This window comes from Hibiscus syriacus, unplaced genomic scaffold (assembly GCF_006381635.1).
Source record: "Hibiscus syriacus cultivar Baekdansim isolate YM2019G1 unplaced genomic scaffold, ASM638163v2 tig00111644_pilon, whole genome shotgun sequence".
NCBI classification, from domain to species: Eukaryota; Viridiplantae; Streptophyta; class Magnoliopsida; order Malvales; family Malvaceae; genus Hibiscus; species Hibiscus syriacus.
The window spans coordinates 928,933-1,000,151 of record NW_024063144.1 but is presented as its reverse complement, the minus strand read 5'-3'; the positions used below and the strand labels follow the sequence as shown (position 1 = coordinate 1,000,151).

At 33.7% G+C, this 71,219-nt stretch overlaps 8 protein-coding genes across 8 annotated transcripts; 2 read left to right on the top strand and 6 right to left on the bottom strand.

The window, feature by feature from the left end:
* Positions 1-761: 761 nt before the first annotated feature.
* Positions 762-3,965, bottom strand: LOC120166706 (DNA repair RAD52-like protein 2, chloroplastic). Its single transcript, XM_039175936.1, has 5 exons — positions 3,840-3,965; positions 3,225-3,502; positions 3,091-3,128; positions 2,918-3,009; positions 762-1,042 (listed from the first exon to the last, which is right to left on the bottom strand). Exons 1-5 carry the CDS (start codon positions 3,963-3,965, stop codon positions 899-901), a joined length of 678 nt encoding a protein of 225 aa, XP_039031867.1. The 3' UTR covers positions 762-898.
* A 15,105-nt stretch (positions 3,966-19,070) lies between these two features.
* Positions 19,071-22,335, bottom strand: LOC120166705. Its single transcript, XM_039175935.1, has 4 exons — positions 20,594-22,335; positions 20,105-20,195; positions 19,699-19,715; positions 19,071-19,356 (listed from the first exon to the last, which is right to left on the bottom strand). The coding sequence occupies exons 1-4, from the start codon at positions 22,333-22,335 to the stop codon at positions 19,071-19,073; spliced, it is 2,136 nt and encodes a 711-aa protein (XP_039031866.1).
* Positions 22,336-33,122: 10,787 nt separating this feature from the next.
* Positions 33,123-34,462, top strand: LOC120166751 (HVA22-like protein f). Its single transcript, XM_039175962.1, has 5 exons — positions 33,123-33,200; positions 33,282-33,308; positions 33,839-33,961; positions 34,030-34,276; positions 34,361-34,462. Exons 1-5 carry the CDS (start codon positions 33,154-33,156, stop codon positions 34,385-34,387), a joined length of 471 nt encoding a protein of 156 aa, XP_039031893.1. The 5' UTR covers positions 33,123-33,153; the 3' UTR covers positions 34,388-34,462.
* Positions 34,463-35,427: 965 nt separating this feature from the next.
* Positions 35,428-36,005, bottom strand: LOC120166744. The gene is made up of 2 exons (XM_039175957.1): positions 35,579-36,005; positions 35,428-35,490 (listed from the first exon to the last, which is right to left on the bottom strand). Exons 1-2 carry the CDS (start codon positions 35,977-35,979, stop codon positions 35,478-35,480), a joined length of 414 nt encoding a protein of 137 aa, XP_039031888.1. The 5' UTR covers positions 35,980-36,005; the 3' UTR covers positions 35,428-35,477.
* Positions 36,006-36,490: 485 nt separating this feature from the next.
* LOC120166743 lies at positions 36,491-49,498 on the bottom strand. The gene is made up of 4 exons (XM_039175956.1): positions 49,495-49,498; positions 47,864-47,873; positions 40,532-40,897; positions 36,491-38,584 (listed from the first exon to the last, which is right to left on the bottom strand). The coding sequence occupies exons 3-4, from the start codon at positions 40,850-40,852 to the stop codon at positions 37,922-37,924; spliced, it is 984 nt and encodes a 327-aa protein (XP_039031887.1). The 5' UTR covers positions 40,853-40,897; positions 47,864-47,873; positions 49,495-49,498; the 3' UTR covers positions 36,491-37,921.
* On the bottom strand, positions 49,329-53,361 carry LOC120166704 (protein CHROMATIN REMODELING 24-like). Its single transcript, XM_039175934.1, has 12 exons — positions 53,224-53,361; positions 52,851-52,958; positions 52,670-52,725; positions 52,510-52,600; positions 51,644-51,778; positions 51,464-51,541; positions 50,562-50,762; positions 50,411-50,477; positions 50,303-50,325; positions 49,677-49,757; positions 49,495-49,613; positions 49,329-49,374 (listed from the first exon to the last, which is right to left on the bottom strand). The coding sequence occupies exons 1-12, from the start codon at positions 53,359-53,361 to the stop codon at positions 49,329-49,331; spliced, it is 1,143 nt and encodes a 380-aa protein (XP_039031865.1).
* Positions 53,362-54,163: 802 nt separating this feature from the next.
* On the bottom strand, positions 54,164-56,918 carry LOC120166728. Its single transcript, XM_039175948.1, has 6 exons — positions 56,724-56,918; positions 56,083-56,196; positions 55,076-55,334; positions 54,813-54,927; positions 54,544-54,711; positions 54,164-54,430 (listed from the first exon to the last, which is right to left on the bottom strand). Exons 1-6 carry the CDS (start codon positions 56,901-56,903, stop codon positions 54,394-54,396), a joined length of 873 nt encoding a protein of 290 aa, XP_039031879.1. The 5' UTR covers positions 56,904-56,918; the 3' UTR covers positions 54,164-54,393.
* Positions 56,919-65,873: 8,955 nt separating this feature from the next.
* Positions 65,874-69,591, top strand: LOC120166767 (SAL1 phosphatase-like). The gene is made up of 8 exons (XM_039175977.1): positions 65,874-66,094; positions 66,449-66,524; positions 67,228-67,298; positions 67,418-67,620; positions 68,541-68,751; positions 68,828-68,926; positions 69,004-69,157; positions 69,265-69,591. Exons 1-8 carry the CDS (start codon positions 65,918-65,920, stop codon positions 69,426-69,428), a joined length of 1,155 nt encoding a protein of 384 aa, XP_039031908.1. The 5' UTR covers positions 65,874-65,917; the 3' UTR covers positions 69,429-69,591.
* Positions 69,592-71,219: the final 1,628 nt, after the last annotated feature.

Sequence of the window (71,219 nt, the reverse complement as noted above, 5' to 3'; positions counted from 1 at the left end):
TGGTCTATAATAGTAAACTGGGACCATTTTATTTTGACTAGACTAGCTATATCTGTATTTATAAATGAATAACTTATTTATGTTATTATATTTTAAATGATTTTAAAATTAAGTAGTGTTTAGGTAGTACTACATAGTTTATGAAACATCACAGTTTATTAAATATCACTAAATAGCCTAATCGCTACCTGAAAATGGATTTGTTTTCAATATTTAAATATTAATTTATGACTTTATGGATTTAGAAAATAGTTGAAAAGTTGAAAATGAACGTTTTTGAAATGAAACAAAATTTTAAGCATTTATGTTTAGTGAATGTAAGGTTGAAGTGACATTTTTAGCTCGTGTTTTGAGACTTATACGAGCTATGGGTGTTACACTAAATGCTACTAACTAGGATATGGTAAAATCTGATCCTAGAATCTCAAACGACTATCATATCCATCCAGCATGTTAACATCCAATTCAAACTGCAATCAATAATTTAACAAAAAAAAAGACGAGTTTAGAACATATGAATAGTCTAATGACTATTTATAACTTTAAATAGTCAAGGGACTCAACAAAATAACACCCTATAGTCGAAGGGTCATTTTGTAACTTTTAATAGTCAGGGGCTCAATTAAGCAACATCCTATAATCATGAACCATTTGTTTATTTTACCCTAAATTTTTATATAGATTTATACTAGTAACACATCCAAGTGACACTAGTTCATATAATGCACGCATGCAAATACCTTTCTACAATAAATTATACAAATAATAATTTCAAAGTAAGCTAATTTTAAAACCTTCATTTAATTAATAGTCACGCAGTCTAGTAATGAAAATGTACTTCAACAGTACGAGTAAGAGCATATTGCCTCTACACTCTACAGCATGTCTGTGCATGTGTCTATTGTTGTTCATGGTAAAGATACAGGCCAAGACCAAATCTAGCACAGGCCCTGCAGAATGCTATTTCTTCTGCTGCACTCACTGGATCCTCTCCTATGCCGATGTCACTGCTTGACACCGTGCCTGTCGACTCTCGATGTGCCTTCATAACAACAACAATAAATACCATCACACAAGCATCAAGTCAAATGACTATAACAAAATCTGAAATCTAATCAGACTAGTTTTGAATGGAAGTTCAGAAGTATCCGATATTGGTACACTCATTTTTTTTCCTATATGTCCCGAATATTGGAGGACGAATATTGGAGGATCAAACCTCAATATCCATGTCTGTTGGCCACACATAATTTAAGGGAAATGAAGTGTCAGAACAACACAGTTGACTATAATAAAATCCTTAAAGATAAATGACGTTATTGTTTAAGTAGTTTTATCTTTCGACCGGGAATAATATGGTATTGTGAGTCTATATTGTGATTTTGTAGATTATGGAACTAAATATTTGAGGGAAGTTATTCAATGATGATTTTAAAGTATTGAATTTGAGGCCTACCAAATTGACCAGTGATGGTGGATTTCTCTTTTGATTCTACAGATATGGTACTTTGGTTTCTTTTACTTGTTGGCAGATCTTATAATGAAATTGCTTTGTATAATCATCTATTATAATTCCAGCTTCTTGGTCTAATCTGATTCAAGCTCAGACAAAAACTAAAGCTTAAGAAGCTTGTTGTGTCCAATGTGACAACAAAGACATTATCATAACCGATTCAAGCAAAGCAAAGCTAGCTTTTATTGAAGTTTAAGCAAAGATACATCACCAAATTTTTGGCCCATGTTGCAACCCAACTAAAACCAGCAATTAGTTTCGTATGAAGGCACTATCATTTGCTCCCTGAAAAGGGAAGTAGCACTAGTAGTGTGATATGCTATAAATTATTTTTTCCCTCATCAATGACAATAGGTTTGAGCTCTTATATGAATATTGTGTTAAAAAAGTTTATGAGCATCTTTCCAAGAAGATAAGTTCAATATAAACTATAGAGAAGATAAAATAATAAAAAGAGGAACATCAAAGAACCAAAGAGACGAAAAAAACTAAAATAGTACTTTCTCAAATGTCCTAATTCAGATGGTGTGATGCAATTACAGAATTTGATGTATGATGGCTATGGTTTTTTCTTTTCTTGGTTGTGTAATGCAATCAAGAAACCCAAGGTATGAATCTTAGGGATCATTTGTATTTTTATTTCCCTTTCACTTCATTTCCCACAATCTGCCATGGATCAGTCTTGATGTGCTCCAATATACAATCTATGAGAGTCCCTTCAGGAACCCGAGTCTTTAGCTGGCTTTCATCTGACCACTAGTTTAGTACAAAATATCCCTAGTTCCAACTTCCAAAGTGCAGGCCATGAAAGCAATCAACATCATCTAACGCTAAATCAGAAAACATGGAACTAGATTGAATAGAAAACCTTAATAACGATTGTAAGCAACTCAGTCAAGATAGCTCCTTCCTAAGAAAGGTATTCTTTTTTGCTTATATTTCTCAATTAACTTAAAGCTCAATGCTCCATTTGGGAACTCAAATTTGAGAATTTGGATTTCATTTGCCATGTAAATTATAAGAATGGAATACATACATCAAGGATAAATAGTTAACATTCAATATATGTAGATGAAATGTTTAAAACCATGGATTTATCAAGTACAAGAAATATACTAAGAATTTCAAATTCACTACTGAATACGTAACTAACAAATTTCAGAAATAATCATAAATGTTATTCTCTAGTACGCATTGTTAATAGGTTAAGAAAGTTACAAACAAATACTACTTTATAATCACGCAGACTATTAAAAAAAATCAATTTATACTATAATTGAAATCCAAATCCAAATCCTAAACTCTAAATTCCCAAATGCCAGGAGGCCAAAATGTAAAAATGTTAGGTGTTCATAGAGAGGATGATGTTTTTAACACAATTATTGAATACAGAAGGAAGCATACCTCTCCATCAGATCCTCGAATGGTGAGTCGATATACAACAGTGATAGTTCCATTCTCAGCAAAAATAACATCACGCACTTCTCCACACCATCCTGTGAGAAAGATTGAACCAATAATTGTTAATGATTTGCAATTCAAAGAGAAAATCCAAGGGAGAAGGGAAAAGGGAAAACCAGGGGCGTAGAAGCTCAACATTCGATTGGCATGGTACCTGCGGCGATCAAAGCAGATCGAGTCAGATCAGATCAATTCGATCATCAATAAGAAGATTCCGAAATTCAAAAACACAAGTTAGCGGCGATAGTACCAGGGGATGAAGGTGTAAGAGGAAGAGTTAGAAGGGGGCTTGACGACGTTATCAGGGATACGCTTGTTGAGGTCGCGAAGGATTTCGACGAGTGGACGAGTGATGTAGGAAGAGTTGGAAGGGGAAAATGACTTGTTAAGAGGCACAACGTAGTACGAATTTGGGACTCCCTTTTTAGCATCGCTGCTTCCATTATTGCTGCTACTGCTGCTGCAATGGACAAGGCCGACGAATCGCGATCTCCGCCGGGTCTCAGCCGCAATTAGCAACCGGAAATCCTATTGCTACGGTGATTGTTGGAATCGGACACTGGCTGCGATGACCATTGCGAGATGAAGCCGCCGCCGCCGATTCGCAATTGCATCGCCATTTTACAATTGTAAAGCTTGTTTGGCCAAACGCTTACAGCCCTTTTTATTATTTATTCTCTTGGCTTGGTGTGCTCTTGTATTCCATTAGAATGAATATAACAACCAAAAATTTGAAAATAATATTTAATTGAAATTTGATTTTTTAATTATGAAAATTGATAAATTTTGGTATTAAATTAAAAGATTTTAAAATTTATAATTTGTTTTAGATTTAAAAAAATTCAGAGACAAGCTCCGAATTTACCCAAGAAGTGTCTAAAAACCATGTTATATACGTGATTTTCTGTTTCAAACGCCCATCTTCCAACCACAATCCCAAAATTCCCTCCCAACGCCCATCTTCAACCACAATCCCGACACCGTCCGACATCTGATCGTTGATTTGAAAACACCACCGTGTTCATCATCGAGCGAGGAACAAATCCCTTAAATTAATTGAAGTGAAACGCTGCCAAACGTCGTGAAATTCAAGTCAAAGTCTCGACGTTTTTTTAGCTCCATCGCCGAGGAAATCTTAAATTCATCGCCGATCGTTGCTCCGTTTACGACACCTCCTACACCATCGTGTTCCTTGTGCCGTTCCGAGTCCACCGGTGTCATCCTTTTCTCCGGCGGCGACGACGCATGTGGTGGCGAAGCGGTCAAAGTTTCTAATTTAATGAAATCAAGCTCTCCGCCGTTCAAAAATTTGAACGGCGGTGTAAATATCTCGAAATCGCTCAAAATAATTTTTAGAAATTTTTCGTGAATTTTACGCTGCCGTAAGACGTCCCACGCGCCCCCACTACGCGTGGGGAAGGTCAAAATGACCGGTTTGACCGATTACAACCCGACCCGTTGACCGTTAACCGGGTGATATTTTAGTAATTATTTTGAAACTGGTGACATATTGGGAATTAATTCGAAAATGGTGCTATTTTTGTAATTATTTTTAAAAAATGTTATTTACGTAATTTTAAAAATGACATTTTAGTAAATATTTTGAAAATAGTGCTATATTGGTAATTAATTTTAAAATGGTGTTATTTTTGTAATTTTGTAAATAAATAATAATTTCGTAAAATGGTTTACCACTTTTGACTTTAACTTTGATCGGCTTTGACCAGATATTAAACAGCCGTTAATCTTTTCCGAGAATACTTATCCTAACATTTTTCGACGTCCCGAATCCGTTTTTGGGATCCGTTTCACAAAATTCAAACCCGAAAGTCTCCAAATCGTCAGTCAAACCCGTTGACTTTGATTTTGACCAAGAATTCAGAATTTCGAGAGGTCATACTTTATGTTTTTCGACGTCCTGAATCTGATTCCGAAGTCCGTTTTGTAAAATTCTGACCCGAAATTCCCGAATCGAACTTGTGAACCCAAATAGGCTTAGTATTTTAGTATTTTGATTATTTATTTGAGATATGATTAAGGAATTGTTTAAGTAAGATATTTTTATTAAGGTACTCGTGTTTCACCTAAGCAAGGATCAGTCAGGTCCGGTGTTGTCCGTTCATCAGATCAGTCTGAATCGCGTAATACAAGAATTACTCGTAGGTTTCCGTATATGATTTAAATAAAGATTAAGATTTTTTATATATATTAGGATTCCAATAGGGATTTTTCCAATTCGTAGGATCTAGCGCTGCAGCAGAGCGTGATCGACAAACCCAATAGTAGGCTTCCCTATCTGATTCCCAGACTGTTACAGGTGTGCTTCCTGACAGTGTTATCTTACTGGTTTAAACTATCATATGAATAGTTATCTGATCTGACATTTGACTTGAATTTTTATATGATACTTGACATGGATTCTGATCTGTTACTTGACCTGATTTATGTTTTAATTTTTTTAATATATATATCTGTTATGAGCGGAACATGATTTATTTGGGGGTAATGATGGATGAAGTATACCTGGAGGCTCCTTTGCTGTGTGCTCAGGGCCTTACTTACCGGCTCCTCTACTGAGTGCTCAGGGCCTTACTGGACTTGTTGGTGGGTGTATGGTTTTGGGGAACCTACACATTTTGGACTTGACGGATGGGGGTAGTGTTCATATTTTAAAACATGTTTGATAATCGATTTTACTGAAATATTTTATTCGTATGTTTTTAATACACTGTTTGGAGCACACTGGGCTTTTTAGCTCATTCTGTAGTTTTTACCTTTTTCAGATAACAGTCGACCGTAAGCTAGCAGATTTAGCATCAGGAGAGATCAACTACTTATTTTGTACGAACATATATCTCTATATGTTTTTTTCGGTTATATTTGGTGACATGCATTTGCTATCATTTTGGATATATCTGTATTATTAATATTTTGTTCTATATTATATTTAAAGTTCTATAAGTTGTTAAGAAAAAAAACATCTGAATGAGATATGTGACCACTTAGGTTTGGGTCTAACTTACAGAACTTACAGACCGAGTCTCGATGGTTACATTCGGTGGTATGAGAGCTTTTGATTTTAAACACTCGGACTGTATATGGGTCCTAAACTTTGGATTTTTAAGAAATTTTGAAGAAAAAAAATGTGTCACCTTATTTTATGATTTAAAATTTTCTCGAGATCTCTGATGCTAATCTGACATATGTTTCAAACTCTTTCTGTAGAGCCTTATAGATCCAACAATGAGTGCTGCTAGAGGTCGTATGACAGGACGTAGCCGGGGTCGAGGGCGAGTCCTCGACCTTCTGTTACGATCGATAATCCGATGTCTCCACGTGATCCTCCTGTTCCGCAAGTAGATCTGACCCTTTCTCATGATGACCAGTTTACTCCTGTGAGAGATCCTCCCGTCACTGGAGATGAGGATACTGACATGAACGAAGATGCCATTAATAGAGCTATATTCTGCATGTTTCAGAGAGCTGTCAGAGCCCCTAATAATATGACTGCGGTTGAGATTTCAAATTTTCTTGTTGCTGCTGGTGTAGTTCCATTCGAGGGTATTACTGGTGGACCTCCGACAGATGCTGAGTATTGGTTGGAGGACACAGAGAGGATTATGGATGAGATGGACCTCAGACTTGAACAGAAGTTGAAGGGGGCCCTAATTATGTTGAAGAAAGAGCTTCAGATGGTGGCAATCAATTTCTGGTAGTATTCCGAGAAACCAGTTAACATGGGATCTTTTCAAGACGCGCTTCCGGAGTCGCTACATCGGAGAGAGATACTTGTAGGAGCGTAGTCAGGAGTTTCAGAATCTGGAGCAGGGTAGCATGTCTGTTATGGACTACGAGGTTGATTTCATCCGATTGAGTCGTTATGCTCCTAGACTTGTTGACACGGAGATAGATCGATGCTTGAGGTTCGAGAATGGACTCAGGTATGAGATCAGGAGTCGAGTCGCTACCCACCGAGAGAGGAATTTTGATGCTTTGGTTGAGATAGCCAAGACTGCTAAGGAAATAGAGAGACTGTGTATGGAGCACAAGAGAGATAGTGATCGAGCTCAAACCCGATTCAGGAGGCCTTCTAGTTTTGTTGATTCTTCTACACACCCTAGCAAGAGAGGCAGGGGTGAGTCATTTCAGAGAGGCGGTACGAGTGTCAGACCTGTTACATCCGGTTCTTCAGTTGTACATTCTTCTAGACATGGTGGATCATCTGGGTTACAACCTTTGAAGACATGTGATTACTGTGGAAAACAACATCTTGGAGAATGCAGGATGAAATTGGGCACATGTTATAAATATGGTTCTGGTGACCAATTTTTTAAAAACTGTCCAAAGCGAAATCGTTCATTTCAGACACCAGCTTGTACTCCCGCTAGTTCTCATAGTACAGTCCAGACTCCAGCACAAGGTCGTACTCAGGAGAGAGCACCTAGATCGGCTAGCAGAGGCCGAGCATCTCAGAGTAGGGGTCCAGTCAGATCTGAGGCCAGACAGCCTGTATTGGTTTACACTGCCAGACTTCGACAAGATCGTGATGGGCCTAATGTGACTGCATGTACTGTTACTATTCATTCAGTTCCATACTTTGCATTGTTTGATAGTGGCTCTACCAATTCCTATGTATCGCATTCCGTTTATGAGGGTTTAAATATTCCTGTTGAGAATACTGAGCATTTGGTGATAGTTCAAAGTCCCTTAGGCAAGTCCATTATATTGGATCGTATTTTTAGAGAGTTCCCTATAGAGATCAATGGGGAGATTTTTCTGGCTAGCCTGATGGAGTTACCTTTAGAAGAGTTTGATTTAATTCTCGGTGTAGATTGGTTGGACAAACATCGAGTAAATATTGATTTTGAGACTAAGAGATATGTTCTGAAGACCCTGGATAATCGAAAGATTTTAATGATCGGGGAACGCCGTGGATTTCTGACGAATGTTGTATCTGCTTTGGTAGTTGAGAAGATGATGAGGAAAGGTTCCGAGGCGTTTCTTGCTTATATATTGGATACTAGGAGTTCTAAGCCTGATATTGAAGGTATCCGGATTATCAAGGAATTTCCTGATGTTTTTCCCGAGGAGTTGCCTAGATTACCTCCTGATAGAGAAGTCGAGTTTGAGATTGAAGTCTATTCTGATTCTACTCCGGTTTCAATGGCTCCTTATCGTATGGCCTCAAAGGAGCTTAAGGAACTGAAAGTTCAACTCCAGGAGTTGTTGGACAGGGGATTTATCCAACCCAATGTATCACCGTGGGGAGCCCCAATTCTCTTTGTCAAGAAAAAAGATGGGACATTGAGACTCTGTATTGATTATAGGAAACTGAACAAGCTCACGGTTAAAAATAAATATCCTCTGCCCAGGATCGATGATCTATTTGACCAATTTCGAGGAGCTTCTATCTTTTCAAAAATAGACTTGAGGTCTGGTTATTATCAACTCAAAGTGAAAGACTCGGATATTCTGAAGACTGATTTCCGTACTCGGTATGGGCATTATGAGTTTTTAGTGATGTCTTTCGGGTTAACAAATGCCCCTGTTTCTTTTATGGATCTGATGCATAGGGTGTTTCGACCTTATTTGGACCAGTTTGTAGTTGTATTCATTGATGACATGCTGGTGTATTCTAGAAGTGAGGCAGAATATGAGGAGCATCTAAAGATTGTTCTACATACTCTAAGAGAGAATAAGCTATATGCTAAGTTGAGCAAGTGTGAATTCTGGCTCAGTGAAGTGACGTTTCTTGGACATATCGTTTCTGCTTATGGTATTCGGGTGGATCCAAGCAAAGTGGAGGCTATTTTGAACTGGAAGCAACCCAGGAACATTTCTGAGATCCGTAGTTTCTTGGGCTTAGTTGGTTACTACCGTCGTTTCGTAGAGGGGTTCTCCCTTATTGCAGCTCCTCTGACGAAACTATTGAGGAAAGATGTTCCATTTGTCTAGTCTGAGAACCAACAAGCTAGCTTTGAGAAATTGAAGACTGTTCTAACCCAAGCCCCAGTACTTATTCAGCCTGAATATGGGAAAGATTTTTATGTCTACAGTGATGCTTCTCACTCCGGATTAGGATGTGTTTTAATGCAAGATGGGAAGGTTGTCGCTTATGCTTCGCGTCAGTTAAAGCCGCATGAACGTAATTATCCTATTCACGATCTGGAGTTAGCTGCCGTGGTTTTTGCTTTAAAGATCTGGAGACACTACCTATACGAAGAAAAATATTATATTTATACTGATCATAAGAGTCTGAAGTATCTCAGAAAGAATTGAATTTGAGACAGCGTCGCTGGTTGGAGCTTCTAAAGGACTATGATATAGAGATAAAATATCATCCAGGGAAGGCTAATGTGGTGGCAGACGCCTTAAGCCGTAAGGCGATATCAGATTTCAGAGCTTTATTCACCAATTTGAGTTTATTTAATGATAACAGTCTGTTAGCAGAGTTGCAGGTTAAACCCACTTTGGCCGAGGAAATTAAGGCCAAACAACTTCTGGACAGCTCATTGCTCCCCATTATTGAACAAGTTAAACATGGATTGAGTTCAGAGTATACTGTGGATCAGGATGGTATTTTGTGTTTTCACGATCGTTACTATGTCCCTAAAGATGATGAGTTGAGACGGGTTATTCTTCAGGAGGCTCATAGTAGTCCTTATGCTATGCATCCTGGCAGGGACAAAATGTACAATAATCTCAAAGAGCGCTACTTCTGGACTAGTATGAAAAAGAATATTTCAGATTTTATGGCGAGGTGTTTGACTTGTCAGCAGGTTAAAGCAGAACACCAGCATCCATCTGGATTGTTACAGTCAATTATGATTCCTGAGTGGAAATGGGAGCGCATTACGATGGACTTCGTTACTAGTCTTCCTATGACTCCTTCCAAAAAGGATTCTATCTGGGTGATTGTTGATCGACTCACCAAGTCAGAGCACTTTATCCCTATTCGAATTAATTATTCTCTGGATAAACTGGCTAAGTTGTACATTTCTGAGATCGTTAGACTTCATGGTGTTCCGTTGTCTATCATATCTGATCGAGATCCGAGATTCACTTCCAGGTTCTGGAAAGCTTTGCACGAGGCTCTGGGTACTCGTTTGAATTTCAGTACAGCTTTTCATCCTCAAACTGATGGACAGTCTGAGCGAGTTATTCAGGTGTTAGAGGATATGTTACGGGGTTGTATGATTGATTTTCATGGTAGTTGGGAAGATTTCTTGCCATTAGCTGAGTTTTCTTACAATAATAGTTACCAGGCAAGTATTCGCATGGCACCGTACGAGGCTCTGTATGGACGTAGATGTCGTACTCCTATATGTTGGACAGAGTTGCATGATAGAAAAACTTTGGGTCCAGACTTGGTTCGAGAGACTGAAGATACTGTCAGATTGATTCGCGATCGCTTAAAAGAGGCATTCGATAGGCAGAAATCATACGTAGATAAGCGACATAAGGATATCGAGTTTGAGGTTAGAGATCAGGTTTTTCTCAAGGTATCTCCATGGAAGAAGGTATTGAGATTTGGACGTAAGGGTAAACTGAGTCCGCAATTTATTGGGTCGTATCGTATTTTGAAGAAAGTTGGACCTGTTGCTTATCAGCTCGAGTTACCTCCCCAGCTCAGTCGTATTCATAATGTTTTTCATGTGTCTATATTAAGGCGATATCGTCCAGATCCAGATCACATCATTCAAGTTGATGAGGTAGAGCTGAGACCTGATTTGACATATGAGGAGGAGGTTGTTCAGGTTTTAGAGAGGGATGAGCGAGTTCTTCGGAATAGGCGTATTCCAATTGTCAAAGTTCAGTGGAGTAATCGTAGCCCCTCAGAAGCTACTTGGGAAACATTGGAGATAATGGAGGTTCAATTTCCACATCTATTTTCATAAGGTAAATTTCGAGGACGAAATTTCTTGTAGAGGGGGAGAATTGTAACAACCCATAAATTTGAAAATAATATTTAATTGAAATTTGAGTTTTTAATTGTGAAAATTGATAAATTTTGGGGACTAAATTGAAAGATTTTAAAACTTGTAGCTTATTTTAGAGTTAAAGAAAATTCAGGGACCAAGCCCCGAATTTACCCAAGAAGTGTCTGAAAACCATGTTATATACTTGGTTTTCTGTTTCAAAAATAGAAAACCATCCCCAAAATTCCCTTCCTAACGCCCATCTTCCAACCACGATCCTGACGCCGTCCGACCTCTGATCGTTGATTTGAAAACACCACCGTGTTCATCATCGAGCGAGGAATAAATCCCTTAAATTAATTGAAGTGAAACGCTGCCAAACGTCGTGAAATTCAAGTCAAAGTCTCGACGTTTTTTTAGCTCCATCGCCGAGGAAATTTTAAATTCATCATCGATCGTTGCTCTGTTTACGACACCTCCTACACCATCGTGTTCCTTGTGCCGTTTCGAGTCCACCAGTGTCCTTCTTTTCTCCGGCGGCGACGACGCTTATGGTGGTGAAGCGGTCAAAGTTTCCGATTTAATGAAATCGAGCTCTCTGCTATTCAAAAATTTGAACGGCTTTGTAAGTATCTCGAAATTGCTCAAAATAATTTTTAGAAATTTTTCCGTGAATTTTACGCTATCGTAAGACATCCCACACGCCCCCACTGCGCGTGGTGAATGTCAAACTGACCGGTTTGACCGGTTACAACCCGACCCGTTGACCGTTAACCAGGTGACATTTTAATAATTATTTTGAAATTGGTGACATATTGGGAATTAATTCGAAAATGGTGTTATTTTGTAATTTTTTTTAAAAAAATATTATTTTCGTAATTTTTAAAAAAAATGACATCTTAGTAAATATTTTAAAAATAGTGCTATATTGGTAATTAATTTTAAAATGGTTCTATTTTTGTAATTTTGTAAATAAATAATAATTTCGTAAAATGGTTGACCACTTTTGACTATAACTTTGATCGGCTTTGAACAGATATTAAACAGCCGTTAATCTTTTCCGAGAATACCTATTTTGACATTTTTCGACGTCCTGAATCTGTTTTTGGGGTCTGTTTCACAAAATTCAAACCGAAAGTCTCCAAATCGTCAGTCAACCCCATTGACTTTGATTTTGACCAAGAATTCATAATTTCGGGAGGTCATACTTTATGTTTTTCGACGTCCTGAATCTGATTCCGAAGTCCGTTTTGTAAAATTCTGACCCAAAATTCCTGAATCGAGCTTGTGAACTCAAATAGGCTTAGTATTTTGATTATTTATTTGAGATGTGATTAAGGAATTGATTAAGTAAGATATTTTATTAAGGTACTCGTGTTTCACCTGAGCGAGGATCAGTCAGGTCCGGTGTTGTCCGTTCATCAGATCAGTCCGAACCGCGTAATACAAGAATTACTCGTAGGTTTCCGTATATGATTTAAATAAAGATTAAGATTTTTTTATATATTAGGATTCCAATAGGGATTTTTCCAATTCGTATGATCTAGCGCTGCAGCAGAGCGTGATCGACAAACCCAGTAGTAGGCTTCCCTATCTGATTCCCAGACTGTTACATGTGTGCTTCCTGACAGTGTTATCTTACTGGTTTAAACTATCATATGAATAGTTATCTGATATGATATTTGACCTTAATTTTTATATGATACTTGACATGGATTCTGATATGTTACCTGACCTGAATTTTTATATGATACTTGACATATATTCTGATATGTTACCTGACCTGATTTATGTTTTAATTTTTTTTAATATATATATCCGTTATGAGCGGAACATGATTTATTTAGGGGTAATGATGGAAGAAGTATACCTAGAGGCTCCTCTGTTGTGTGCTCATGGCCTTACTTACCGGCTCCTCTGCTGTTTGCTCAGGGCCTTACTGGACTTGTTGGTGGGTGTATGGTTATGGGGAACCTACACATTTTGGACTTGATGGATGGGGGTAATGTTCATATTTTAAAACATGTTTGATAATCGGTTTTACTGGAATATTTTATTCGTATGTTTTTAATACACTGTTTGGAGCACACTGGGCTTTTTAGCTCATTCTGTAGTTTTTACCTTTTCCATATAACAGCAGACCATAAGCTAGCAGATTTGGCATCAGGAGAGATCAACTACTTATTTTGTACGAACATATATCTCTATATGTTTTTTTCGGTTATATTTGGTGACATGTATTTGCTATCGTTTTGGATATATCTGTATTATTAATATTTTGTTCTATATTATATTTAATGTTCTATAAGTTGTTAAGAAAAAAAAACCTCTAAATGGGACATGTGACCACTTAGGTTTGGATCTAACTTACAGACCGGGTCTGGAGGGTTACAATGAAAATATTATAACCATCTAATGACGAAAATGTTTCTGATTGGGGTTGTTAAAGTATTTTTATTAAACACAATGAAATAAACGAGGAAATGAAATGTAATTCAACTTGTTTTTTTTTTTTTTTTGGGTAAAGTGCACAAATGATACTCTCACTATACTGTATGTTTATTGAATCTTCTGACTATTAAAAAATAAAATATGATCCTCTAGCTATAGGAGAGTGCTTTGTTGAGTCCCTCGACAATTAAAATTTACAAAAAATCATCTGATTATTCATATGTTTCAAACTCGTCGTTTTTTTGTTAAAAGTTTATAATAGTCTGATTTGAAAATTAATTTGTTGACTGGGATATAATAGTCATTTAATATTTTAAGATCATATTTTATTATATCACAACTAGCAAATTAACGACCAATTCAAATTGTTGTTAAATTTTTAACAGAAAAATGACAAGTTTATAATATATGAATAGTTAAGTGATCATTTTATAATTTTTTATAGTTGGGAAACTCAACAAAATAATATTATATAATCAAAATATCATTTATAACTTTTAATAATTGAATGACTCAATAAAACAACATCAAGAGAATTTTATATACATTTTAAGAAATTATATGCTCATTGATTGACGAATGTTTAAAATATAATAAATTGTATTTTAAGATTGTTTGTAATGTACAAGATAGTATTTTGGGTGAACAATATTAATGATCACTTTAAACATCTATTTTTTTTTAATTTTGTAATAAAAACATCTAATTGTATTCAATCAAGTCACGTCCCGTTAACATTTAAAAGAAATATTAATGTGGTAGTTAATAAAACTAAAATAATTATGTATTTAGTCTTCAATACTTATATATTTGATCAATTTGTTCTTAATTTAAATTTAGTTTTATAAATTAATCTTTCTATCATAATGTAACACGTTAACATTTGATCATGGCATGTTTTCAGTGACACATGTCACCGCAACAATGCCTTAACCACTAAATCAAATGCTTCATTTAGTTAATTCTTTTTACCAACATCAATCTACTTTTAACATGATTAATGATAGAAAAATAAAAATAAATAAAAATATTCAAATGATATTTAATTTAATTTTTTTATAATTTTAAATTAAATTTAGTATTTTTTTATTTATAAACAAAATTCTAAAAGAAGTCAAGTAATATAAAATTAAAAAAATATTTTTAAAAATATAATTTAATTATTTTACCAATTGTTTTAGTTATCTTATGATTTCTATTAGAATTTTTTTATGTTTATTTTTTAATTATTTTAATGCTCGTATTAAAATAATAAACTTATTTCGTTAAAAATTATTGAATTTAGTTTAAAAATATTGAATTTATTGTTTTTGTTTTTAAAATACAAAAAATATTTAAAATAAAATATCATTTGAATATTTTTATTTTTTATTATTAATAATATTATAAAATAAATAAATTTTGGTGCCTATCTAACCAAATGAGAAATTGTTTCGGTAGTTAGGGCATTGATTATAATCCATTTAAGCCTACGTTTAAAACTCCTCAAATGCATTTCATCCTTTATGTATTTTCTATCCAATTCCAATCAAAGGGAATATGTGCTAAAATTTGATTAGATATAAAATTTATGGGTAAACCATAGGAGTAGTCACTTACCATTCATACTTGTACAATTTTTCTCATCAAATTCAAAAAAGTTAAGTTTTGGTCACTTACATTATCATTTCATTAAATTTTGGTGACTCAGGCATTAAATATCGTTAGTTTGATGACGTGGTACGTTAGTAAAAGGGTTTAGTTTTCATTTTAACTCCTAAATTTTAGATAAAATATTAATGAATCTTTTTATAAACTCAAAATAGTTTATGAAATAATTATCAATTTACCCATTACTCTTGATCTTCTTCTTCTCCAACAAGTATATATTAAAACTAAGGGTGTTTAATGAATTGAGCAACTCGTGAACAGCTCGAATTTGACTCGATAAAAGTTTGACTCGAGTTGACTCAACTCGAGCTCAACTCAAGACCTTAACGGATTGAGTCGAGTAATGTCCAACTCGACTTGATAAGTTCGTGAGCAACTCGTTAATTTTTTATAATTTTTTACTAGTTATCTTTAAAAATATATTTCATTAAAAACTTACTAATTTACTAATAGATGATAAATGACTTATATATTAATTTTCTAATAAAAAACATTAAATTATTAATTATTAATTATTATTTTACTACACCCAAAAATTAAACCCTAATTATTATTTTAATGTATAAGCCGATTTTTTTTGAAGTTTAGGTTTTGAATTTGTTTCATACATTCTTTTGATAATTTTTTGGTTAAATTTATCAATTTACGTTTATATTAAGTTTTATATAGTATTATTAGATTTTACCTATAGTTTAAAAATATAAGATAAAAATTTTGGTGAGCTTAACGAGTAACAAGACAAGCAAAGAGGCGAGTAAAGAGCTTACGAGTAACGAGCTTAACAAGCACGAGTCGAGCAACAAGTTTTTTTAACGAGCATGAGTCGAGCAAAATTTTAACGAGTTTAACGAGCAACGAGTCGAGTCGAGCAATAAAATTTTTTAACGAGCACTATCTAACTTGCGATCGACTTGCTCGATAAGCACCGTTGATTAAAACAACCTTAATGTTCTGGTTTGCTCCCTCAACTTTGCAACTGCTCACGATTTCTTCCAAACTGTGTTGTTGGTGGTCAGTGTTGAAAAGGACAAACTGATCTTCATCGTCAACCATTGATGGATAGTCGTCATGAGCAGCCGGAAAAATGGAGGTCGAAAAGTTCATCTCTAGCATTGTGAATCTACAATTGAATTGTCCTGAAAAGTTTAATCTACAATTAAGTAATGTAGTTATATTGATTTGAAAATGAATAATACGTTATAAAGTGAGTGATAGTTTCTTCGTTGAAAAGTAAGCATCCTGAAAAGCTAATGAATATATTTTATAAAAGAATGCCAGATACATAGATTCCTTGTCTATAAGGATTAATCTTGTGAGTATAATGTCAAAATTAGCTTTAATATTTACTGAATGATTATTTTAGTATATATATATATATTTAAAAAGTATTTTGATTTAGGGTAAAAAGACTCTTAACGATTTATTAAATAATCATTTTGACCTTATTCTTTTTTCTAAAATATTTGGGTCTCAGCCAAGGGTGTGGTTGTGTATGGCCCCCAATTAAAAATAGATAAACTACATGGTTAGTACCTCAAGTATAACCTTTGTTTTGTTTTGGTCACCCAACAATTTTTTAAATTATACATAATGTTTAGTTTTTGTTTTATTTTGGTCACTCTAGTTAAAAAATTAGCGATGATAATGAGGTGTTACCATAAGATAATACCATGCCATTATTGAAAAATTGTTAAAATGTCAGATAAACAAATTTGTTAATTATTTAACAATGTGTGGCCAAAATAAAATCAAAATGTAACGTTAGATATGATTTAAAAAAAATAATAGGATTGCCAAAATGAAATAAAGGTCCAACCTTTTACTTTGCCTTAGGGCCACATAAATCTTAGAAACGGGTTGATCTCAACATTTCATTTTTAGGGTAAAAAGACTCATATTTTAGAGTGTCAATCGTTTGTTAACTAATACTTTCTATTAAAGGAGGGGCTTTTTGTCCAAAATAAAACACTGAGGACTAAAATGTTCCATAAGATATTATTGGGATTAAAGATATTTTGGAGTTATATGAATTTTGGGTATTTTCTAAAAAAATAAATTTTTAAAAGATTTGTGAATTTTATTACAAAATAAAGAAAATAAAAAATTAGGTGAATGACGAAAACAGAACTAAAATAATAATCTGATGACTAAAATAATGTATCACAAATCTTAACATCTTAAGCATGAGCATGAGGATTTACAAATATGATACCAAATAAAAGACTATATGACCAAGTGGAAGTTAGAAAGAGTTATCAACAATCGATTGAGGCACTAAATTTTTTAAGCAATGTCTAACAGTTGAATTTTGATATTATGTATAAAATAAGTTAGATCGAGAGATCATTCATAACAAATCTATATAATAATACTCGGTTCAATTTAATCGATAGATCAAAAATCAATAGTCATAAAAAATATTGTAAAATAGGGAAAGATAAAACCACAAAATTAATCGGGCTATGTCTGGCGATACTGCTACGAACTGGCGTGAGCTTTTTGCGGCGGGAATCGATCAGGAATTAGAATTTTTTCCACCAGCGGTGATTGAGGGCGCTTGTGTGGTCAAGCCGCCGAAAGATGTGTTTGAGGAGGGAATTTCGGAGTGGAAATTTACTCTTGTTGGGCAGTTTATTGGTTCAGCTCCAGCCTTTGGTTCCATTCAGAGAGTTGTCTCGATGCTATGGGGGAAGGCTTCTCCGATTAAGGTGAGTCTTGCTGGGCAAAACCTATATGTTTTTTCATTTAATAGTATTTGCATGGTTGTTTCGGAGTCTGAGATCAAAGAGACCTTATGGGGACAAGGGAATAACAAGTCACCTGGCCCAGATGAATATAATGCCTTCTTTTACAAAAATACTTGGTCTATTGTTGGCGAGGATTTCTTGGCAGCATTTAGGTACTGCTTCGATCACTCTTTTATGCTTCCTTCATTTAACACTACTGTTGTGGTACTTATCCCTAAGATTCCTAATCCTAGCTTAGTGAATGACTTCAGGCCCATATCTTGTTGTACGGTTGTTTATAAAACTGTTACAAAAATCCTAGTAAACCGTCTCTCATCTGTTTTCCCTGATATGATCGCTTTGAACCAAACTGCATTTGTAAAGGGTAGAAGCATAGTTGACAACCCCCTACTTGCTCAAGAAATTGTTAGGGGTTACTCTAGAAGTAAGATATCCCCTAGATGTGCTCTTAAGATAGACCTCCAAAAGGCTTTTGATTCCTTAAGCTGGGAGTTCATTGATGTGATCCTGCATGCCATAGGGCTACCTGAGAAGTTCATAGGTTGGGCATGGGCCTGTTTTGCATATCCTAGATACTCCATTGTTTTCAATGGTAGTCTTGTAGGATCTTTTAAAGGAGCAAGAGGAGTGTGGCAGGGTGACCCCCTATCACCCTACATTTTTGTCCTAGCAATGAATGTCTTGTCTAATCTCCTTAATATGGCTGCTACGAAGGGTATTTTTAGCTTTCATCCTAAGTGCAAGAGGATTGGGCTCACTCATCTCTATTTTGCAGATGATCTCCTCAATTTTTGCAAGGGTACAATTGGCTCTGTCATGGGAGTGCAAGATGTGTTGGACCATTTCTATTCCATGTTAGGGCTGAAGTTGAATGCTAGTAAGTGTGAGATATTCATTGCTGGTATCCCTGTTGAGCATATCAGTATCATCAAAGAGAGTACGGGTTTCAAATTGGGTAGTCTCCCAGTGAGATACCTGGGTGTCCCATTAGTAACCAGGAAATTGGCTGTGAAAGATTGCCAAAGCCTCATCGATAAAATTAGAGCAAAGCTTAGCTCGTGGGCCAGCAAGCAACTCAGCTTCGCTGGTAGGTTACAGCTTGTTCGTTCTGTTCTGCTCAGTATCTCAAGCTACTAGAGCAGGCACCTTATTCTTCCTCAAGCAATTATTAGGAAGGTTGAGCAGTTGTGCTCTCGGTTTTTTTGGAAATGGTTTGATGTTCCTTCCAAAGGTGCATGAGTGAGCTGAAAAACCATCTGCTTGCCGAAATCAGAAGGTAGACTAGGGATTCACGACGTATAAGGTTGTAACAAATCTTGTTTTGTTCAGCTAATTAGAAAGCTTCTCACTAATGATGGCTCTCTTTGGGTGGCGTGGATGCACTCTTACGTTATTAGAAACTCTGACTTCTGGCAGATGAAAGTCCCTAAAAATGCTAGCTGGAGCTTCAAGTACCTGCTGAAAATTAGTCCTGAGGTTGCTTTCATCCTTGTGAGTCAAGGCCAAGAGTTTAGTACGAGATGCATCTGGGACAAATTGCGCTCCCCAGCTCCCAAGGTCCCTTGGCACCACCTGGTCTGGTTCTCGGGACGTATTCCCAAGCATAGTATTATTGCTGAAAATTAGGTTCCAAATTCATTGTTGGCGATTGTTCTTGCAGGTGATATGATTTGTTCCTACTTGAAAGTGATTTAGATGATCAAAACTCATGGTACATCATTTGCATGCCAAATGGATCTATATGACCCGTCTCAATTTTATTTGGTTAAAGGGCATAAAAGTCTTTGCCTTTTTCAGAAAATTAATCAAGTCAAATATCTAAATAAATTTTTATAATGATAAATTGGAGAAATTATTAAGTGAATCCTTTCAGCCATAATAATTAATATATCATTGTTAGAAAGAATTAAAACAGTTTAATTCTATTTTTTTTTTGAATAATTTAAAATTTTATTACCCAAGAATAGCAGAAAACTGCTTCAAAAGTAATACAGTCAAAAAAGCAAAAGAAAGGGGTTTCTAATTACAAAAAAAACATAATATACCCCAATAATTACAAAGAGATAGGTTAGTTCTATCCAATCTATTAACATTCCTATTACTAAGTTAAGTTCCTACAATCTGCTTGATTAAGACCAGAATCTCGTCCTCGGATCTGTAGGTTCCTCTCAAAAGTCTTCGGTTCCTTTCTTCCCATATGGTATAGTTGAGAGTGCACCAAGAGAGCTTGAGGGTACTAGTAAGCAACGATTTTCCTTTCCATGTGTTATATGCCCAAACTAGCATATTAGTCCAAGTAAAAAGAGGTTTATGTATAGCTGTGAGCCGAAGAATTGAATTCCATATTGAAGAAGTTATCTTACATTCAGCAAAGAGATGGTCTCTGGATTCCCTTGCTTCAGAACAGAGGATGCACTGGTCATTAGTTTCAATTCCAAATCGTTACAGCCTATCCTTTGTAAGAAGGTGATCCAAGATAACCATCCAAGAATTGTATTTGGGAATGTGAAATGAAAACCAAATCAGATTATGCCATGAGACTTTACTATTTTTCTGTCGAACCTCTTCCCAAATCAGCTTGGTAGACGCTGCTCCGGAAGTAATAAGAGGTCGAGTTGTTGTTCGAAGTTTCATGATTTTCCTAAGGAGCCAGCTAGAGTTCAGAGGTTCTTCATGAGCCAGAAATCATTATCTTTGATTAATTAGTTGTGAATCCAAGCAACCCATAGTGAACCCTCCCCTGTAAGTAATCTCCTAATGAGTAGCAGCATGCATGATTTGTTTCACGACTTGATATCCTTAAGGCCAAGTCCACCTTCAGACTTTGGATTACAAATTCTATCCCAGCTTACTCTTTCTCCCGCTGCTGGAATGTCAGATTCTTTCTAGAAATATCTTGAACAAATTTTTCAATTTTGTTTATAACAGATTGAGGCAAGATAAGTTTCCTACACCGGTAGTTGGCAACACTAAAAAGAATGGTTTTTATCAACTCCAATTTGCCAGCATAACACATCTTCATCCTGGACCATTGATGAAGTTTGATCTTGACCTTGTCAATGAGAGGCTGACAGTCTTTAACAGTAAGTTTCCTTATGACCAAAGGTATTCCTAGATATCTGACTGGTAGTGTTATATGCTTAAAACCAGAGGAATTAATAATAGTGTCAAGAGATTGAACTAAAATTCTAGCACTAAAGATTTCACATTTAGCAACATTAAGTTTGAGACCAGAAATTTCATAAAAGTAGTCAAGAACAGTGGTGACTCCCATGACAGATTCCAGATTTCCCTTGCAGAAAATTAGTAGATCATCAGCAAAAGTTAAATGAGTGAGGCAAATTTTCTTGCATTTATGATGGAAGTTGAAGATCACTTTTGCAGCAGCTTTATTGAGTAAATTAGAAAGGATATTCATCACCATAACAAACAAGATTAGGGAGAAGGGGTCCCCTTGTCTAAGACCCCTAGCACCCTTAAAATACCCAATCAAGCTTCCAATAAAGGCTATGGAGTAAGTTGCAGTAGAGTAGCAGGCCACAATCCATTCTATGAAAATATTTGGAATTTTAAGAGCCTTTAGAATGGTTAAAATAGAGCTCCAGTGAATTGAGTCAAAATCTTTTTGAAGATTAATTTTTAGGGCACACCTAGGTGAAATTGTTTTCCTCCCATATCCTTTCACAATTTCTTGGGAAATGAGGGTATTGTCAATAATACTCCTTCCTTTGACAAAAATAGATTGATTAGAGGAAATAATCTTAGGCAGCAAGTGGGTCAACCTATATACAATGACCTTTGTGATGGCCTTATAGATTATTGAACAACAATAAATATGGTGAAAATCTGAAACTTTACTGGGATTCAGAATCTTTGGGACCAAGGTAATTGTAGTGGCATTGAAAGATGAGTAGATGTAAGACTCCTGGATGAAAAATTTAATAGGTTTAATCACTTTATTTCCGACCACTAGCCAAGCTTTCTTGAAGAAAATAGAGGTGTAACCGTCAGGGCTTGGGGCTTTATCATTTCTTTGACTGAATATAGCCTCCTTGATCTCTTCAGAAGTGACTTCCTGAGTGAGGCCATCATAGTCTTCAGAGGGTGGAATAGGAAGCATGAGGTCTTTAAGAAGACTGGTAGAACATTCTTTAACATTAAGGTCATGAGAGCCTAGAAGTTTTTTAAAGCAATTAACTACTTCTGAGGACATATCATCGAAAGTCTCTAGCCTTCTTCCCTGGTCATCAACAATCACTCTTATAGTGTCTTTCTTCCTCTTAGTTACGATGATTGAGTGAAAAAATCTGGTACATTTGTCTTCCTCTTTTAGCCTCTGAATTTTTGCTTTTTGTTTAAGAAACATTGCCTCGGCTTCCTCTAAGGAGTTGAGGTTATTTTGTAGTTCAAGTTCCTTATCAATAGGCTCAACACCTCTTAAGGTAAGGATTTGATGTTTCTCAATTTCTTCTCTCTTAAGTCTAACCCGAGTAGAAATGTCACTGTAGTAGTCATTGTTGAGGGTTTTGAGACTAACTTTAAGGCGTTTAAGCTTAAGAAAAAGTTTCTTCATAGGATTTCCTTGGATAGGCATAGACCAAGACTAGCTAACAATATTTAGGAAATTTTGATGAAGAGTGCAGCAATTAAAAATTTAAAAGGCTTAGGTCTATTTGTTTGAACCTCTTTGTGAAGAGACACCAAAGCCATACAATGGTCAGAGAGACCAAGGGCTAAGAATTCCACAAAGGAGTGAGAAAAAGATTCAAACCATAGAGGGTTGATGAGAACTTTGTCAAGTTTACGAGTAAGAAAATTTTCCTTTTTCTTGTTACTCCATGAGTAAGTAGGACCAAAATATGGATGGTCTTGGAGGTGAAGGTCATGGGAGATTTCTTGGAATTCAATCATTTCAGAAGAGGTGACCATACCTAGTTGTCATGAGCAGAAGATTCGTGAGGATGGAGGATGACATTAAAGTCTCCTCCCAAGATCCAAGGAAGATTACTGAAATTAGAATCAATATTTCGAAGGTCCTGCCAAAGATTCCTTCGCGTGATTCTAGCATTGCATCCATAGATTGCAGTAATTAAGAAGGGACTGTTTTTGAAGTAGCTTTTGATAGAAATACTCTGATCAGAGGCATGCTCCAATCAGAGACATGGCATAAAGAAATGTTAAGGTTTTTCCTCCACAGTAGCCAAATTATACCATTCATTGCAAAGTCATAGTTGGAATAAATATTACAATTCTTAAAGGTGGAAGCTAATATGTCTGTAGATTTATCTAGCTTTACACGGGCTTCCAGCAAGCAAAGGATATCTACTTTATTAAGGACTGCCTTTCTAAGGACCTTGCCTTGTTTTAGAGGATTATTTAATCCTCTAACATTCCAAAATGAGATAATCATTAAGCTTGGGTTGAGGGAATTTGTTCCCCTCCTTTACTGCCAACAATAGAATTTTTTGATTTTTCAAGATTGGATTTCTTTTTTGATTTGAGTTCTTTGATCAGGACAGCAACACCAGAGGCTATTTTTCTAGGATATTTACCATGATAATCTGAAATTGGTTGAATCTCTTCAAATGAGTTAAGAATTTCAAATCTATTACTAGAGGCTGCTAGAGCTTTATTGGAATTATTTTTTGGAGGTCTAACTCTACCTCTTTTGGTAGGAGAAGTAGAATAGGCTTGTAAACTGCCTGGAGAGTTTTGATTAGCTGGAATAGTCGGATCATTAGCAGTTTGGAGGATAGGATCAACTGCAGGACATGGAGGGAAGGGAGAAGGGGTTCTATGGGAATGAAGAACATCCAGAGAGGGAGGGGAATTATCAGATGATTGAAAATCAGAAGCTGGTTGATCACTTGTTTGAGATTTCTTTGATTTAATTTCCTCTGAACTGTTAGAAGTTAACTTTGAGGCCACCTTATCATCATTATCTTCTGCAGTTCGAAGTTGAGAGGTAGAAGTAGCATTCTTCTTCCTCCAAACTTGGCTAGAAGTGTGAGAGGTTAAAGGGATAGCTTTGCAACCTTTAGCGCTATGACCGAAAGAATTACAATATTTGCAGCAAGGTAAGAGCTAGGGTACTTCAACAAATATTTAAGTTGTTTGTCCATTGTTAAGTATAACATCAACTTGTTTAGGGATCATATCTGAATCCCCGATTTCGACATAGACCTTAGTAAATTTCAGTCGAGACTTAGAAGCTGTAATAGAATCCATAGAGAGAGGGAAGTCTATGGCACTAGCAATGTAGCTTAAGGATTCGTTAGAGAACAATTCAAGTGGAATATTGTACAGATGAACTCACAGAGGAATTCTAGATAAGTCGAATTGCAGTTTTTTCATGTTAGGTTCCCATTTCCTAAGGATTAAAGGCTTGTTAAAGATATGACAATGGTCGTTTTCCAATACCCATTCACGAGTATATTCAGAATCGAAAGAAAACAAGTAAATATTAAGTCTAGCAACTAAGATGAACTTTGGCACCTTGCAAGGGTTTTTTCCATAAGCTTTCGATAATCTTCTGTAGAGATGGAAAGTTTGGTGTTGCCCCAGCACTTGCCCAACGTGAGAGATTTTTCACTCAACAATTCTTTCTTCAAATACTTCAGGCGGTGGATGAACAGTTTGAGTCTCATCTTTTTCATTTGGGGGAAAATATCGCAGTTTATGACCAACAGAACAAGAGAAAAGTTTGCGCCAATCCATCGAATAAACCAGGAGAGAATAAAACTTGAAGAACAGCAGAGAAACGGAGAGAAATCGGTGATAATTCAGAGAGATTGCCAACGAAACGGTAGGGATTTACAGACTCCACTAGACCCGCTAATGTGTACCGAGAGAAACTCATAAACGTGAGCCATTTTTCTTTTTTTAAGCCCCTTAATTAGGTTATTGAGAATTTTTTATTAATAGTCTAGGTGATCATTTTTTGTTATACGATCCTTTCAACCTTTTTCTTTTAATTCAATTTTAACAATATTGTTTCATATACTTTTCTTCTCGTAAATCTATAATAAAGGCACACTACAGTTACTCGTATCTTCTCTTTCTCCTCTGTTCAACGTCTGAATATTGTTCGATCGTCATGTTTTCTTTTTCACATGGTATTATTCACCGATAATCCTGACATCGTTGTCTCTGTTATGAATCTTGTCTATGTATTTATTTTCTTTGTTTTGACTGTTGTTGTTACTGTCATAATTTTTTGTTGATCTATTTCTTCTTCTTCTCATCACATTCGCTACTGGTTAATCTTCTCGATCGCCACACCATTGTCTTCGTTGTTGTTGTTTTTTCTCCATCTGTGATTGTCATTGATTCAAAATTGCTACCCGTATTCGATCTCATATTTGATTCCGTTTCAACTGGATTTTGTTCTCTATTCACCGCATTATTTTCATGTACTCTTTTATTATTATTATTATTAGGCACCCGAGGTCCCCTGAACTTAAAAAAAATCAATATAGCCCTCATTTTATTTTTTGGATCAATGTGGCTCTCCAACTCGAAAAAAGAATCCAATGATACCCTTTGACCAACGTTTTCCGTCATTGACCAATGTTCTGTTAATTTCTTCTGTTATAATTTGGGTAAATTACACCATTCATCACTCAACTATTTTCTTTTCTTCTATTTTGGTCACTAAACTCTAGAAGTTTTTATTTCAAAAACTTTAGAGATTTCAGGGACTAAGGTTGTAGTTAACTCATTTTATTTTAAGGGTCAACTACACAAATGGTCACTTGTTTCAAGAATAAATTACTAATCATGGGTCTTTTTGTAAACCCAAAATAATTCAGGGATAAAATACCCATTTACCCTTTTTCCATATGTTTTCTTCCCCAAACCATCTTCTCTTCCACTCTTCTTCCCCGTTTGATGAAACAAAAATATCTAATTTACATAATCAAAACAAAGATATGTTCGTTTCTGAATCAATCTTCGATTTATGATGATAATGAAGAAGATAATGCGACCATGGAGGTATGCTTCTCTGGTGAACAACGATATAAGGGGCATGCAACATTCAACATCAACCACTCATCGATACAAACGTCGTGGAAATAATGATTGCAACCCAGAATAGTCCTTAATGTCTCTTTAGCTCGGTACTCAGAAAGACAACTAGAGGAAGTGTTATCGCTCGGCGTCGCTAATCGTCGGCTTTCGCCAAGCAGTGTCATCGGATATAACTCGATGGTCCGCCCATCAAGACATTTGACTACCGAAAATGCTTCCGGATTGGGATTTTGATCATTGTGACGACGGTCTACCTTGAAGTGAATTACTAGGCCAACTATGAGCGAGAGGGTTATTCCTACGCCAAACATTATGTCAAATTTAGCTTCAATACTAAGCCCTATATGTAATAAAAAAAACACAATTGGTTAATGAAATATGTACTAACTATATTTAGATGCATAGAGTTAGGATTAGACAAAAGCTTAAACCTAATATAGCATTTTGCAAGTTTCAAATCAAATTAACCACTGAAAAGTTTTAGTGCTGTGGGTAAAGCAGAGGAGGAGCAATTGAGAACCGTGTAGCTTCGAGGATGTAACAATTCAAAAGGAGGGCTGATAGATTAAATCCCTGAAGAAGACGTTGTGGAGTGCAATGATCAGGGTCGTTGATCGGTATGTTTTGGAAGACGACAAAGGTTTTGGCTCTGCTTCCACAAATAAGGGAAGAGGCGCGGCGGAGAAGAAAACATATGGAAAAATGCTAAATTGATATTTTTTCCCTGAACTATTTTGGGTTTACAAAAAGACCCATGATTAGTAATTTATTCCTGAAACAAAGTGACTATCTGTGTAGTTTACCCTTAAAATAAAATGAGTTAACTACATCTTTAGTCCCTGAAATCTCAAAAGTTTCTAAAATTAAAAACTTCTAGAGTTTAGTGACCAAAATAGAAGAGAAAAAAAATAGTTGAGTGATGAATAGTGTAATTTACCCAAATTATAACAGCAGAAATTAATGGAACCTTGGTCAATGACGGAAAACGTCGGTCAAAGGGCCATTGGGTTCTTTTTTTCGAGTTGGAGGGTCACATTGATAAAAAAAAAAGATGAGGGCCACATTGATTTTTTTAAAGTTCAGGGACCTCGAGTTCCTTTTTGCCTTATTATTAATATTTGAATATTCTTAGGTAATTACAAGTAATATCTATTTCGAATCTTTCTTAATCATTAACAACGTACACATACCCTACATATAGGAGTGAACAAAACTCGACTCGACTCAAAAAAATCAAATTTCATTTTCAATTCTGAGTTATTCGAGTTGAGTTATTCAAAAAATTCGAGTTATTCGAATAAACTTAAATTATCAATTCAGTTTTCGAGTTCAAGTCGAGTTGAAATTCGGATACTTCAAGTTACTCGAAAACTAAAAATTTTATTATGCATTTTGACAATTTTACGATTTAGTCCCTAATTTCATTATTCATTCAATTCATCCTTCATTTTAAGTCTATTTTTAACCAAATGTGAACCACATGCTCCTAAAAAATTGTAGAATACATATGTACTTCCAATTCCTCTTTTAGGTAACAAGTTTTCTAGTTTTCAATTTAGTCCCTCAATTTTTCATAATTTTCTTATTCCTTCCATTCATCCTTTATTTTAAGTTCATTTTTACCAAATTTGAACTACATGCTCATACATCACTGTAGAATACATGTGTAACTTCAATTCTTTTTTTTAATAAAAATGCATTTTTTTTATTTAGTCCCTTAACATTGCATTTTACTCAATTTGGTATTTTGACTGCAATTATTTGTAAATGGTTTCTCCCCGTCAATTCCTTGATTCTTTTATACTCCCATCAATATTTTATCCTCAAAATAAAGAAAAATATAATATTGTGAATATATTTTATAATTTTAGATTGTATTTGATATGTTAAATAACATTATAATGTGAAAAGAATATGAAATATATATATATATATATATATTTCTTATATAGTTAGAGAAAGTCGAAAAATTAGAACCAATCCTTACCATAATGCTATAAATAATTATAATAAAATTAGCATAGAAACTCAAATAACTCGATTAAAATTTCTTAAACTCGACTTGACTCGAAAAAATTTCAAGTTAAGTTCGAGTTGTAAAATACTACTTATCAACTAGAATAACTCAAAAAATATTTTACTTGACTCGATCAAATGCTCATCCCTACTTACAGACACAATTACTCAAACTCAAAAAATTTGGAGAAAACCACTCATGTTACTTGATGAATTCTATATGCTTTTATTATTAGTTAAAAGATATATAACTTTTTAGATATTAAAATCACTTAAACGTAACATTTAACAAAATTTTTCTTAGTTATATACCTTCATATAAATAATACTACAAAAATATATGTTGAATATAGATTATATTTTTTAGTCAAATGCAGTTTTGTTTTTTCGTATTAAAGTTAGTCTAACCAAAGGTTATTGAGTGCACTAACTTAATATGTAATAATGACAACTTAAAAACTATTCTATCTCCCTTTCTCTTTTAAATAAATATACATTTCAATTGGACAAATATTTTTAGGTAAATTACGCAAATGATCACTAATATTTAGGTAAGTATTCATTTTGACCATTAATGTTTGAAAAGTCACAAATCGATCACTAACATTATCGTTTGTTATAAAATGATCACTCGACGTTAACAACCGTTACTGTAGGTGATGAAAAACTGATGTGGCGCGTTAACTAGTAATTTGGCACCATTTGACGAATATTTTGACCCACCCTTCTCTTCCATCTCAACTCTCTCATCTTCATCGCTTTGAAGAAACGTGCCAGAATCTTTTGAAATGACTATTACAATCCTTCTTTGAAATGAGCGAGCCAGAATCTTTTGAGCAAGTAACATGTTTTCATCATCGAATGAGATTTCAATGACGAGACACTGTTGACGAAGCTTTTTGACGTCATTCCGTTCACTCATATCCTTCACCAGGCGACGCAGGCCGCACATTCGTTACGCCATGCAAAACCCATAGTCGTACGTGAGATCGAACATAGTGGGGTTCATTAATCTGCTCGAAGTTTCCAAGGTAGCCAATTCGTAACCCGCCATTATCTGGGTTTCGTCGAGCTCTGTTTACGGGCTCATCAACGAGAACCTATTCTTCAAACGCGACTATACCAATTAACTGGCAAGACTTTACATCGCCACAAAGAAAGCCAGCGAGGAAATCGCTAACACTTATTACCACATCTACGGGCTCTCTCTCACCGGAATAAGATTCTTCACCGTTTACGACCCATGGAGAAGACCTGACATGGCATATTTCTTTTTCACTCAAGATATTCTCCAAGGCAAACCCATCGACAAGTGACATAAACCAAGTGGAGTAGCCCCTGGATATCACTATTCCTCAAGATATGCAAATGCAGATTCTTGAAATAATGCCATCCATTAATGTAAGCAACAAATTCGAAAAAAAAAACCCAGAATTGTAAGGGAAGTTATTAGAAGAGTTTGATGATAGTGAAAAGAAGCTTCCCTTTCCCCATTTTTTCACTTGCCATTGCAACATCCTGCATAATGATCAGCCTTTCTTGATGGCTCCGAGCAATGCCCAAAAGAACGAAGCAATTCAGGCGATACAATCGACGGCACGGTGAGCCTTGAGGAGTATAACCCAAGTCACTTGCTTCGTGTTTTTGTCTCGGCATTTCTCCGTCGGCAGAATCGGGACCGTCAATCTCCACCATCGAGTAGTTCGTGTTCTCCATTTTCACCACATCAATTTCCACATGCATTCGTTTCTTCTTTTCCTTCGGCCACCACGTCGGAACCATTTTCAGTGGGTTTTACTCGAATCTCAAGAATCAAGTAATGAAGAATGAACAAATTACTAAAACAAAAGGGAACTCATATTTAGATAGCGAAAGAAGGAAACTTTAAAGCATCCATTGTGCAGAGAAGAAGAGAAGAAAAGGGAGTGTTTATAAAGTGAAGATAGAAGACTAGACAAACAACATGAGAAAAACAAAATTTGAGGAAAGGTAGAACCAAGTAAGCTTTAAACGGTTCAGTTGGGTCAAAATAAAGGTCAAACGGTGCCAACTCAATAGTTAACGTTCCACATCATCTTTTCGTAACCAACAGTAACAACTGTTAACGTCAAGTGATCATTTTATAATAAACCATAACATTAATGATTGATTTGTGACTTTTCAAACATCAGTGGTAAAAATAAATATTTACCCAAATATTTAGTGACCATTTGCATAGTTTACCCTATTTTTTACCTAGTTTTCTCCCAATTTTTGTGTTGTTTGTCCCCCTTATTTTTTATCTTAATTTGGCCAGTGACAATATCAATTTTGGGTTTGGTCATTAACAGTTGATATTCATTGTTTTTTTTTTAACTTTTTTATATTGTATTATTATTATTTTTATTAGTTTGTAATAATTTTGTCTTTATCACACAATTTTTTTTTATATTTTTGACATATTTTCGCTTTTCTTTGTCTATCATTTAGTCGTTCTCTTCGCTTAATTTTTTCATGGTTGGATTTGACGTCACATTAACTTATCAAGATTACACTTATTGGTTATCATAATGATTTTCTCTGTCTTAATGGATTTGGATACGCAATTCGCATTCGCATATAGTTTTTTCACAATGATCGACTTGGATTTGTGATTGCCAGTGGTCTTTCAGTTGTTTGATCTCTTGTTGTGGTCTGTTTGCCCATGTAGTCATATCTATTCCTATTTATATTTTGCTCGAATTTTTTTAATGTGTTTAATATTTTCCTTGTATGGTTCAAGTAGCTAGTTTTTTGTGTCAGTAGTTATATGAAATGTCATAATTATATATTTAGTTTACGTTTATAGTTGTAAACTTTAATTATAATTTTAGATATGTTCGCTTTTAATAAAACTAATAGATTCTATTTGCATAAAATAAATAAATATACATTTTGATACTTAAATTTAATTTTAATATATAATTTAATATTTATTTTTTGGTTCAATTAGGAATTTAAACTTGGACTTAAAGTTTCATTTGATATCTACATTTTTTGTCTAATAATTACCTAAAGTTAGCTTTTAGATTCAAATGGGTACTTAAACTTGAATTCTAGGTTTAAATAATCATTTTGTCCCAAGTACTAATTTGGACAAAAAAAATAAAATTCAAGTACCATTTAAGCCAATAATTCAAGTTTAGGTATCTAATTGGATAAATAAAATTAGGTACGAGTTTGAACCAAGTCAAATTTAGGTATCCAACTGAAAAAAAAAATTAAACATCAAAATTGTAATTTGAAATCAAATTGAAGTAGTAAAATATATATTTATTTATTTTATCCGAAAAAGAAGACATAAATAAAGTTGCAACTTGAACATAAAGAGATCCTGAAAGCATACCCATAATGGTTGAGCTGTATTTAATTTAATGAGAGGTCACAAGCACATGCATAATTACCATCGTATATTAGTGGTGAAAAGAGTTAAAATCCTTACTCTCGAAGCCAAGGAAGGTTCCAACACGCTTCTCATGAACGTGCTCGCCACTTCTCTAACAAATTTGCATCAAGTTTCAGCTAGCAAACGAAGATTCGTGTATATATATATATAATTGGGTATAGAATGCTAACATCACATGTTGATATCGTAAGTTTGATTTAAGAAAAGATATGACATGTATCGACTCACATTCAAGTAGATAATTAAGTTAAATTTTAATTTAATTTTAATAGTTAAATATTTAATCTCTATAATATCCACGTTAGAGATTGTGATTCAAAATTTATTTGACGTAGTTTGAAAAGTTCACAATGCGACCTACTTGTTGAAAATTTTAGATTGAGAGAAAAGTATGAAACTGTGGGGCAGAGAATTCTCACAACATGATGTAAGTTTATTTTCTAGGATTTTATGCCTATACAATTATAAACCCATTCTAGGATTTTCTAATATTAATGAGGGGTTAGTGTGCAAATTAGTTCATAATGTGTCACAATTAGTGTAATTTCTATAATCTCTCTTGTAATATCTTTGACAATCATAGTGAATTTTTGCCTCCGTACTAGCTACATGAATAAAGTCAAAATTTTCTTCTAGGGATAGAATTGAGAAAAAAATTACTGGGTGGGGGGGGGGGTTTAAATTATAATTTATCAGGAGATATGATAGATAAGACACCTATTCGATAATTTTAATATAATAGAGTGGCATTCGGAGGGCAGAATGGAGTCGACGAATCTTCATCCATTTTCACGTTGTTTGTTAACAATTGATCACCTAAACTCCATAAAGGTGACTTATGGCAGATCTTTGGAAGACAAGGCGATATTGGGGTCCTTTTATTGCTAACAAAATAGATTAAACATGGAAAATGTTTGGTTTTGTTAGATTTACAAACAGGCAAGATGCAGATAAAGCCATTGATAGGTTAAATGGATTTAAGCTATACAGATATAGAATTCATGTTTGCATGACAAGGTTCAATGGGAGAAACGGGTATTAGAGGAAGAAACACTCTATTCTAGCTCGTTTAAATTAGAGTAAGGTTAACAAGTCGCTGAAAGAGATCAAGAAGAGAACAGTCGAGTTCAGGAGATCTGGGGAACTGAGAAATGATGAGAAAGACTCAGGTGTAAGTAGTAGTCAGGGAGAACAATACATTAAAAAGTACAGGGTTTCGTGTAGGATGAATTACTGTGGAAACTAAGTAAAAGTCTGGTTAGCACAATGACGACTGATTATAACACTGAAGAGGTGAAGTCAGGGCTTCATAGACGGTGTCTTGGAGGTTGTGATGTTAAATTTGTTAAGTTCTATCATCAGTCCTTGTATTATGCATAAGCTGTAGTTATAGTTCCTATTCTCTAATTTTAAATCACAGTACTTTATTCATTTTGTCTCTATATTATTTGGGTCATGACTGAAATTTCAAAATTCGAAAAGTATAAGGATTAAAATTGATTAAATTAAAGTAGAGGGACTAAATTCATAATTTTTGTATAGTACAAACTAATGGCAAAATTTGACCGAAGGTCGTGCGTGCCAGTGACTTTAAAGATTCCTAGAAAGGCTGTTTTTCTCTTTCTGCAAAATGTGTCTTAAAGTCGGGGAAAAGGATCGATATCCGGGGTCAAAGAAAGGTATATATACCATTAATTCCATCTGAATGAAGCTCATGTTATTTTCTAGTTTCTTTATTTCGATGTCTTCTATTCCGATACTTTTCTTGTTAGCAGAGAAAAGGAAGAGTTTTGGCAAATCCACACACATTCTTTACTTGGTTTCATCGTCGTCGTCATCATCAACTTCGTCAACCTCACAAAGGTTTTAAGTAGTGCAGCCATGGTTTCATTCATCCATTCACCATCATCATCAAATTAAGAGCTAAAGCTTTCTGCTGAAATGGGTGTTCTCGCAGCAATCGCCAAACGTCTAGATGCAATTGTCGGGTACTGATTTTTGTTTCTTCCTTTATTATTTATTAACATGTTGGAAAGTTGACATTAAGAATTTGGTTTTCTGTGTTCCAGGCCTGGAGTAATGCTCCTGTATCCATTGTAAGTAAATTCAAAAATATTTAGTGTTCTTCTTCTTACTGCTTTAGGTAGGGGAGAGGTTTTCGGAAAATTTTAATTTATTCGAGTTGATGAGTCATATTTTATAACTCAAATTTTATTTAAAATTTTTTGAATCTATTTGAGTTTTGGAGTTAATGTTTAAATTCAATTTTAAATATTCATAATACAATGATACTATTTTATAATATTAATAATATTTATAATACATTTCATCATATTTTTTTCATATATGATATATATATATATTATACAAAGTTGAAGAACTCGACTCAAACTTGAAAATCAATTTACTAATTATTAAAAGTTTTGAGTTACTCATGTTCTATTTTATAATGTGATTCGAATTTAAAATTTTTATAGTCGAGTCAAATTTATAAAATTACGAGTTGAGTCAATACGAGTTGAGTTTTTTTAAATCAAATAAAAAAATAATTTCTCGAGTCGAGTTTTGCTCACATCTAACTTTTAAGGTTAAAATGAGTGATGATTATGTATATACCGATGAACAGATATGCTTCAATCCGAGCAATAGAAAGTCCATCAGTGGTAGATGACCAGCAATGGTTAACCTATTGGATTATATATTCTTTCATCACCCTATTTGAGCTCTCGTTTTGGAGAATCCTCGCTTGGTAAGCAAACCCTTTACAATTACCCTATTTCTCATCATCATCGTTATCTCATCATCATCATCATGCAGGGTGCCATTATGGGCATACATGAAGCTGTTGCTGTGCATGTGGTTGGTGCTGCCGATATTCAATGGGGCAGCTTATGTGTATGAGAACTATATAAGGAAATACATAAAGCTAGGAGGATTCGGGGGATCAAATTATACAGACGATCAAAAGAAGATCCTCCAGATGATTAGCTTAGACGCTAGGAAATATGTTGCCGAGTACATTGACAAGCATGGCTGGCCCTCCTTTGAACGAATCATCAACGCGGTATATACACATATTTCTGTTCGTGTTCGTTCCTAGTTCTTCACTATTCCTAATGTTTTTGGCCTCTGTGAACTGGTTTTTCAGGCGGAGAAAGAAGCAAAGAAACATTGAAGTCTTTACGATTATCACCGACTGTCGAGGAATGCATCAAGTTTAAAGTGAAACTTGTTTGAATTGAAGGAGAAATGTGTGTTAAATTTCTGGACATGGAATGTATATCACTCAAGGATTTATGGTACAACTCGTTTTAAAAATTTATAAGTTGTATTTATTTTTTACATCGCGTAATATTAAAAAAATGATTGAAATTAACAATAGAAATTGAAGAAATATTTATAAAAAAAGTTATCCTTCAATTTGATTTTTTTTTAATTTCAACTATTAAATCCAGTTATTCTAATTATTTAAAAAATATATGTAAAATTTAAAAGTTTCACTATGTAAGTGGATCTTAATATATATATATATATATGAGACGAAATTCATTGATATTCACACTGTGTATCATATATGCATATCATATATGAAAAAAACATAAAGAAATATATATGTATTGTATATGGTTATAGAGATTGTTTCCGTGATATTATAAATATTGATAATTCAATTTAAACAAAAACTCGAACAACTCAATTCGACTCAAATTTTATAAATTAACTCAACTCCAAAAAAAATTAAATAAAGTTTGAGTCATAAAATATGACTCATGAACTCGAATAACTCGATCAAACCCCACCTCTAATCCTTTCTATAAAAGAGAATTGGAAGTGTTGAACTATCTATGTGATATGAATTGTGCTATGTTTAAAAATGGATGGAACTTGCTCCAATTTATAGGCAAATTTAAGGCCACATGAAGGCCAACTGATAGCCTCTAGGTCTTCTGTTATCCTTGGCCTTACATTGAGAACGAGATATTGCAAGAAGAAAATGGTCAGTGAAAGCATAAATCCACTTTTACAACATTGAGTTACAAATTCCAAGTACACAAATCTTAATTCATGATGTAGTAATTAGCTGATGCAAGTGATTTTCTTCTGGTTTTTTGCTCTTTATGTCCGTCAATATATATGCATATAAATATACAATCTCACTGGTTGGTGATGGCAGCAAAATCATGAAAACTGAGCTTCATTCTTTAAATGATTCCATGGAACTTGAATGCAAAGAGCAGTAAAATTCGGCCTCCTATCCTGATAGGCTAGTATACAGTCCTGTACAATCACACTCATGATTTATAAAACTAGCTGACAAAAAACTGAGAAGGAAAATTATCAGCAGGACGAGAAGACTTACTAAAACCTGTAAATCTTTGTTGATTTCTTCCGAGTCTCCGACGTGTTGCCGCTCTCGGTCAGGGATGTAAAAGGGTTGGTTGAATGGATCAACCTTGAGTTATCCGGATCCACGTTTTGGTTCGGTTGCAGGATGTGCTTCACTCCAGGACTCAGTTTAATTGGACTCAATCTTGTCACACCATATGAATCAACATTGGAAGAATCGATTCCAGCTGAAAGTCCGAACCGAGTGCATCGAGACTCATTCGGACTCCATCCTCCAAAGCTTGCTTCATTCGTTTCAGGTTCAATTTCTAGTGATCCCATGTTATGTTGAATGTCATCAATGAAGTTTTCTCTTGTCAACCGAGTTGCAGCTCTCGATTCATCTCGAATTCCTAGATTTGTTACCTTCATGGGATTCATTAGATAATCTTCTTTAACTGCAGGCCTCTTCCTTGCCTTCTGGCAAATATCAGGTTCCTTACTGCTGGCAATTTTTTGAATTCATTCTGTCTTTGAACTTGATTCGGTTCCTCTGGCTCAGGTCAACAGATGTTGGTTTAACTAAAGATGGTTGCCCAGCTGAAATTTTCATTTGTGAGTAAGAGATCACTGGATTGCGATCATAAGAAACTATTGGAAAACGAGGAACCGATCGGTTCATAAGAGAAAGAGTTTGAGCACTATGCGGACAATGTCTACCACCCACATGAGGAGACAGTTGAGAAGGTGTACTAGGTGCCTGCACTTGCTGTGTTGCTTTTAATAACCATGGGATCAAGCTCTTCGAGGATTCTGGACACCAATATGGTTGGACTTGTTCAACATGATCTGGGTGCAAAAAGGGAAAGTTGAAAGATGACTTTCCAGCATTTTGTAGATTCTGGTTGTTTTCGAGTTCAACAGGAAAACCGTTTATATTCTGATAGTTTCCGTGTGAAGCCGATACTGCAGGTTGTCGCGAGGTAACTCTTAATGCTTCTGTTCTTGATAAGAAAGGCTCATGGAAGTCAGCTCCATTGTCAAATATAGCATGGGATGTGTGTGGGATGAGCAAAATGGTGTGAGCTTGGACTAGGATCTTGAGCAATTGCAATGCTGCTGCTATTTCGGAATTCCGGATTTGCTTGCCAGTTGAGGCTTGGTTGAAAGAAATTAGATTCAAGAGGCTTCATGAGTACATTGCTGGGAAAGGCCTGCTTTCTCGTTATTTCAAATTGTCGAACAGGCACTTCGTTACGCATTCCTGATGCTGAATCCTGAAGCCATTCTTGCTGAAAATGTTTATTAACACAGGAACTCTGAAGAGCAGTACTTTTAGGAGAATCTGCAAATCCTTGTCTCTCATCGTTACTTTGACAAATTGTAACATCTTTTCCCATCAACCTCATTGTTTGAGTGGCACTATTCAGCAACATCTTCTCTGCAGTTTTGGTTGCATGGCTCATGTCTTTTTCCTTTAGGTTTCGAAACTGGTCATATCGTCCGAATCCACTGGAAGACATGTTCATCGGATTTATGTCCGAATCCACCAAACAGTCAAAGCGGCTGCATCTCCTATCAGAATTTGTAAAGTAGCCTTCTTTTCTATGGTCTTGTAAATCTGCAGCCCCTATTCTTCCCGATAAATGTACGGTAGCATTTTCTTTCATGTGATTCTGCGCAGGAAATAAATAGTTCGGAAGTGTACGTTCAATAAAATGCTTCTCTTTCATGATTGAATGATCATCCGTTCCCCGTGGCAAGAGAAGATTGTTAATGCTATTGGAAGAACCTGGCAAGAGGAGATTGTTAATGCTGTTGGAAGAACCCGGTGTTGGATTTGGTTTCTTCAGCTGGTTGAATCCCCCTTTTCCATTTGAATTGTTCTGCACTAGTTCAACTAGTGAATTTAGAGGCAAGCCAAAAAAATCCTCGTTCCTGCGCTTTTCTCTTAAGGCAACTTCCTTCCATTCATGGTCCGGGAAGGTACACAACCTCCCCCTCAGTTCACTAGGGGTTGGCCGATACACTAGCTGATGAGACAAAGCATGACCAGAAATATTTTGTGAAGTGAATTGTGATGGAAAGTGAGAAGTTCCATTTGCGTTTTTACTCGAAGCAAAACCAGATGATGAAGGAAGCAAAGATGCCCTCGGATTTGCCTTAGAAGAACTTATAACAACTTCCTGGGTGCGATCTCCGAAATAATCAACAAATTGGGAACTGCATTTCAAAGTTGTTGAAACACCGCCACCTACTTGAGAGTTGGCAAATGGATTCGGGATCTCTTTCACTGCAGAGAAGTGTCTAGGAGCCACAGCATACGGAGAGCTAAGAAATGCAGTTTGATTACCTTGGTTAGACATATGCAAATTATCAGAATCTAATACGACTTGACCTGGGCGCAAAGATCGATTTGAAAAATTATTTGCTTTTTCCTGCACCAAGACACCAGGTCCGAGAAATTTTGATATATCAGCATTATAATGCATATCAGGCCACAGTTGCTTCTCCTTTGCATCTTGCACCTTAATCTCATTTTCTGTGCTAAAAAAACATCCTCATCGTCACTTGTGTTTATCTCTATAGTCTGAAATTCTTTATCATCATAATTCTCGTGGCCTTTCTCCAACAGCTCATGTGAATCCGAATCAACATGGCAGATATTTTCCTCGAATGAAGCAACATGTTTCTTATGTGGACCAAGTATGTCATCCTTACCTGAGAAACTGACATGCCTGGCTGAAGGTTGGATGCCACTGGGGCTTGCTAGAGTAGTGGCCCTCGAATTGCATGTTACAGCATTTTGCCCAGAAGTACATTTGGCCGGGTTCTTGAGAATGCCACAAACAGGCGAACATGACTTTTCACACTCTACAATTAGCTGCGATGCTTGAACCACCTTGCTTTTCTTTTTTGCAGACATGCATTTCAGACTTGGTTTCTTTCCAAGGACAGCAATGGCATTCGAGCCCCTATTGCACAGTGTATTTGCTTTTCTCTTGAAATTGACAGGAGTTTGCAGCTTCAGCTTGGTACCATTTTCCTGAGACACGAAAACAGAAGCATCATCAAGCCAAGTATCTATTTCCGAATTTGATCTTCATTCAAATAATATAAATTTGAAGGTACGTACTGCATTCTTAGTAATTCATTTATTTTCTTACTAGTGATTAGTTAACACCAGCATTCTTTTCCTCTTGCGGCCCTATGAGAGTACAGTGTTCGATGGTAACATCATGCATATAACAAAAGAATGCCCTTTAATTGTATCATAGACCAAAAATGCCTAAATGCACTCATTAAAACACTACACTCTACGGAAAAACAATGTAATGCTAGATGAATGATCTCAAACAACCCATTGCACAACGCTTCTGCTAGAAGGAAACAACCCATTTCATTCTTTTCCTCTTCCGCGGATCGTTTTATACTTGGAAGAACATTCTTATTTGTCATAATAATTGCATTTCAACAGTATGTTTCACAAAGACACAAACCTTACAGATAAGTCTGCACAACATCATACACCAGCACAATGCAAGAGTATCTTCATCATCATTTTGATCTTTTTTTTCCCTTTCCGACAGAAGATCTTTCATATGTATTTTGGGAAGTGCAACAGCATAAATGAAATATTACTATTTCCTCATGCTCTAACCAAGATGACTATCAATAACTAGTGTAACTTATAAAACAAGACCGCCCATTTTTTCAGCTATTATCATCATCTACAATGTACATTCTGTCGATATTTTCATCTCAAAAGTATCTTATATAGCCATGTCCCTATACTTTCCATCAACACTTCCTCATCAAGCCAACAGAAAAGGCTTGTGCTCATATCAATATGCGAAAAGCATTTTCCCAATAGTTACAACCTACTAGGAAAAAACAATGAGCAAAAGTCCACGAACGAGGCAAAAAGGGTGACTTCACCCTTAAATCATCAATAAAACCACAACCCGTACCGATTAATCCAACATTTCTACCATTAACACAAAGAAGAGTTCCAAAAAACTACAAGAGACTCATAAAATATGAACGGACTCTATCTCATTACGCAGCTGCTAAGCATCCGATGACATACTCCCAGATCCGCAACAATTCAACTATATCCGCATTTGGCATCATCCATATACTTGCCAACAAACACATAGATTGTATAAACAAAGAATTACCATAGCCAGTTCACATTTCCCTCATAAGATCATGACAACAATTTACAATGCTCCATATCCTATTCAATTTTCCAGTCCGCATTATCATCAATCCTAGCTTACAGATTAAACAGTTCACCTGAAATTATTATTGAAGTCCTTCCCTAGTGTCCATAATCTATAAACCCCAATAATGAGCAACTCCAACAATAGGTTGAAACACTAGACATTAGATCAAAACCAAGACTGGCCCCAATAGCTAAATGATTATCTTTGATATAAAAAAAGAAGGGGAAAAAATATTGCAACAGTAGTTAAAAGAAAACAACAGCATGAGTAATCTAGGATAGATATGCTAAATCTAGGATCTAGGACAAGAAACCTTTAGCAAATGGAAGACATCTCTGCCCCAACCCTTATTGTACAGCTGGAGCACCACAACTCACCTAAGCTCCCATAATAAGCAGCTCAAACCTTCCCAAACATGAAAACTCATCTCTTTCTTTTTACTTTTTTACCCTCTTTATGCTGCTGATGAATATTATTGCACACAACAAGTACAATCGCAAGGTAGCTGTTCAGTGATCTCAGTCCTCGAAATGAAGAGTCTTTAAACAGCTTTATCAGCAGTAATTTTATTGAAATCAGAAATGAAGAACATAGATTTGTACTACACAGTACATGAAGTAGTTCAAATTGCAATTCGTCATGATAAGAACAACAATGAAAAATAATGCTGCAACATCTTAAAAATATACAGATAATGAAATCAAACGACTCAAGATTGTAATAAAGCACATAATAAGCAATATTTTATGATGTAAATAACATACCTTGTTAACAATCATCAGCCCATTTTGCTTGTTATTCTTCTTCTTCTTCTTCTTCAACTTCCTCCTTTTGTTCATCAACTTTTTCACGATTGCCACTTTCTTTTTCTTTGAATCATGATCAACCTTCTGGATCTCAGGAGCCACGGCAAAAATCTCAGTGATGAAACGCTTCTTGGGGGTTCTTGATTTTGTAGGCCTAATTAGCGTCCTCATTTGGCGCCTCTCTTGTCTAGATGCTTGAGCAAGGCAGCTATTAACATGAGCATTCAACGCATTCACTGTTGAAGCAGCAAATGCCCCACAAACTGGACATTCCAACATGTCTGACCTTTCATCGGATTTCTCCCCAACGTGAAAATTTATTTGCTTTTCTTGAAGATTATTCTTTTCCATGCCGCTGCTTTGTAATTCATTTGATTTGAGAAGATCAAGCTCGTCGGACCACCAGCGGAATTTAGTGACTGTAATCGGAGGGAGAAGAGATTCCATGCTTTGTTTGCTTAACTTACCGGTACCATTATCATCGTCATCATCACCCGAAGAAGAAGCTCCAGTGAAGGGCCAGCATTTCACCACGTTGATGCTTCTCATTTTGGAAGCATACTCTCTATGCAAAAAAACAACAGATCAACGAAGTCAAACAACAAGAAGCAAACAAGGAGAAGAAAAACCTTTCTAAAAACCATAAAGTAAACCCAAGGAAACAACTCACCGGATGGAAAATCCTTCAAACACAACCGCCATGCTACTTCTATAAAGAAGTACGAACCCGGAGAGAGAAATCAGGGTCTTAACCAGAAGAAGAAGAAGAAGAAAACAAAGAAAAACAAAGTCCGGGTAGCTAAAATTAGACTAAAAAGGAAAGGAAAACAAAGAAAGAGGAGACCCAGACTCAGATGGAGAAAGAGAAAGATGAGAAATTGTTTTGTTGTAGGTAACCTCTCCATCTATCTTTCAATAATGCTCTCAAAGGTGAGAATAGATGGAGTTACAGAAAGAGAAAGGCTCCACATTTTTCCCGCTCGATGAGAGAGAGAGAGAGAGTTTTGGTCTTGAAAGCTCTCTCCTTTCCCCTTATTTATGACTGACAGCGACGTATGAGACCGCAAGCCAACGCTAAGATGTTTCAGAGAATAACCAATTTCACCTTTCTTTATTCGCTTCTCTCTCTCTCTCTCTCTCTTTCTCGCTCTCTCTCTTCTCTCTCTCTCTCTCTCTTTCTCTCTCTCTCTCTCTCTCTCTCTCTCTTTCTTTCTCTCTCTCTCTTTCTCTCTCCCCCCTTTGGTTTACCATTAGATACAATTTAGAAGTCAGAGCGGTAAACTAATCTAGTTTATGATTGTTAAATTCTATTTGATTCATTAAAATTAAGTTTAATTTATTCAAAAGTTTGTAAGTTGAAAGTTATTAAGTTTAATTCAAATTTGAAATAAAAGATTAAAATTGGTCTTGAAAATTTATAAATATAAAAATTTATTTTTCACTCAAAATCAAATTTTAAATTTTGATTTGAATTCGAATCTTAAATATATAAAAGTATTGCTGTAATTTAAAAAATAATAATTTAATTTAAAATTTATTATTTTAATATATCATTTATTCGAGTTGCTAATAAGATTTTCGAGTCAAATATCAAATAATTCACTTCGACTGGTTAAAAATTCAAATAGTTAAAATTCGAATTAAATTTATTCGATTCTAATATTAAATTTATTTCATTTGAATATGGACTGAATTTTAATTGAATCAATTTGAAATACTTGACCATGCATATCATCTCATTTATAACCCTAAATAGAACACACGGATATTCAAATACATATAAAGATGAAACGTTGTTTTATTTTATACACTTCTTTCCATCGTGTACGCCTAAAGAAAAAGGTTCACTGTAAGAAAAGAAGGTCTGGGTACGCGCTTGTTTACTGTGAGTGGGGAAAAAAGAAAATAATGAAGTGGGGTTGGTTTTTTTAATGATAAATGAGTATTAAATTTGTTGGCTTAGGTTGTTGCCAACGTATGAAGAAGTTGACACCCTCCTCGATACTAGTAAATTGTAGTTGCAGTTGTAGTTGTAGTTATATATGTTGTGAACATTACCACGTGATTTAATTCTTAAAAGTAATTATATTTTTATATTATAAATATGGTTTGCAGTGTTGTGATTTTAAAAAAAGCAATATAATGTAATCGTTACGTTGTGTTGCAGTTGTAATTTAGTACCAAGGCTCTTACATATGCTCCTTTTCACGCTACCCAATTTGTCCCAACTCTTTCCTTCTTTTGCTTCAGCAGCTTCCTTCTTTTCGTTCATACCTTCTAAAGAAACTACTTTGCCTAAAAGTTTGAGTCTTTTTTATATATTTCATGTTGGTTTTATCGTCGATGTTCTAGATTAGTGATTGTATTACTCAATGATGTAATCTCTAAGATGAGTTCCTGTTTGTTCTACCCATCAATCTGACTGTTGTTTGCGCAGTGGCTGAGAGGTTTATGCATCCATGCATGACATATAGCAGAAGGAGAGTGAAATAACATTAACCCACTTGTCCATGCCCATACTTACATGTATGCATGAGTGAAATCCATTGAATTATCTCAGCGGGAAAAAAAGGTTATTCTTTCTAAAAGATTTAAGTTTGAGAAGTTACGTTTACATAATGTGAGCGTTATCAACAGGCTAACAAATACTCTGAACAACAGATACTACTTCGTAATCACTCCAGAGCTCAAACTAAAAAAAATTATATGTTTGTTGTATGTCGAATTAGCTAGGGTGAAGAAATAACTTTCCATTGCACGCATCTGTAGTTGTTGTCCTTGTTCATCTCTGATCGTCGACCATCTCTAGTTTTGGAAAGTGAAGATGTTAGGGTTAATTTGCCTTCAACGGCTACTAGTTTTGGAAAGTGAAGCTGGTTTTGGGTCAATTGTTGCTTTGGAGTAAGCAAAGCTGAAAGCGAGTGGATTTATTGGGGATTAGTGGATCATGTAGCCATTGTTGAAGCTGGTTTGGAGGTTTGAGGATGTTTTTTTTTGAAGTCTAAGCAGCGTGTAGTTGAAAGTTGAAGAATTGTCGGGGAATAGTGTCAACATTATTTTTGTTGTTCAAATGCAACAATGTAGTTGGAAGATGAAAATTTTTGGAGTTGCTACACACTTCATTCGAATGCCTCGTCTTTGTTGAGAAACTGTTTGTCCGCTAAGGTAGCCTGTTTTCAAGGTGAATTGCATAACTCTTTTCAAATTCAAAGATAAGGAAGTTGAAACAGATTCCCAAGTGGCGTTGATATGGTTTGTAACCCGTCTTTGAAGCCTTGGAGTTGGTGAGACACTTTCGATGAGTTTGATAAGCTGTCTCAATATTCCCATGTTGAAGGTCATGTATGTCCCATGGGAAGGAATAGGTTAACGGATCAGTCGGCGAAAGAAGGGAAGTTGTGTGATCAGTAGTGTCGTTGTTGTTCTCGCGCTCGCGTGATTGCCATGAGGAGGATTACTAGTTTTTGTTAGTGTTTTCTGTTGAGCTTTGTTGTTGGGTGATTATGTTTCAAGTTGTGTTCTAGTTCTCTACCCTTGATAGGGTGTACTCTTTTCGATTAAAGATTATGAAGGTTTTTAACGAGGTCAATAAAATATATATATACACATACATATACCAATATCATTTTCAGTGGACTTAAGCCATATATATAGAAGGTTTTTAACGACGTCTATATTTGTGTTATAAAATATATATACATACATATACCAATATCATTTTCAGCGGACTTAAGCCCATATATATAGTATACGAGCATGGATTTAAATTGTGGTTGCTGTCACGTTTTTATTATTTGTGTTTATCAAAATTACGACAATAGCGGGTGATATTGTGGTCATTACGTGTATAGCGATTTTGCAATAGCCAGTGGAGGATCTATAAATTTAAAAATGGTGTTCACAATTTTAATATTATTTTCTTACAAATAATGGCTTTGTAATTTTTTTTTAATTTTTTCTTAACACATTAAACTAAACTTAAACATTTTTTTAAAAAAATATCGGGATACACTTTATCCTTATGGGAATTTAGTGCATGACAATAACAATTCTGGACGACACCTTTATCGCGGTATAATCGTTGTTAATCCAATAACATGCCACTATTTAAATTCATTCACAGGAGTACTAATATATACATATATAATACGTCCAATTTTCTCATACAACATACTATATAAAACTGATTTCTAATTTGGGATACAAAACTAAAGAAAGAAAGTGAATTCCACTTCCCAACTGTAGCAGATTAGAAGTCCAATCAGCAGATATGGAATTTAAGATCAACTTTTATTTTTTTTAAATGAGGTTGAAATGAGTTTAGGTTCAATGATGATATCTGTCGTTCTAGTTGTCTTAATTTATATGGGTCATTGTTCCTAATGATTTACATATAATCATGCAATGCAAACTTAGACTTGACTGAAAACATACTTTATATTCAAGTGGACTACCTTTTCAACTCCATCTGATAATTTCTGACCCTTTAACAAGTAGGTAGAGTTTTGTGTTTCAAATTCAATATAAATTTAGGGTCAATTTGGTATATATTTTTAAAATTGTTGTAGAAACGAATTTTTAATAGTTTTGTATAAAAGTTCAATTTAAAATTTAGTTGTTTGACATTGTTATTTAAAAGTAAGTTTAAAAAGATAAAATGTCAATTATAAAAATTATGTTTTAAATTAAAAATATAACATTTAAACTATATTTACAGTTATATGAATGATATCAATTTAAAATATAATAAATTCAAAAAAAATAATTATTATATATGAATTATATCAATTTAAATTATAATAAAAATATAAATAAAGAAATAATTTACGTAACTCAATATTAATATTTTAATATATTAAAACATAAATATTATTTATTTTTAAATAATTAAAATAAATTATTAAAAGTAATAAATTATTTTTTAAAGATGTTAGTATTAAATTATTAAAACAAAATGTAAATATGTAATTGAGTGGAGCTCATGCATTAGTAAGGGTAAAATTATTATTTAATTCCAAACGTAAAGTTAAAATGAAAAAATTAGAAATCCTTACTTTTGCGGTTGATTTGAAACCATCATTTCCACTGTAATTTTTTTCGTCATTTATCCGTTTAGTATTGATTTTGCGGTCAAAACATGAATTTTTTAGCTCAAAGTACTTTTAAGAAGCATTATCAAACATACCCTTAGTTCGAGTAGAATCTTTATAAATATATTATAGATTAAAATAAAAAGTTAAATTAATTATTCAATTAAACTGTGTATAACTGTAATTCTCTTATATTATTTTTGTTTTAACATTTGTGATTATTACTTTGTATATGTTTTTATTTGTTTAAAATTTTTCACGTAAAATTTATTATATATTTTTATTTTTTTATTGTTTTACAATTTCCTTATTATTATCATATACATATAATATATGATCAATGCATTTTATGAAAATGGTATATAATTATTATGATAATATTATTTTATAAGACGTTTTAATACATAATTTCATATGATTTGTTTTTTTAACAAAGGAAATAATTTTTTTACTTTTTTTTGGTCCAACACGTCTTGATTTATTGCATCACTATCAGCATTATGTTTTTTTTTTTTGGAAGGCACTATCAACATTATAACCCATTCTAAGATACCAAAACCAAAGTCATTTTCAACTGCCAACTGCAAGCCACAGGCCACAGTATAAAGAAAAGAAAAAGTACGAGCAAAATTCCAAATCACAAGTTGGAAGGTATAGTCTCAACATCATATTATTACGAGAAAACCCTAAAAGATCCACGAGAGTACGTCGAAAGATAAATAATTAGTTTTGATAATAAATAAATGTAAATTACACACTTACTAAACTTTATTCTCAATGAAAAGGAGCTAGAGTGATACACGAAGACAATGACAAGTCAAAGAAGAATGGGAAAACGAGAAGTTATGTGTAGAAGAAAATTGTTGCTGCATGGGGAGAATGGTGGCTTTATCATGGATGATAATGATGAATAGTTAGAGAAGAAAGTGAATCGGATGAAGAAGAGGAAGAGTTTAAAATTTATATAATTTAATATTTTTATATGAAATTTAACAATTAAAAATTATTTTAATTTATCCATGTCATAACACCGTTAGGCATTTACGGCGAGTAACAAAAGAAATTCAATATCTAAAGTTCAATGAGCAATTTGAGAAAAAATGAAACTACGGCGAGTGAAATAAGAGAAGTAAAATTCAGTTAGTAAGTGTGTAATTTACCCTAAATTAATAGAATAAAAGAAGGAGGTGTTTGAACTTGAAAGTAGGTGATGAACATTATGTTTGTGAATGTAAATTTCAACCAACTCACTCTGACTTATCATTGATTCCTATGCCTGCATTTTGAGGACACCCGCCACTTGATCAATCATACATGATACATGGGATCAAGAGTGCGAATAGGATAGTCGACTACTAAAATTTTTAAATTAGTATATTTTTATATTTTTTAGTATTTTTCATTGAAAATTTATTTTTATTTCTAAAATTTTAGAAGTTCGTCTCTTAATATAAAATGTTGTGTTCATCTCTTATTATACGTACTTATTATTAAGTCCCGAATTGAATTGGTGTAATATATTATTCTATCGAATATTAGTTTAAATTTTAAAATTTACAAATTAATCAAATATATATTTAATAGAGAACAATTAAAATACTTTTTAAATGATGATTAATATTAGGGTATTTGTATTTAGTCCTTAACCATTTACGTAATTTTATTTTGGTCACTCAACTGGATTTTCAAAATCATATTAAAATTATTTTTTGTCACACTCCGTTTAAAAAATGATTGTTGTTGTCGTAACTTTTTATATTTTTCAATGATAATATGACATTACTTTTGATAATACGTCAAAATCACTATTAAATTTTAATAATAATTGATCAAAACAAATCAAAAATGTAACTTTATGTATGATTTTGGGGAAAACAATAGTTGAATGATCAAAACGGAATTAAAAAAATAGTTAGATGACTAAATATGTATTTTACCCTTAAGATTATTATAAGAGTATTTTGATAAAAAAATATATAAATAAAAAAATATTGTTTATAATTCAAACACGAGACTAATAACGCCAAGGTAATCAAGCCATTGAACTAATGAATCATCCATGCACAAATCAATTAAAGCTAGCCATTTCAGAGGGTAAATCAGTTAAACCTGGCCATTTTTATAAGTTTTGGTGTGATGATGTATGTATATATATATATATCCCATGCATGCATGCATGAGGTCTGAAAGTGATGGAGACCAAAGCACCACTGTAAGCTGACATGGACCCCCATGAGCCCACTTTACCTTTACCATACACTTTCTGCCTTCTTGACAATGACTGGTTTCTATTGTGAATTCAGACTCAATTCGCTTGCTTTTCTCTTATTCTGCCTTCGTTGTTACATGTAACCATGATTTAAATTGAGATTATGATGGTATTTTTGGTCGAATATGTTTATCGTGATTATGATAATAATATGTACTATTACGATTATTATAGATACAATTATAAAATAACGATTTCGATACATTAACCATTATTTTAATAACAAATTGTTATTTAAATCTTATACGTAACTTTTACTTCCATTAATACCGGTTTAGATGAACCACGTGCCCAAGTACAAAAGTATAAATAATACATAATCCGATACCTTGTACTAGAGTCCTAGGCTAGCAAAACTGCTTTTAAAGCTTTCATAGTGGGAGAGACGATGTCTAGCTTCTTAAGGACTATCTTGGTTGAATACTTGATTGTTGATGGTCGGATTTGGGCACGGGTCAAGGCAATGGTGGATCACTGATGTATATGATCTTCAGGGTGGACAATATTTCTGGATCTGTAACATCAAGATCGGTTCACTCTATTAGTACGGAGTGGAGAGTTGTGGTAGCAATAGAGATCGGAGTTGGTCCGATAGGGGTTGGTCGAAACCAATAAATAGTAGAGTCGATCATGGTAGCTCGGTGTCATAATGGTTTGCAAGTTATGTTGTTAGGGGACAACAAGGTCTATTTCAGTTGTGTTAGGAAATGACAGTTTAAGATTGCATTGTCAAGCAATAGCTGAGGAGTGTTAGGTTGACATGGATGGAGCCTTCCTCGAGTATCCTTCGACTCTTTTGTAACACCCTTAAGATGGCTTAGTTGAAAGCGTGATAGAAGCTGTCACCTTAACTAATCAAAACTTAGTCAGAGCCGAATCAAAATTAAATCAAAACAATCTGTATTCCAATAATCATCAAACATCCATTTAAGGATGAAATTGTTAATCATATCAAATATGAGGGTTTTAAGTATCGAAACTCACTCTCTAAGTTTCAAAGATTTGATACCTCAAAACTTTCTAAAGTAGAGTAACAAATATTTATTATTGAGTTTCAAAACTCGATACCCAAAAAATACTTTTTTGGCATTCTTAAGCTACAAGAAAAACCTAAAAGCTGCCTTAATATACAAGTACTCTAATGGACAAATTTTAATATGAAAATAGACTTAACATGCATCAAGATCCCAACATCGAAGTCACCTACAATATATTATCAGTTCATTTTAGATTCATATGTTTCATTTATCACATAAATCTTAAAATTAAAGATCATTCGTAAAGACTTACCAAGCTTGCATGTTATTATCTAATAGTATATATTCTTAAAATTTCAAACATCAAACAGTTGATCTATATCACCACCTACACATAATAAACACACTCTCAACATGCTTCAAACATTAGAATCCTCTACACCATGTTTCTCACCTTGCATAAGACTTTGCATCACAACATAACATAAACATAGAAATTATACTATATTAACATGCTAAGGCACGAAAACACATAATCAAATAGTGATACAAATATATACTGATGAGGGGAAAAAACAAACAAACCTTGGGTTCCAAGCAGGATCAACCACAATGACACGATCTGCTTTTGTAATTGTAAGGCCTAGACCACCAACTTGGGATGTCAGAAGAGATATAGGATCCCCAATACCTTCCTGAAAATCCTGTAAATAAAAATCATGTGAACACTGAGAGATTTTAAATCAATCTAATTTTCAAGAACTTACATTAACAATCTTCACTCCGTCGGTTGCTTTTGTAGTACCATCAATACATAAAAACCTGTAGTTGTTTGATGCTAGAGACTCCTGTGAACAACTAAACATAATCAAAGATTGCATTGGACACTGTAATGAATGAGAAATTCCAAATCCAAAGGACAAAACAATTTGAAGATAAAGTCTTTGATACATAGACGGTAGGATTTTAAAACTCCAAGAGTACGATAAAAGACTACCACGTGCGTATTTCATTTTTCGTTCAACTTTCTTTCTTTTTGCTATACCCTAAAACGTACATGTGACCCTCCTAACCTTGATTGCAGAAACTAAAAAGCTGCAATGGTAATCCATTAGATAATTTCTCATTCAAAGGACTCTTTTAACTTATTTCTCAAGTTTGCAATTTCAAGCATTTAAAACCAAGTCAAAGCCAGTTGTATTTTAAACAACAAATACGGAAAATTCATCATAGAAAAGGAGAAAGGAAAGGATGCAGGGAAAAGGATAAGCAATAAACAAGCAAATATAAAAGTAGCAATACACTGTAGCACCTAGGGGTCAAATTCTAGAAATGGAAAAAGAAAAGTTCATCCATTAAAGTAAAACTTAGTCAAGATTCAAGAAATTCCTACCAATCTGCTCATACTAACTAGGTCTATAAGAATTCAGAAGCTTGAAATATTAGACAGAATGCAGCCTTGAAAGGTAAATGAGCTGGAAAGTCAAGGTCTAAAACAAACCTGAATCAGATTTAGCATTTTGCGAGTCTGAGAAAAGAACATGATGACCCTCTGGAATTAAAGTGTCCTGAAAATAGCACCGAATGTATTAGATTTAAGAAGATAATTTATACCTTGGCATTTATACATAAACAGAGCCTCAGCCTCTTACCAAAAGTGAGAGTCTAAAGGATATTTTGCATGAGAGATTGTCATGGTTATCTTGAAAGCCATTTGTTTCAGCAACATGCATGGCCAATTTTTCAGCGACACTGGCATCTTTTGGATTTAGCATCGATTCCATTCCTTCTAGTACATCCTCAGCAGCTCTCTTTGTCAAGAGAAGTGGATGATCACATATTTTCTTAAGAATCTGTTTCAATAAATGGCCACATGTTCATATTACCTTATAAAAAGTTTTAAAGGAAATAATAGCTAACTACATCAAAACTGTACACACCACCTCACTAACTGTTTCAGCTAGACCACATAAATTAACAGCCAATTATGAAGAAAAACAAATCATAAATAAGTCGAAATATGCAGATATTGCAGATAGACGAAAGAGACAAATTACTTTAGAGAAGATATTTTAATCTTGTCAGAATCTGAGATCTAATAAATTCTAACCACCTACATAACCTAAAATAAATATTCTAGGCAAGCAACTGAAAGTTGATTCCTCCAATTGAAAGCAATGCACAAGAACCATACTCTTTAAAATGGAGATTCGAATTTTTCTTGCACATCTTACACAGATTCAGAGAGGAAAAACAATTCCTTTTGGGTTCCATAAATGACACTTGAACATGTTCTCACAACTAAATTTTCAGTATATCAACAAATAATTATTAAAAATCTGGTGACATCCTTGGGCTTTCTTTGGCCAAATATCCCCGAGACTTCAAAAAAAAAACTGGAAGCGTACTACTCTAGCGGCGATTAACAACCAAAACCTCTGAAAATATTCCTTCTAGCTAAAACCTCAAAATCATAGAGAACATTTGACAGGCATGCACATATGCGCATGAAGAAAAAACTAAACATTAATAAACTTGAACAGAAAAATGATACCGTCAATGCAGCTAGAGTTGAGCCATCAAAAGCTGAAAGAACTATCTCACTTTTCAAAAAAGCCTCGTACAGTCGTCGCTAAATGGAAGATGTGAATAACCGTGAGTGGTAATGCTAATAATAATCCACACAAATAAGAGTAACATTCAGAAAAATAATGCTAAGTTCATGAATTTGAACCTGGCAACCAGTCAACTTTAACCATACAATGATCTCATTTTTCTTGGAAAGCTTGGCAGTTGAGTCATTATCTTCACCAAATACCTCTTTCTTTAACCGGCGTAAAAAGTAAGGTTGAATACGTTCTCTGAGCTCCTACATAGAGGGCAAGGGCAAAAAGATCAAAAATGTGTTCTTTCATTTCAAGAAACTTTCAATGGCCATAACATAGATAAGAAAAAAAAAAGAAATAGGCAGCATAATGGATCCAAAACATGGACATTAATAAAATATTATGTAGGATAGATAGTAAAACATATATAATTAAACATTAAAATATAAAAAATAGGCTTCCCTAAAATGCAAATTTTCACTAATAAATTTCACCGGAATGCATTTACTTATAACTTCAAAACCCTCAGCATTTATATGCTTTCAGGTTTTACCAAGACCTTACATGATGAACTTGAATACATGACTCTATACTTTTGTTCAGAGCATTAAACATTGACATATGATAGTTCCTTTTAAATCAACTTTTTACAAAGTCAGTCATGAGATACTGGATGCAGCAAAGATTGATGTGTACTAAGTCTAAAACAAATTAAAATAACTATAACCATGGATGGCCATGATCTAGATAGATTATAGATTGAATACTTTATAAAACTTGAAAAGCAATTTGAGATTAAAATGAAACTTTTACAGAGTAATCCTGTGAGAGTGGAGGTGGAAAAGATTGATGTGTAACAATGTCAATGAATGGTAAGGAATATAAAGATAGATGACAATAGTTTCTGCAACACTGGGTCTTCACAGAGCAATTCGACTTTAACATCAGAATAACTAAAGGATGCCCAACATTGAGCCATCAAAGCTATCAATACCTTTGCAACTGTTGAGCCAATACGCTTTTCTCTCTCAGTTGCATTTTTGTCGTTTCCATGTAAAATAGCATGCTCGTATCTTTCCTTAAACCTGAAAAATATCAAAGACTCTGACATGATACAGAAACATAAAAAACTCTGGTGGAACAAAAACAATTACCATTTATTATCACCAAGTAGCTTAGGATAACAGAAGTTGAACAAGGCCCACAGTTCCTAATACAAAGCAATAAGGCAAAAACTAAGTAGAACATAGTAATTTAAAGTTACTTCCAACATAAAACAAAATACAGTACATCTATGAAGTCAAAGAAAAATGAAGATAAAGTAAAAGATACTACCTTTAGATTGTTCTGAATTGGTGTGCCACTTATGATTATCCAATGAGCACTTGGTATATCAAGCAAACTTTTTGGCCTTTGTGTGCTAGGATTTTTTATAAGATGGCCCTGGAACAGTAAGCAGAAAGAAAGTCAAGGAACATTAAGCACTCGAAAGAAACATAATACATTCAAAAGGAAACAAGCTTCTAAGAAACTACAAACTGAAAGAGATATGTTAGTGAGTGCATCCTAATGCTGTCATCATCAGCAGGCAACCATTAGCAGAAAAAAACACATGCCAAAATTTTAAAAACAAACCCCTAAACCCACGCCGATCACCGCCGTCGCTTGTCTGCTCCTGTCATCGTCCAGCCCAATCGAAGCGTCTCGCCGTCATGATCAAAACACCCAAAACAATTCGTGGATAGCCGTCGCCGTCCGCTGGAATCGTTTCGTCAAAAACCCACCCCGACGCCTCGGATTTTGGACGATTCCGGCCGCCTATGACCTCCGTTCGCCTAACCGCCATTATATTTAGCTTTCTCGTCTCCGTCCGCTCAAAACCCAACCGGTGAGTTACGTCGTAGTCGCAGTCTGCCGCCGTGGGTAAGTTTCGGAGCAAGGATTTGAGTTTTTTTTATAATTTAAAATAAATAAGGTTTTTTTATACATATAATAATATTTTTAATATTTACTTTTAAAAATAAATTTTTAAAATTATCAGATTGTGACATGTGTCACTTAACGGTGAATATTAACAGTCCGTCACGACTTGATCCATTTTGAGTTACGAAATGTAATGTTAGACACCAAATTAAAACGAAAAAAAACCTTAAACATTGAACTGAAAAAACAGACATACGTTGATCCCTTTTTATATATTAAATCCTTATATATAATTAAAAGGTTGATCATTGGTCTTTAACGATATGACACCATAGACTAATAATTAAATAGTGGCAGATCTACTTTTATGTTTAGAGTGAGTACTAAAATTCAATTTTTTTAATTAGTTATATATTCTGTAAGTAGGGTCTAATCTGAATTTTATCTACGCCTTTTGTATTGTCTGCCTTCAAAAATAAAAATATTTATGAATCTGCTATGAGTTATTGTACTCCAATTTATACATGTATTTTCAGTCTTTCCACTAACCTGTATACTCTCTCGAGGAATGTATATACTGCTATGATGCATCATCCATACCACAAATTTAGTATAGTTAAACAATTCAATGTATTGTTACCATAGATACAAAATAATACGCATAACATGATTATATGTAGAGAGATTCTGATGAACATTAACATACCTGTCATAGAATATATAGCTCATAATGCTGTTATATTTTCTGTAAAACATTCTTGTTGCATCAATACACATCCTTGCATTAGGACATCTTTGAGTAACAAAATCCTTACTAACAATTTAATAACAACAGATGGATGCTCGGTAGGCATCGAGCATCAATGGCTAGCTCCTTTTATATCAATATAGTACATAAGCTGGTGTAAAATCTGTAAGGTGTTCGATAGTCTCCACGTATGTGACCGGTTTGATCTCAAAGTTTAGGAATAACGATGCGTAAAATTCCGTCCCTGCATCAGAAGAAGCAATGAAGCCATCTGCATGAGTATCTTTTGGCAATGTATATTCAAAGCATAAGCATGTGGCTGAGAAGAAATCAAGATATATGGCGCCTAGAACTTACAGAAACTCAGCCGAAACGCTGTCCCTGTTCGCATTAGCGGGAAGTGACCACACAACCTGATAAGGCCCTTGTGATATCTCCCTCTTGTGATATGCAGTGATCGAGTCGTTAGATCCATCAGCAGCTAGTTTCCAACAATGGCTAGAGCGTTCACCTGTCACCGTTAACCTGTCAGGAAAACAGTACTCTTATCACAATGGCTAAGAGCGTTCTCCAGTCACATACGAAATGAAAGACCTTAGAATAGTCTAAAAATGTATTAGTCTTACTTGAGGTCATCAACCTCCACTCTAATGTCACCGATGCCAACACCCGGAATTTCAACCATGATCACATAATCGAGCCCGGATTCTGCAACATCCATCCTAGGGAACCATTCAGTGCCTGCATCAAATATAAAAACGAAAACGAATTATCGGCTTCCTGCAAAACTTAACATTAAGAATTATATACTCAAATCAACAAGTTAAAGACCAAATGTATAGAAACAACTGCATCAAGATCATCCTGTTCAGAAACCAAAATTAGTTACCATTAGATCTTGACCAACATGTTTTCTTCACAGATTGTACCGGCATCTCTTCACTCGTACTTTTATTTGGTCTAGCAAACATAGGAGGGTCAGGCATGGGTAATCTCCAATCGAGACTCAGAGGTCGAATTGCCGTCAAACTCGAGAAGCTCGGATCCATCGTCTTAGGTCTGGAAAACAACGGTCCTTCAGAAGCACCAGAACTCTCCGAAGGAGAGCAAGAGGATCTGGAGGGTGCAGCAGGCTGAGGAACACTTCTCTGGGGCAAACCATCGTAGAATTGTTTAATCAGATACAACATAGAACCAAAAGTTTGTGTTTGACTGCAAAGGAAAGCAAAGCAGGGATGGACGGAGGGGCCGTCAGCCGGAGGTTGTACCTTGAAAATTTCGAATTCTAGTATAATTGAGGTGTTTTCATTATATTTTATAGAGTTAATCTCATCACACGTCATCAAATTATGATTTTTATTCTAAATTAGTCATTAAACTATTAAATGTTCCAATTGTATCCCAAACTATGATTATTATTCTAAATTAGTCCTCAAACTTTTTCATATTTTATTTTCATCCTCAAACTATAACTTCATTTTAAATTAGTCCTCGAACATTTTAAACATTTCAATTTCATCCCAAACTATATTTATATACTAATCACATCCTTTGTAAATAAAATCGTTAGACCAAGTTATATTATTATATGTTTGAAAAAAAAAATCGATTTTAAACTATGCTTGAAACTAATTACATATTTGAATGACTTGGGGTGAATTTGAAAGATTCAAAAGTTTGGAAACTAATTTAGAATGAGGGTCATAGTTTGAGGGTGAAATTAAAATGTTCAAAAGTTTAAGAACTAATTTAGAATGAAAGTCATTGTTTGAGCATAAAATTGGTTGAGGATCATAATTTGGTAACGTACGAATGCAATTAATTATAATTTATATTGACAATTACTTTTTATATTTAAAATTTTATATGTTGATTCCTAACATATTTATCAATTACCTCTGCTCTTGAAACTTGTCTCATGAAACAAGCTTGATATGCTGACCCTTGGCGTGAAAAATACGGTCTATTATCACATCTACGGACCGCACAGTTCAAACTCCCACTGCAGTTCTGCGATGCGAAATCCAGGAAAATTGAATTAACTTTGTACGAGCAATCAACTGGAAGAATTAAAAGGCAGAAACACGATTGGGGAACCTACATGCTTAATGCTGAATTTCAACCTTTCGCTTTGTAAACTAACTCGTAATTTTATAAATTAGACTCAATTCGGAAAAAAAAATTCAATTCGAGTCGAGTTATAAGATAAAATTCGAATAGCTCAAAAATTTTAATAATTAATAGATTGATTTTAAGGTTTAAGTTGAATTCTTCGATTTTATATGATATATATATATTATCACATACTAACAAATTCGATTTAAAAAAATAAAATAAAATTTAAGTTATAGAATAAGACTCGTTAAACTAAATAAGTAAAAAAAAAGTTAAACTTGAAACCCTCACCCCTAACCAAGGTTAATTCTTTGAAAATGAAGAGCAGTAAATAGCAACAACCCAAATAAGCTTTTTTCCAGCTTCGATGAGTTTACTGCAATATTATCTGGGGAAAGATGGAGAAAATAAAAGAGTATTACCATGGGGAGAAGGTGAGCAACAGATGAAACATCGTCATTGGGTGAAAAATGGGCTGCAATATTGCTGATTCTGCGTCTTGCTGCTTCGTTTTCCATTTTGGGTTTTCCTAAAAGACGGATGGCTTTGCATATTCCATCAATTTCAAGTCTTTTAAGCTCGGCTTCTGTGCTTGAGTCCATAAAAAAAAATCTGGGTTTCAGATATTTTCTTCTTCTTGTGGTAGGACATTACACTGGCACGTCAAAATATCCAACAAAAAGGGGGCGACACACCTTAGCAAAATATTTCAGTTTTTTTTTTTTTGGATTTTTTTATAATCACTCGTCTTTAATTTTGATACAAACCAAATCACCTCGGCATTAAATAAATTATTATTATTTTTAAAAGTTTTGAATTTAAGTAAAGTATTTTAAAAATATTTAAACGTTTATTATTAAATAATTAAAAATATCTTAATTAAATATTATCTTATAATCGTTATAAATTAATTTAATTTTTTATATACTTGTGGATTTAAATCAATATTATAAAGACTAATTTTAAAACAAGATGTGAATTTTCGATTAAAGCATTACATGATTGAATAATAGAGAATGTCAACTTTTACATTCAAAAAGGAAAGTGGGCTCATCCTTGAAAATTAAAACCTTTTTTTATTGAAAAAAATGACTGTCCCTTTTTCCCATATGTATGGGGTAAGGAGAGGTAAGATAGTAGGCTACCCCCAACACCAGGTTGAGAGCAGCTTCCGTAAGAGACCTCCGAATTATGAAATGCCCTCCGTAGGACTCGATCCCACGACCTCAAGGTTAAGAACCTTGTGCTCTACCAACTGAGCTGGATGGTCATTTTAAGGTAAGGTACATAAATGACCCTTCGGTTATGAGGATGTTGTTTTGTTGTGTTTTTCAATTATTAAAAATTATAAAATGATCCATCGATTATAAGATTGTTTTGATGAGTCCATTGACTATTAAAAGTTTGAAAATGTTCACTCTATTATTTATATGTTTCAAACTCACCTCTTTTTCTGTTAAAAAATTGACGGTCGTTTGAGCTGGACATTAACATGTTAATTGAGATATGATAGTCTTTTAATATTTTGATATTAGATTTTATCATATCTCAGTCAACAAGTTAACATCTAACTCAAACTTTAATTAATTTTTTAACAGAAAATGATGAGTTTGGAACATATAAATAATCGGGCAACCATTTTATAGCTTTTAGTATGCGAGGGACTCAACAAAGCAACACTCTATAGTCGATTGACCGTTTTGTAACTTTTAATAGTCAGAGGACTCAACAAAATATCACCCTATAGTAGGGGGATCATTTGTGTATTTTAGCCTTATTTTAATTATAATTGATATTAAATTATAAGTTTGAGTTTAAATATTATTTCTTTATTTTTTAATAAAAATCGATTAAAAGTATATTAAACCGTAAGTGTTTTACCTCAATTTTCAATTTTTAAAACAGATTATTAATATCTGCTAATTAAAGCTTTCCTAACCATTATTATTGTCCTGAAGTCTTATTCAATCACTTGCACTAATTTTTAGTTGGGTAAATTACATATTTAGTACTTAAATTGTCACTTTTGATCTGTTTTAGTACTTCAATTTTCATTTTTTCAAAATCATACCTGAAGTTTAGTTTTTGTTTCATTTTAGTACCTTTTTAAAATTTAATGTTAATTTTTGAAGAAAAAAGAAGTAAAAGTTTAGGTACTAAAACAGACCAAAATTGATAGTTTAAGTATTAAACGTGATAAGTTTTTAGCAGCGAGGTACTAAAATAAAATAAAAACTAAATTTTAAGTATGATTTTGAAAAAAATAAAAGTTTATAGATACAAAATTGGACCAAAACTAATAATTTAAGTACTAAATGTGTTGTTTACCCTTTATAATATTTTGTTATTTTTACCTCATAAATTCCTTACCTAAGACTTTTCGAATTCTTCCTAACATTTTATACAACCATCTATTTCCTAATATATATATTTTTACCTCATAAGTTCCTTATCTAAAACTTTCCTATTCTTCCTAACTTTCTATATAACCCTTTATTCTCTATTTTTTTAGATCATAATTTTTTTGTCTATAACTTTTATTTCTTAAATTTATTAAATAATCTTAACAATTAAGATAAATGTTGTTTTCTTTTAAAGTCATGAGTTCGAAAAGCTATATATGCAGTGTTGTCAATAATTAAAACATATTATAAATAAATATTATCTTATATTAAAAAGGATATACTGTTCCAAACATTTTTTTGATAATAATAAAACTAACCAAAACCAAAACATGAAACAATAAGCTGATGGTAGATTAAACATGCAGGGCAATAAATTTCAAGTTAAATCTTTATTCTAATCTATACTATTCTAGCAATTTTAAAGAAAGTCATATTAATATAAGGATAAAAGACAATGCAACTGGAAATTTGAAAAAAAAAACTTAACAAAATTGGTTTGACGCGATTGAAAATATTGACTTGTATGTAATATATTGGGTTGTAATTATTTTAAAATAAATTAAAATGGTTTAACCGGAAAACTTATCTTAAAAGTTAAAAGCGGAAGACAAAATGTTATAATACGAAACTACAAAAGTTATCAATCGTAGTAACATAGCGTATTACATCTAAAAAGTTATAACAGTAAGAAAATAAGTTATAAACAGTAAATGTTATGAATATTATTAACATTTTAGGTTACACCTAAAATGTTATCAGAGTTCAAGTTAGTGGTTCCTTAGACATTCTCACGATAACAAAATAAGTTAAAAAGCTGAAAATGTTATAAATATCTATAAGAAATCTACTTATACTCATTAAGAAATAAAGTAAATTGCGATTTGGAATGTTATTTTTTTGTAATAAAATAGGTTGTGCCTAAAATGCTACTAGCGTTTAAGCTGATGGGAGCCATAGACATTCTCACGATAACAAAATAAGTTAAAAGCTGAAAAAGTTATGAATATCCATAAAAAAAATCTGGCTATGCCCAAGAATATTATGGTTCACTAAGAAAGTATGTTGCGATCTCGAATGTTAATATTTTATTATAAAAAATTCAAAAGTATTGATATTTTCCCACAAGTATCGATATTTTTGAATTAAAAAAATGAAAAATGATAAGGTTATAAAATATCGATATTTTTCACAAATATCGGTACTTTCAAATTTTAAAAAAGAAAAAGAAAATAAGAAGGCTGCAAAATATAAAATTTTTCCATAAATATCAGAGCATAAATATCGATATAAATGAAAAAGTATCGAACAATATAATATATGTATATATATTTTAACTGTAGATCATCTTCATCAACTTTTTCAATATATAAAAGTATTGGTCATCATCGCATAAGTATCGATATTTTAGATTTCAATATTTTTATCAACTTTTTCAATATTTAAAAGTATCGATCATTATCATATAAGTATCAATATTTTAACTTTCGATCCCATCTTCAAATTTTTCAATATTTAAAAGTATTGATTATCATATATTAAGTATCGATATTTAAAATTTTGAACTGTTTTTTTTTAATTTTTTTTTCTCGATTCACTCTAAATAGATATTTATACTTATTCATCGATAACATTCTTAGGCGCAACTAAATTTATTATATATATTCATAACATTTTTAGCTTTTAACATATTTTGTTCGAAGTTAAAGTAATATTTTAGGCGCAACACATTTTATTAATAAAAATATTAACATTCAATATCACAACTTAATTTCTTAGTGAACCATGACATTCTTGGGCACAATCGTAATTATTATAGATATTCATAGATATTTTAGCTTTTAACTTATTTTTGTTATCATGCGAAAATCTAAGGTTTCATCAACTTAAACTCTGATAATATTTTAGGCACAACCTATTTTATTAATAAAAATATTAACGTCCCAAATTGTAACCTACTTTCTTAGTGAATCATAATATTCTTGGGCTCAACCATATTTATTATAGATATTCATAACATTTTCAAAATTTAACTTATTTTATTATCGTAAGAAAACCTAAGGCTCTATCAACTTAAACTTTGATAACATTTTAGGCGCAACCCATTTTATTAACAAAAATATTAATATTCTATATCACAACATACTTTCTTAGTGAACCATGACATTCTTAGGTGCAACCATATTTTTTATAGATATGTATAACATTTTCAGCTATTAACTTATTTTGTTATCGTGAGAATGTATAAGGCTCCATTAGCTTAAACTCTGGTAACATTTTAAGCACAACCTATTTTATTAATAAAATTATTAATATTACACATTGCAACATACTTTCTTAATAAACCATGACATTATTGGGCGCAACCATATTTTTTTATAACAAAATATTAATATTAATATTCCATATCGCAACATACTTTCTTAGTGAGTCGTAACATTATTGGGCGTAGTCAAATTTTTTTATAGATATTCATAACATTTTCGACTTTTAACTTATTTTGTTATCATGAAAATGTCTACGACCCCATTAACTTAAACATTTTAGGCGCAAATCGATCTTATTACAAATAAAATTAACATTCTGGATCGCAACCTACTTTATTTCATAGTGAGTGCAAGTGCGCAATCGGATTTCTTATAGATATTCATAATATTTTCAGCTTTTAACCAATTATGTTATCGTGAGAATGCTCTATCAGCTTAAATTATGATAACATTTTAGGTTGAGCCTAAAATGTTAATAATATTCATGACTTTTACCGCTTATAACTCATTTTCTTATAGTTTATAACATTTTAGGCGTAAGTTGGTAGAGTGCAAGACTCTTAACCTTGTGGTCGTGAGATCGAGTCTCACTGAGGGCAATTTCATAACGGAGGTCTTCCACGTAAGCTGCTTTCAACCTGGCGTTGGGGGTAGCCTACTGCCCTACCTCCCCCTTACTCTATTACATATGGGAATAGAGTCAGTTAATTTTAAAATATTAAAAGTATTAATGAGATTTATTGTTTATAACTTATTTTCTTACATTTTATAACATTTTAGGTGCAACATATTAGGTTACTCGGATTAATAATTTTTTCAATTTCAAATTACAATATTTTATATTTAACTTTAACATATTATTTTTTTACCGATTACACCAATTATGTACCTTTTTTGGGGCCTCACATGAGAACTCTCAATACTATTTCTCCATCAACGATTGTTTAAAAACCCGTGAATTCATCGTCGCAATGACCCACTCTCCACTCGAAAGAAGAAACTAATCTACATTAAGTGTCCGTTTGTTTAACTGAAAACGTTTTTCAGAAAATGAAATTTGGAAAATGTTTTACATAAATGTAAATCATTTTTCAGAAAATATTTTTCAGCGTTTGGATGGTACATTGTAAAATGTTTTACACTGTTTGGTTAATTTTTCTGAAAGCAACTTTCAAAATCTGTTTTTAATAAAGAAGATGTACATATTGAATATGTTTTATTATTTATTATTTATTATTTTTAAAGGTTCATTTTTTATATATAATTATATTTTATAAAAATATGTATTTTAAATAATATTAATAATTGATTAAAAATATATTATAAAATTTATAAATCCTAAGAATGCTTAATTAATATGACATCAAATTAAAACAACAATAGTACATAATATTGTAATAATAATAATAGTGTCAAAAATATGACTTCCAATGTCTTCTCATTAGTACTAAAACCAAATGGATTGGTTGATGGATTACTGGCAAACTACATAAGCTCAGTAATTCGCTTGCATACAACAAGACAAAGACTTATCATAAATGGTGCCGGTATGTTAAACTTTGCACCGTTTAAGTATCTTAAGCCACAGAGCTTTGATTCACTAGGGGTACGACTTCTCAAATTGTGACTCATCGCAATGTGGGTCTAGCCAATCCCTGGGGAACCCTTGGACATGTTGGGGGCTTGCTTTCCCACCACCTACAAGCTCTTTCAAATTTTCCACCTTGTTCTCTCGCCCGGCCCCGCCGATCCTTCTATCAGCTTGTTTTAGTTTTTGTTTAAACCGTTGCCTACGACTGGACAGGTTCAGCTCCTGCTGCCTTGATTGTGATGATGGTGCACCATGCGGTCCCAAGTAAATGTTCTCTCCTTTTTTGGTCTGCACAAGCAGAAATATAAACATGTCTACATATTAGCGTCTATTCGTCCACAAGACAAAAGGCTTCAAATAAATGAGTACACTCTTGGCATCTACAGGTATAGATATTTGCAAGCTAGGAATCACGAATCCATCACTGTCTGATGAAAAATATAAAGTACATGGATTAAAATAAGATATCTCAAGTTAATCAATTTCAATGATATACCTTTTTTTTCCCTCTAAAACAAAGGAAGTAAATATAAACAATGTCTCAGCACATTAACAAGTAACTTTATCAAAGCAAAAAACCACACAACAATAAATCACTAATTCACTATGTTCATTGGAGACATGGAAACTCTCACCCTCTCTACTGATAACGATCAGAAAATGATACAGCATATTCTCTCTAATCCTAAAAGATGACCCTTTACAAGAGGCCACTTAGCACAACCATCTATGAACTATGTGCCAAGATATAATGATCTGCACAACTAGTGGCGGAACATCCCTACCCAACCAAATTTCCCCCGCCCTACAAGAGGTCACTGATTGAGAAAACATAAACAACAAACTAATGGAAATCAGAAAAAAGTCAGCAGCATATACAGGCACAAGAGACAGGAATCGGAATGTCAATCAATTGCAAACCTGAAAGTGAGGAGTTAAAAAAATGCATATGTTTTTACTATCATCTTTCTATAGAACCAAAGGCAATAAAAGAACAATGAACAATTAAAGCTTCATGATCTTATGCATCTGCGAATACAAACATGCTTTCTTTTGCCAGTTTATAAGTTTATCTAAGAGATGCCAAGTTATTTATTCTTTTACTTATCCCTCACACCGATATCCTCCACAAAGTGAAGCTTCATGAACTTATGCATAAGATCATCAAATTCTATACAAAGGTAAACAGATACCAACTAAAACAATAAAGAATAATACAAGATACTATAATAGCATGGTAATGAAGGAAACACATAAACCTCAACTTAATGTAACAAGATATGGATACGATCATGATCCACCAATCAAGAGAAAATCAACAAAAAAAATTAAAATAGATAATTATAAATACCAAATATCGTCCAATATTCATAGTGAATCGATTCAAATATCCAATTCTCTCACATATATCAGTAGAATCTAAAAAACCCCATATCTAGAAATTAAAAATAAACAAAAACCCAATTATAAAAATTTGATTTTTAGCTAAAGATCCAAAATCCTTCTAATTACCAGAATTTTCCAGATAAACAACCAGAGAAAGAGAGAAAGAGAGCTAACTCTTCTTGTTCATGGGGTGAAGAAGTGGTGTGCACTAGAGACGAGTCCATGAGATACTGGAGATCATGGATTTTAATGGCGAAAGGGCAATAAAGCCCGAAAAAAAGAAAGATTATTGAAAATATTTTGATGTTTCGATATAACAAATAAAATATTATTGAATTTTAAGATTTTATATTCAATTTGAAATTATATATTCGATTAAATTATTCGAATATAAAAAATATTACTCCAAGTATTCAAATGTCAATTTTAATCCTTACTTAAGTGTAAAATTGTGTTTTAATATTAAAATAATTTTGAAACAAATTTTACAAAGTATTTCGAACCATACTCGAGCCAAAAATAATTTTTACAAAGGGATGTACCGATACACTCCTATATGTACCGATACACCCCATACATCAAATGTAATAAGTGTACCGATACATAGCAGATGTATCGATACACTCCTAGCTCCGAGAAACATCGAATGTAATCAATGTACCGATACACCTGAGATGTACCGATACACTAGGTCAATTAACGGTCGAAATATTTGAATTTTACACTGAGTGTACCGATACACTTTAATAGTGTATCGATACACATAGGATGGGCATCTAACCCGAACTCGATGGGTTCCAACCCGACCCGATCGAGTCGGATTTTTCTAAAAACAATTCGGGTTCGGGTCGGGTCGAGTTCGGGTTTAGGGTGAAAAAAATTCGACCCGACCCGACCCGGAAAAAATATATAACTTTACCCTATATATTTAGGAATAATTACAATAATACCTCTCTATATATTATTTTTTTCAATTTAGTCACTGTTTTTATTGAATAAAAATAATTTTTTATTGTTTCGGGTCGGGTCGGATCAAATTTTTTAAACTTTCTATCAGGTCGGGTCGGGTGAAAAACTAATTTTGTCGGGTCGGGTCGGGTCACGGGTGGAGGTCCCCTTCTTCTCAGGTCGGGTCGGGTGGACCAAAAACCCGACCCATGCCCATTCCTAAATACACATACGCTCCCAACCGATTTTTTTAAACGAGAAACATACAACAACGGCTTAATTGTGCATACAATCTACATTGTGAGGTTTTAATCTTCTCTTTGTGAGAGAGTGTTCTCAAGAATTTGGGGTAGAATTCTTGAGGGAGTTGTAAGGTTACTTTTTGTCCTCAAAAGAAAGAACAAATTAGTGAATTTGTTGGAAAATTCTTAGTATAGATAGCTAAGGTAGTGGACGTAGACTTTGGTTGAGAAAGTCGAACCACTCTAAATCGCTGTACAAATATTTTTAATTTTCTGTCAAAGTTTTCACCAAAATTTTAATTGTCAATTCACCCCCTCTTAGCTATATCATCGATCGATTAACTCAACAGAGATCAACAAAAATCAATAGAACAAATCCAAAAAACAAAAAAAATAAAAAGGAGAAAGCTACGCAATATATAAAAAGAAGAAAAGACCCATACCTGAAAAAATGTAATAAATCAATTTCATCGGTGAGAAGGAATCCAAACTATCGTCGGTGTGGAGTAAGGGACGGGAGAAATCAATTTTCGTCTTCTCTGAGTGGAGCAAGGGTTGCTTGGAAAACAACTTACCATTTTACAAACGGTAAGTCAAAATATTATATATTTTCCTTAGTTTTTCGTTGACCGTAAAAAATTTTACGTTGACTGAGTATCTTACACGAATCAAACACCCAAAAACGGAAAAAACATTTTTCCCTTAATTTTTTCCGTTCCAAATGGACCCTAATAATAAAAAACTGCTCTCACGAAATTATTGAATTGAAATTAGGTAAATATGTCTTTAAATTGCTTGAGACTTGTTTCCCACTCTTTTAAGAAGCCTCCTATTTTTCATCTCAGCTACTCGTCTTCTTCGTATTCTTCTTCCCCATCAGTGATTGTATCAATGTCTTACAGTAAGGAGCTGGCTGCTGCCAAGAAAGCAGCCTCTCTCGCTGCTCGTCTCTGTCAGGTTTCCATTTTTCATCAAAACCCACATTTTTCTCTGCGTTTTCTGTTATGGGTTTTTACCAATTTTCTCACATCCTTTGTTTTTGTCTTCTTCTCTGTGTGTTTATTTTATTTTTATCACGATTTCTTTGCATGTTGTTTGGAATTGTTAATCGTTGTAGTATTAGGGGAATTGAAGTGACTGAATTGCATCTCATTTTGTTTTTCAATTAAATTTGGGGTTTTTGTTCTGAATTACCATTCTTAATTTGCCAAGAAATGTATAAAGATGATGGCTTTGATATATTTCATCATGTCAAGCTGTGTATATATAGAACCTGAATTTGGGTTTTGATTGTTTGTTTTTAATCTCCAGAAAGTTCAAAAGGCTTTGCTACAATCGGATGTCCAATCCAAAAAAGATAAAAGTCCTGTAACAGTCGCTGATTATGGTTTGTTTTTGAATCTTTCTTGCTTCTTCCTCTTTGGTTCTTTCGTCTAATACTTCACCTTTTTTTTAAAGAAATTATACCTTCCGGATTTCAAATGGATTCCTATTTTTTTTTTTCTTTTCCGTGGATGATTTACTTAATTCCTTTTAACTGTTTACATGTTACTAGGAACTTGTTTGTTTCCTGTTTTTCATGATTTGTTCTACTAGGAAATCTACAGAGTTGTATGGTGTTTTCCTTGGCATTTAGCTAAAGTTTCTATTGGATGAGATTTTTTTTCCTGGTGAAATCAAAATGGCATTGTTGTTATACATGTAGACTAGTGCTTTGTTTGGTTAGCATATCTAAAGTGTGATTACATTGTTCTATCGTACATTGGCCTGCTTGATAGTTGCCTCCAGTTTACCTCTCTCAACCGTCTGTTCTATCTGTACATATCGATGTTCCGGGGGAAACTATGTAAAACTCGTACATATTTACTTGTTAGATGAATGCATTATTATTTGTATAACTCATAGTCATGATTAAGTTTTATGAAATTCACTTTTTGCTTTTTACATTATTTATCCCTAAAAAACTTATGGTTAAAGTGTATGTCGTTCTTGATCTCAGCATCATTCAGCTTTAAGGTTTGGCAGAAAGAAATCTTAACTGATGACTAACATGTTTCCTCGACATTTTTATATTTCAAAATTCTCATCAGGGTCACAAGCATTGGTTAGTTTTGTGCTGCAGCAGGAAATTCCTGCTGACTTCTCATTAGTTGCGGAGGAGGTGAATCTCTGTACTTGTGAAAAATAGTTTCAGCAGCATGCGTCAACCATCTGTTTTTTTCCCTCTTTGCATTGTAGAACTCTTCTTTCCTTCTAAATAATGTTTTGAGTTCTCTTTAGGATTCTAAAGATCTCCGCAAGGATGGTGGCCGGGAAATAGTTGATCGTATTACAAAACTTGTGAACGAATCTATAACTAGTGATGGATCATACAATGTTACATTATCCACAGAAGATGTTCTCGAGGCCATTGACAGTGGCAGATCTCAAGGTGGTTCCCAAGGTCGACACTGGGTTTTGGATCCTATAGATGGTACTAAAGGGTGAGGTCTGAAACTTATTCGGCATGAGTTATTTTGCTTTAGTCATAAAGAAGTGGGTGTATTCATTTCACTGAGTGCATGTTGTTTATGGTATGCCTTATCCAACATTAGGTAGTGTACTTCCAATTTCACTACTTAAGCCATGATTAATGCAGGGGATGTTTAGATTTTCTTTGCATTCTCTGTTAATTAGTGTAGAAGGACTAATTTAGGGAGGGGGGGGGGGAAAGGGCAACCGTAGCAGTACTCATGCCAGACAAAGCATATTTTTGTCATGGTTTTGTTTGAATTTATTGCTTTGGAATTAAGGGTAAAGTACACAAATGGTCCCTCGATTATAGGTGCTATTATGTTGAGTTCACTGACTATTAAAAGTTACAAAATGGTCCTTCGACTATAGGGCGTTGCTTTGTTGAGTCTTTCGATTATTAAAAGTTACAAAATGGTCACCCGACTATTCCTATGTTCCAAACTCGTCTTTTTTGTTAAATGATTGATGGTCGTCTGATCTGAATGCTGATTGGGACATGATAGTTGTTTGAGATTCTAAGATTAGATTTTATCATTATCTCTGTCAGCAGGTTAACATCCAACTCAAATTACCGTCAAATTTGTAATGGAAAATGATGAGTTTGGGACATATGAATAGTTGAGTGATTATTTTGTAACTTTTAATAGTTGGGGACAACAAAGCAACACTCTGTAGTCGGGGACCATTTTGTACGTTACCCTAGAATTAAATGACTGGTTTTTAACGAAATTACTCAGATTTTATGTTTCTTTTTATCTTTTTCATATTGTTTGGATTTCATTACAATTTGGTGTGAAAGAAATAGCGTAATGATATTTAATTCTCATTATATCTGCTTATAGACCGACTTGATGAATTAGTCCATGGTATTTGATATTTTACACTTTAGATTTCTGAGAGGAGATCAATATGCAATAGCCTTGGCTTTGCTAGATGGAGGAAAAGTAGTTCTAGGTGTGCTGGCTTGTCCAAATCTTCCACTAACGATCATCAGTGCCGCTGATCAGCGTTCTCCAAATAATGAAGTTGGCTGCCTTTTCTTTGCTGAAGTCGGTGGTGGAACTTACATGCAGCCACTTGATGGTTCTTCGGCAGTGAAGGTTATACTGATGTATTATAATTTATTGCTATTAATCCGAGCATGTATTTGTAACTTCTACATTTTTATGGGTCCAGGTGCAAGTAACTGCTGTTGAGAATCCTGAAGAAGCTTCGTTCTTTGAGTCATATGAAGCAGCACACTCCATGCATGATTTATCTAGTCTGATTGCTCAAGTACTTCCCCTCCCCTATCTCTCTATCCATCTATAAAACTTTGGGATAATTTATTGAGAACGCTGAGATGTAAACAGAAACTCGGCGTCAAAGCACCACCGGTTAGAATCGATAGCCAGGCAAAGTATGGTGCTCTGTCCAGAGGAGATGGAGCCATATACCTGCGTTTTCCTCACAAAGGGTATCGGGAGAAAATATGGGATCATGCCGCTGGGTGTATTGTTGTGACTGGTATGGACCAATATCACTCCATCTGCTATTTATCTTTCTCTCGAGTTGTTTGACTGGTATTGGTTTAATATTCTGCGTTTTCGTTTGCGAAAATTCATGAATTGCAGAAGCGGGGGGCGTGGTCACAGATGCTGCAGGGAAGCAGTTGGATTTCTCGAGGGGAAAGCATCTTGATCTGGACACTGGGATCATTGTGACCAATCAAAAGTTGATGCCGTTGCTGTTTAATGCAGTTAGAGAATCCATAAAGGAGAAAGCTGCATCCTTGTGATTCCTTTTAGAAGCTGGCTTCACCCTCCTTGCAATTTGCTGTTGAAACTTGATTACTTTTGCTTGCCTTCTGTGCTTGAATGTTTTAATTTCTCTCACATTTACATTTAGCATGCATGAACGAGAATGGGATCAACAAATCACATATCAAGAGATTGAAAGCATGGAGACAGTTGTTCTATTTAAAGATTTGTGGTTATCACTTGAAAGCTTCTGTTTTTTTTTTCAAGAGATGTTTCCCTAAAGTACGTTTCATGAACCCATTAAGCAATCCTAGAGGTTAAGAAAAATGTCGTCCTCTCTAGAGATTTTGGGTTTGAATAGTTGTATATGACTAAAACATGTTCTACTCTGCAACTTTATCAAAATACAAGTATGCTACTCTCTAAATATGGCAGAATTTTTAGATTATTTCCACTCTTAGAATGTTACAGAGAGTTTTACTTGATGGATAAAAAATATATATAAAAATTTAGAAAATGTGCATAATTATTTCAAAATTTTCTATTTACATATATAATAGGTCCAAAATTTTTAGAATTTTACTTCAATAACTCTTTAGTAGTTTTAAAATAAACCCCTCAGAATTCAGTGCCCAAATATGTCACTACCCACACTCTCATTAACCCATTAGGTCGATTTTGGTCAACATATTTATTTTGATTCTCATTTAATCTTGTTTTAATTATAATTTGATATAATATTTAACCATAAATAAAATATCAAAATTAATTTAAGTGTTTTTTAATTTTATAATTAATCTAGGTTCTAATCTTTATTTAAAGATTTCTATTCACTTTTGATCATTAATAATATTTTAAGATAAATAAAAAATATTGAAGGTTATAAATAAACAAAGACTTTTGATCCAGTGGTTGGGTTGTTCAATCAGAGTTCTTCTCCCCACAATAGTGAAACACGGTGAATTATTATTATTATTTTATATAGGAAGAAGTGAGATTAAAATAATTTTGTGACATTTTTTGTGTGGAGATAATGAGTAGAAAGAAGAGAAAGAGAGAACGCCTGTTCTTCATTCTTTAGATTTACATGATGATTTATATACATATTTTTATTGTTGATGTCAGACTGATACTTATTTATAAGTTATCAAGATAATTAGATATAACTGTTAGATAGTAAATTTAATTAGTAGATCACATAAGTTTACTAATATATTGTCAAGGGACGCTAATTAATCAAAGGATATGAAACTCTGATAGTTTTGAGGTTGATATATATATAGGAATGAAAACAAAAATATGGCTTGCAGTTGCAGATAAAGTTAGGAGGAGATGCAATATTTGTTCTCATTAGTTAAAGGAAATCTCATAAAATGACTTAATCTAAACTTGCAAAGAAAAATGCATTTATTGTATTAAATGAGTTGTTCCTCAAGATTCAATATTATAGTTGACTTTAAGTAGTTGAATGATGACAATTTTATCCAAATATCAATTAAAAAATAATTAATTAACAAAATAGCTTGTATTTTATATTATTTTTCAATCTATCATTCTTTTGTGTTTATAAGTGAAAGAGACTTTTTAGGAAGATTCTTTCGCTTAACTGACATAAAAATGTAGAATTCTTTAAGTTGGACTAAATGAAAGAAAAATAAAAATAGGAGGTTAAGATATGAAAAAATTTATATAAATTTTATCTAAAAATAATAAGTGTGTTGCGTGTCAAAAGACACGTAATTGAACGACTCAAGCATGAGTTGAACCGTGCGATTGCGATGATGCACATATAATAGTCCAAATCATTTAAATAAGTGAATTTTCAAGTG

Coding starts and splice junctions, on each gene's coding strand:
- LOC120166728 (XM_039175948.1), bottom strand. CDS start 56,903: ATGGACTCAAGCACAGAAGCCGAGCTTAAAAGACTTGAAATTGATGGA. Junction 56,197..56,723: donor TTGCTCACCTTCTCCCCATG/GTAATACTCTTT, acceptor TTCGCATCGCAG/AACTGCAGTGGGAGTTTGAA. Junction 54,712..54,812: donor GTGGAGGTTGATGACCTCAA/GTAAGACTAATA, acceptor TTTTCCTGACAG/GTTAACGGTGACAGGTGAAC.
- LOC120166704 (XM_039175934.1), bottom strand. CDS start 53,361: ATGGCGGTTAGGCGAACGGAGGTCATAGGCGGCCGGAATCGTCCAAAA. Junction 50,478..50,561: donor CCTTTAGACTCTCACTTTTG/GTAAGAGGCTGA, acceptor TGCTATTTTCAG/GACACTTTAATTCCAGAGGG. Junction 50,326..50,410: donor AAATGCTAAATCTGATTCAG/GTTTGTTTTAGA, acceptor GAATTCTTATAG/ACCTAGTTAGTATGAGCAGA.
- LOC120166743 (XM_039175956.1), bottom strand. CDS start 40,852: ATGTTGGAATGTCCAGTTTGTGGGGCATTTGCTGCTTCAACAGTGAAT. Junction 38,585..40,531: donor GGCTGATGATTGTTAACAAG/GTATGTTATTTA, acceptor TTCGTGTCTCAG/GAAAATGGTACCAAGCTGAA.
- LOC120166751 (XM_039175962.1), top strand. CDS start 33,154: ATGGGTGTTCTCGCAGCAATCGCCAAACGTCTAGATGCAATTGTCGG. Junction 33,309..33,838: donor GTAATGCTCCTGTATCCATT/GTAAGTAAATTC, acceptor ACCGATGAACAG/ATATGCTTCAATCCGAGCAA. Junction 34,277..34,360: donor TTGAACGAATCATCAACGCG/GTATATACACAT, acceptor CTGGTTTTTCAG/GCGGAGAAAGAAGCAAAGAA.
- LOC120166744 (XM_039175957.1), bottom strand. CDS start 35,979: ATGAATCCCATGAAGGTAACAAATCTAGGAATTCGAGATGAATCGAGA.
- LOC120166705 (XM_039175935.1), bottom strand. CDS start 22,335: ATGCCTATCCAAGGAAATCCTATGAAGAAACTTTTTCTTAAGCTTAAA. Junction 20,196..20,593: donor TTCCAGCAGCGGGAGAAAGA/GTAAGCTGGGAT, acceptor CTTCTTACAAAG/GATAGGCTGTAACGATTTGG.
- LOC120166767 (XM_039175977.1), top strand. CDS start 65,918: ATGTCTTTAAATTGCTTGAGACTTGTTTCCCACTCTTTTAAGAAGCCT. Junction 67,621..68,540: donor CCTATAGATGGTACTAAAGG/GTGAGGTCTGAA, acceptor TTTACACTTTAG/ATTTCTGAGAGGAGATCAAT. Junction 68,752..68,827: donor ATGGTTCTTCGGCAGTGAAG/GTTATACTGATG, acceptor TTATGGGTCCAG/GTGCAAGTAACTGCTGTTGA.
- LOC120166706 (XM_039175936.1), bottom strand. CDS start 3,965: ATGTCGGACGGTGTCGGGATTGTGGTTGAAGATGGGCGTTGGGAGGGA. Junction 3,129..3,224: donor TCTTACACCTTCATCCCCTG/GTACTATCGCCG, acceptor TGATCGCCGCAG/GTACCATGCCAATCGAATGT. Junction 1,043..2,917: donor TTCGAGGATCTGATGGAGAG/GTATGCTTCCTT, acceptor GTTGTTATGAAG/GCACATCGAGAGTCGACAGG.